The following is a 72089-nucleotide window of genomic DNA, read 5'->3' as shown; positions in this document are numbered from 1 at the left end:
ATTGGAAAGACGCTCTTTTCTTGGTTAGCCAGGGAGGAGTTTGGTGGTTTATTTTGTTGTCATTTCTGTTGTCCGAGTTATTCCAAGGGTTGTAATCCGGATATGGTCTTGTGACTCAAACCCTTCTATCCTTTTATTTTTGCCTGGTTTGTTTAGTCGTAGTAACTCCTTTAGTATTGTCTATGTTGTTCCAGGTTTGTAACCCCAGTTTAGTGCTTATTTTGTTGTTCAAACCCCTTCACCATCTGTCTAATGCAAGTTTCTGTTTTCTGTTATTTATAGTCATTTTGTTTAGTTCTCTTTTCTTTTTACAGTTCTTTCCCTGTTGACTCTAGTGACATAACATGCATGCGTAATTCTCAGCCTGGTCTTAAAAAAAAGTAAGTTTAGTCATGAAGCAATGAAACAATTTTATAGATGATAGAGACATTTGAGAGAAATAAGTAAAGGCATTTTGAGATCATTTCAAGCTCGAATTGCGTGAAACTGGGGCAGATAGAACATAGAGAAACCCTATTGAAATGCATCCTGCCATATCAAGTTGAAGCCAACGGCACGTTTGCCCCAAATTGACAGGGGTCGTTCATGGTAATGAGAGTAAGGGTGTTGTCCAATAGTACTTTGTAGTTAACAGATGTAGAAGGTGAATACGTGGATATGGTTATCAAGTTTAGTACGATTTAAAGATGTTAGAATTGTTTCCTTGGTTTGTTTAATTATGTAGTTTGCACTTGGCATGGTTTGGAGATTGGAATAACGAAGGCATTTTGTTCTGCTATCTAAACACTTTATCCTTCATTACCCTTTTGAGCCTTATTTATTTTTCTTTCATACCCCTCTTTCGGAATCAGTAGCAAAGATCAGAAACGCAAGCGTGAAAGATAAGTAAAGGAAAAAGAGAAAAGAAAAGAGAGAAAAGAAAATAAAAAAGACAACAAAACAACAAAAAGTGAAAAAAAAAGAAAAAAAAAGAAAGAGGAAGAAAAAGGAAAGAAAAAAATACAACAACAAAGGAATTTTTATGGCATGAACTACGTTCGACCTGATTCATTTTAAGGATACGTAGGCAGCCTCACGGTTCGGTCTCATCAAAATAAAAATCCAAAAGTCCCCAAGCAAAGAAATTGGGGCAGAAGTGGTGGCTGTGGTAGGAAATCTGATTCTGAAAGTTGTAATACCATTCAAATTGTTTTGAACCTTTGATATCCTTTCTTCCTAACCCCATCCAAAGCCCACATTACGGTCCAAAGAAAGACCTTCCGACCAGTTTTCGAGAGATGCCAAGTCAAGCGAGTAGAGGTGAATCATATCAGGGGCAACACTCTGGTCCAAGCAGAGAAATAAAATGAGAGTCTTAGAGGTGAAAACCTTCACGGGCAACGTAAGGCGATGGGAGCTGAGAGAAATAAAAATGAGAGAGTCTTATTGGTGAAAACCCTCGCGGGCACCGTAAGGCGACAGTAAGTTGAGAGAAAGAACAAAATGAGAGAGGCTTGATGGTGAAAACCCTTCGGGCATTACAAGTCGAATAAGGACTATGAATCGGATTGGATAATCAGAGCATTGAAGCCCAGTTTCACAGTTTAGGGGTATAACAGGAGTTGAACATTAGACTTGCTCAACAGAATAGGCCATAGGTGCATGTCATGGTCATTAGAGTTAGTATCCACATCTAATAGGTTTCTACTTTGTAATTTTCTTGTTAGGAATCATCTATTTCCTTTGTCATTTACTCTGTTCCTCTTGTCTTATTTACTTCCTTTTCCTGAGTCTGTTGGGTCAAAATAAGTGAGAAATGACTTCAAAATTTGCCACCGACTGTCCAATTGCACAAAACGGGGTCTGGCTAACACATCGAAATGTCATAATTCAGAAAAGAACAACAAGCGCATTGAGCTGGTAATAATCAACATGCTTTGGGATCCTTGTGAAATAAAAAGCTTTGGTACATATCAATCCATAGACAATGCAACAAATAGAGGGTGTTAGGTGAACGAATCAAATGTATCTTCTATGTTAAGATTGACAAAAGTGGTTAACTAGTGGCAAGCGAGGTCTTCCAAGCAGAAATCAAAGTTATCATGGCAAGCGAGGGAGCAGTAGACCTCAAGTCCAGGGCCAGTGGTTTAAGTCAAGGAAGAACAGCATATACACTAAGTTGGTAACAATCAACATGCGTTGGGATCCATGTGAAATACAAGGAAACAAAAAGGTGGTAAACCAGTGACAAGCAAGATCTTCCATGCAGAAATCAAAGCTATCATGGCAAGCAATGGAGCAATAAACCTCAAGACCAAGGCTAGTGATTTAAATCAGGAAAGAACAATGTGTGCATTGAAGTTGGTAATAATCAATATACCATGGGGATCATGTGAAACACAAAGGTTTGGTAGATGTCGGTTCATGAGCAATGCAACAGATAGAAGGTATTGGGTCTGAATGGATCAGAGGTATTTTCTGTGATAATGGTGGCAGAGAAAGTGGTCAGTCAATAAACTAATAGCCCTCAAAGTCAAGGCCACAAACCAACCACCATATTTATAAACTCACACGTTTTCTTTGTTTGAAACAGGGACGAAAATTGTGTCCAAATCAAAGCTTGGAAGTTTGAATTTTTTTTTCAAGTGTCATGCCCAAATTTTGTCAGCACAAAGGCGGTTGGAGAAGGGAAAAGGAAAATTTGTTCGATCTGTAGGAACCCTCAATGAGGAAAAGCATGGTTTAGAGGCAAGGAATTGTATCCGTTCTGCAGAGATCCTCCAAAAAGAAAGCATGGCTCAGGTAAGTTCATTCTCGGCTCTTCAGGACCCTCCTAGATAATGGAATTTAGTTTTAAGTGTTTAGGACCCTCCTGAAAAATGGGACTTAGTTTAAAATTCAAAACAATCATGAGTAGCAAGATATAGCATAAATGTACCCCAAAAGAATATAAGTTGGTTTCAAAATTTTCGTTCTGGAGATAGGATTTAGTTTTAAGTGCTCAGGACCCTCCTGAAAAATGGGACTTAGTTTAAAATTCAAAACAATCATCAGTAGCAAGATCTGGCATAAATGTATTACAAAAGAATATAAGTTGGTTTCAAAATTTTCATTCTGGAGATAGAATTCAGTTAGGAGTTGTCAGGACCCTCCTGGAAAATGGGACCTAGTTTAAAATTTAAAACAGTCATGAGTAGTAAAATCTAGCATAAATGTACCCAAGAAATATAAGATAATTTTAAAGTTCGCATGTGGGAGATAGGATTCAATTAGGAGTTTTCAGGACCCTCCTGAATAATGAGACCTAGCTTTGAGATTGATGTTAGATAACAAGATGTAGCGGAAGTAATACCTTTAGAAGATATAATTTAGATAAAAAATTATCGTTTAATTAAGAGTTGTCAGGACCCTCCTGAATAATGGGACCTAGTTTTAATATTGCCATTAGATAACGAGATTTAACATAAGTTCTGTTATAGGGTAATATAATTCAGCCGTAAAGAAATGTCACTCTTAGGATAAAACTTGACTTTTGATTTTCAGGACCCTCCTGTATAATGGGGAATAGTTTAAGACCCTCTTAGATAACAAGATTTAGCAGAAGTCATACCTTTAAAACATATAGCTTAGATTTAAAACTGTCGTTTATTTAAGAGTTGTTAGGACCCTCATGGATAATGAGATCTAGCTTTCAAATTCTTAGAATATTTGGTAACATTATTCCGTTTAACACTCACAGATTTGCCCAGCTACCAAACTGGGTAGAAATTTTCTTTGTTTTGTCTATTTTTGTTGATATCAGGTACCCACTTGGAGAACAGGGAAAAGCAGTTCAAGTTCAGCAATCAGGCGCCCACCTGGAGAGCAAGAGAATACAATTCAAGTTTCAGCAATCAGGCGCCCACCTGGAGAGCAAGGGAGTACAGTTCAAGTTTTAGCTTTCAAGTTCTTATTGATATTTGGTAACATGATTCAGTTTACATTCACATATGTGCCCAGCTACCAAACTGGGGCAGAAAGTTTTCTTTGTTTTTGTCTATATCAGGCACCCACCTGGAGAGCAAGGGAATACATTCAAGTTCATCAATCAGGCGCCCACCTGGAGAGCAAGGGAATACATTCAAATTCAGCAATCAGGCGCCCACCTGGAGAGCAAGGGAATACAATTCAAGTTCATGCAATCAAGCGCCCACCTGGAGAGCAAGGGAATACAATTCAAGTTCCTGGAGAACAAAGGAGTACAATTTACATTTTAGCTTTCAAACTCTTTGTTTTGTCTATGTTGAAGTCAGGAGCCCGCCTGGAGAGCAGGGAATACATTTCAAGTTGAAGTCAGGATCCCACCTGGAGAACAAGGGAATACAATTCAAATTTCAAGTAGTCAGGAGCCCGCCTATAGAACGAAGGGAAGAAGCAATTCAAATTTCAAATAATCAGGAGCCCGCCTGGAGAAGAAGGGAAAGCATTTCAAATAATACCATTCAAGTCAGCCACAAAGGAACTTATGAGGAAGATACAAGTCAACGAGGCAACGTCAGTCACAAGATCAAGTTTGGAAATAAATCTTTGTAAAGCATAGATTATAGCTTAGTCTAGCTTCTTCATTTTTGTCATGGTGCAATAAGGAGGTCAATAGGCAGTATCAGCAGCAGCAACAGCAGTAACAGTAAAATCACAGCTTCATGGTAGTCCCAGCTACCGAAACTTCTCGAACTACATTGACATGATTCCTTTATAGTCAAGGATATGTAGGAAGCCTTTGAAGTAGAGGTTCGGTCAAATCTTTCAAAATATGCTTCCCACTGAGTGTTCAAACAGGCAAAAATCGCTTGTGTCCGCTCACTTTATCTTTGCACGAAAAATCTTCGTGTTTCCGGACAAAGAGGGGCAACTGTGAGCACGTGATTTTTGCCTCACAGAAATTACTCCAAAAGAATTCCCAAAATTAGGTCTTTTCTTTAATTATTTGTTATTTTTAGGAATTATTGCGTGATTTTTCTAATTGTTTGCATATATTTGTGGGCATGTTTAATTTTATTAATGCATTAAAAATACAAAAATATAGCATTGGCATTTAAGATTTGATTTTACATTTTTGGAATTAATTAATAATTAAGTATTTTACAAAAATAAAAATTCAAAAAAAATAATAATAACATATTTTTGTAATTTTAGTCAAATTGTGTGATTTTCTTTTAATTTGGCATTTAATTATTTGTGATAATTATTAGTTAGAATTAATTAGTATTTTTAAGTTAATTTGGTGCTTTATAATTAATTAGGATTTTAGTTTTAATTGTTGAAAAGAAAAAGGAAAAGAAAATTGAAAAAGAAAAGAGAATAAGAAGAGGAAAATCTGGTTGGGCCAATTTAGCCAGGCCCAAAACCAAAACTCAGCCAAACCCATTGAGAATAAGAAGAGGAAAATCTAGTTGGGCCAATTTACTAATTGAGAAGCTCCTAATAGCGGTAGGGTAGTATTTGCATTATCAAATTAACTAAAAGCACTAATTGAGTGGACAATTAAGTGGATGATTAAAGAAATGAAAAGTTGAATTGGTAGTGAAAAATGCACTAATTGAATGCCCATTTTAAGGGAGCTGAAAATCAGATTCGAGAAAAAAAAAGGGGTGGAGAGAGAGGAATACACTCGATATACACTCTGGATACACTGGATATACAGGGGCAGAATTCATTTTGGAGAGAGTTAAAAAGATAGAACCAAATTTTCTGAAATATTGAGAGCGGAAGAACACCAGAGAGAGTTCAAAGCTAGAAAGAGAAAACAAATAGAGATTTCCGGACTATTTTTCTTCTCCATTTTTACTGGTTTTCTCCGTGTTGCTGGGATTTCTGGATTGAGGTGTTGAAGCTTCTGTGTTGGGCTTTCTGCTGCTGTATTTTGCTGTTTGTTGTTGCTGATTACTTACCCCATTTTTCTGTTCTATATACCATGTACATGTCCTGAAACTCGATGTATGCAAATATCCAGTTGAAAATGAATGAAGTGGAGGCCTATTGTTATTGAAGTGGAGGCCTATTGTTGATTTACTGCTTTCATTATACTGTAATAACCGTACTGATGGACTGTTAATTATAAGTTTGTGCATTTGAACCGTTAAGTGTGTGTTAGATATTTAGAAATGCATATGAGTTTAGTTGAGTATTCGTTGTAATAATTCCATGCTGACTAACAGAATAGTTTCTATTAGTTTAGTTAATTTCCGGTTTTCCTAGATCTGTATAAATGGTATTTTCAAGTTGTGATTAGTTAGGCTGTAGACTATTAAAGTAGTGTGATACTTCTTCTGATCATGGGAGCTTTATATTTAGTAGTGATGATGTGAGTTAATCTATAATTCTGAGTTTGAGTGGTTGTGTGTGGGTTCGAAATCAGAAAGTTAAAAGTAGATATGAGATATGTAATTCGTAAGGTTAATTTAGGCAATCCATTTTCGTCCAGCATCCTTAATTCTCGAGTTTCAATTCTCATATGTGGTCACGTTAGTGTTTAATCAAAGTTCATGAGTCAGCATTTTAATAAAAATGAGTCATAGTAGGGAATTTGAAATTTGAACTAGTATGCACCATGTTTGAAATTGTGATCATAGGCAGTTTACGTGGGTCATGAAATCTGAAATCAGTTGCTTTCCAACTCATGTTTAATGTTGCATTGAATTTATTTTACTGGCTAGTTAATTTTAGTAGTAGATTCATCAGATTTGTGTTCTTAATTAAATTGAAATTCCATTTAGTGTAAAAGACAGGGCTTAACAGGCTAGTCCCTAAACGTTTGGGCCTCAGGATAATTGATGCACGGCCCATGCCAGTTTTGGCCCCTTTCTCATGTAGGCCTGGGCCAAGGTCTGTTTTGGCCGATTTTATGGTGTATATCTGGTTTTAAATTCCCTCTGATGGGCTCACATCGGAGCCCAATGGTCGGATGTTGGTGCAAAAATAATACTTAGTTTGCATCAGTCCAGTAACAAATTAATTAGAACCTTTCTTTTATTTTAGAGACAAATTAAGTAGAAAACTATAGATTGTTCTAGGTTTGCACTTTAAAATAATAAAACGGGATGCGCCTCGCTAAACAAAATACATAAATTGCGGAGCCCTCGATAATTGTATATATTAAAATACTTAGATTTCGGGACGGACCGTTTAGCGAATTTCACGGTCTTCTCCAAAATAATAACGCGTTAGTCTCTTTAGGCGCATATTTTAATAATATTACCTCACTAAACTCGGGTGCACATTTATGTGACCCAAATCCAAATCCCAACGATGTTAAAGTGTGTCCAAAAATCACGGGTGCATTTATGTGACGTGGTTCAAGACTTGTTTTAATGACGTTGCAATTTTCTTTAAAAATGAATAAAAGCGGTTAAGGTTAAAATTTGCACATAGGTTCATAATTGTTAAAATCAGATAATTTAAGCCAAATATAACAGTTGAGCGACCGTGCTAGAACCACGGAACTCGGGAATGCCTAACACCTTCTCCCGGGTTAACAGAATTCCTTACTCAGATTTCTGGTTCGCGGACTGTAATACAGAGTCAATCTTTTCCTCGATTCGGGATTCAATCGGTGACTTGGGACACCATAAATCTCCTAAGTGGCGACTCTAAATCTTTAATAATAAATCCCGTTTCGATTGTCCTTTAATTGGAAAAACTCCTTTATGCCCTTGCGGGTGTAGGTAAAAAGGAGGTGTGACAGAAACTATCAAAATTTTATAACAAAATAATAAATCTTAAATGACCATATGAGCACAAAAAAAAAACCATGCTGAGAACTATTCGGATGAACCAGAAGGAACAAAACAAACATGGACATACAAAAATGCATTTTAAACTTGATTATAACAAAGAACACTTAAAGTAATTAATTTATTTAACACTATGCTAAAGAGAAAGTTGTAGTATCACCACTATAACTTCTACAGTACCATTTTGAAGCAGAGGAAGTTGAATCTTCACATGGTTAATTTAAGAAAATATGCAGCCAATAACATAAACTGAAGATAAGATCCTTCCACTAACGCAATCTATTTTTTTTTACATCTTAATGTTGACAAATTGTTCAACTTCACATACTTCTTTAAATTTCAAAATATGAACACGGTGCTACATGAGCTTGAAATCTAAATGTAAACAAAAAAAAAAGTAAAAAGAAAAAAGAAAAAAAACGAGACAGAGTCATGAACATACTAAAATAACGTTAACATTTGCAAATCTCAATTCACTCAATCAAAGAAACATCATTCATGCGAACAGATTAAATACGAAAGAAACTTTATCAAAAGAACCAAATCAATTTGCTTTTGCTTCAATAAAGATGCTCCGACATTTTTTAACTGAAGAGCTTGAATTACATACCTACAAGAGAGTGAATTCAAATGAATAAAATCTGAAAGTTGTAGAGTCAATACAGCAGCAACAACAAAATCTCTATCAACTCTTCTTCAAACCCAAGATTCAAGGCCCGAAATATTGAAAGAAAAATTTAATGAAAATTTTCAACCTAAATTTCTCTCCTCCCCCTCTCTTTTTTTTTTCTCTTCTCAAATTTTCTCTTCTATTTATAGCAAAATTTTCGAGATTTTTCAGATTATTTTAAAAAAAATATTTTATTATTTTATTATTTTTTAATTAAAAGAAATCCCACTTACAAAATTGCTTTTATTTTTTTATAAAAAGAAATCCCACTTTTCTTTACTTTTATTTTTAAATTCCAACTTTAATTATTTTTATCTTATTTAAAATCCCACTTTTTTTACTTTTTAAAAGAGAATTCAACTTATTTAACTTTTCTTAAAAAAACAATCCACTTTCTTTTGCTTTTCTTTTAAAAATGCTACTTTCTTTTACTTTAAATTTTTTTTAATTTTCAGATACCTTTATATTTGTTTTTAATTCCAACTTTCTTTTACTTTTTATTTTTTTAAAATTTCTACAAAACTTTACTTTTATTTTTTAATTTTCTACTTTCTTTTACTTTTTAAAAGAGAATTCCACCTACTTTTACTTTTATTTTTTTTTATTCAATACTTCCATTTTTCTTATTTTTTAAATCACTCCTGAAAATTAAAAAAATAAGTAATATTTTTTCGGATTTTTTTTATTATTTTAAAATAAAAATAAAAATAAAATAATATTAATAGTAATAATTCACTTTTTAAATTTTGTATTTTTACCCTATAATAAAAAGTGTAACAAAACTAAAAATTGTAGGGTAAAACCCCTAAAATATTTACATAAAAGAAATAATAAAAAATTAAATATTATCAAAAATTAGGCACCCACAGGCATAATGCGAGCACGTGGTTGATCCATTGCGTCAAGCCATCAACTGTGTTCCACTGCTATCTAATCGTCTTGGCGCTCTCTCGAGATATACGAAAATGTCTTTACCTCCTAGTATACAAATATTGCTGACCTCGAAGCTATCTCCTATCTTAAGCCATCATAAAGAAACGCCAAATATATAAACGGTCGTTTTAGATTGTCGCCAACGATTCATTAGACACTTCAATTAAGTCCATTATCACCTGGACACTTCATTCATTATAAAAAAGCACCTCAACTTGTCAATCCCCATTGCGTCAAATGCACTCTTCGAGACGTAAGTTGCCTATCTAAAATTAGGTTTACTTTTTTCTTTTCGTAAAAACAATGTGGATCCCACCTAAATTTTCACACCTCTTTCTCCTTCACCATCCTCTACCCTAAATTACCTCTGCCACTATCTTTTTTTTTTCCTTTACTTCACACTAGGTTATGCATAATTTGGTAAATACCGAATTACCGTACTGAAATCGAAAATTTTAGTATTTGATATTTGATATTTTGGTATTTGGTTTAATTTTTTTAAAAAATTGATATTAGGTATGGTATTTGATATTTTAAAATAAAATACCGATATCGCATCGAAATATATATTATATTGCATAATACATATATTATTAATTATAATATAAATATACAAAATTTAAAATTTTATTTTTCTTTATTCTCTAAGTTCATCAATTAACTCTAAGCAAGTAACAAGACATTTCTAATGATCAAATTTATTCCTTTATGTACAGTTTTCTCTTCACAAATTTATTCCTTTATGTACAATAGTTGTTATTATTAATGGTGGCTAAACTTACCATAATAGCTTGTGTCTTTTAGTGACAATTTAACAAGATATATCGGCTATAACAATGGACGATAAAAGGACAAATTAAGATGTTTATGTAGGGATATTATAGCTATTATATTAGTATTAAAGATGACTTTTAGTGGCAATTTAATTGATTTTATTAGCCATTAAAATGGATGCTAAAAGGGCATCCTAATACGTTTTTATAAGAGATATTGTTGCCATTCTAATTGTCATAAAACAATTACCACTAAAGGTATGGACTTTTAGCCACAAATATTTTAAATTTAGCGGCCATAAAAGTGGTCGTTAAAGGAGCATTATTAGCCATTTTTAGAGTGGGTTTAGTAGCCATAATAATTACCGCAAATATTTGTCGTTAAGGCAAATTAGTTTTAGCGGCAATCAGTCATACCCTTTACCAGCTTTTGTCAGAAACGCCGCTAAAGGCTTTACCGATCCCGGTTTCAGTGGCGAAACACCAATTGCCGGTAAATGCTATAGCGGCTATTGTAATTGCCGCCAATGCTGTTCTTTATTGCCGCTAAAGTCCCTTTTTGTTGTAGTGTTTGCTGGTTTTGGACAAAACTTTTGTCAATAAATATTTTTAATTTTGTAATTTTGAGTATTTTAATTCAGAATATTACAATCTATGACACTTCACACTAGTTAGTATTCAAATCGAATAAACCGAAGTTACCGAACCGAATAAACCAAAACCGAAAGGAGAAAAACCAAACCATACCGAATTTAATTAGGTACGATATTGGTATAACGTTTTAAAAACCTGATTACTGAAAATACCGAACCGAAATGTCTAAATACCGTACCGTAACGATCGATGAACACCCCTGCTTCACACTTCAAAACTCCATTTTTTACAGCCTAAATCACCCATTTCACCCTTCAAGACTCCTTCATATGGCTTAAATGACTAATACTTAAATTTTGTGAAATTTTATTCAACAAAAACCCTCTCACGCTTACCAACTACATTTCTAATGCTATAAAAATTTTAATTTTTCACATTTACTCATTTTCTTTCTCAAAACTACCATTTTCTTGTTACGCATACCAACCACTTGGCTTTCCATGGCTTTTTTTTTTATAGTTTTTTTAAATATACGAACTTTTATGTTTACTAAGATAATTTATGGTGAAGTTGTTATTCTTATCCAGATTATTCACTGTGACAAAGAAGAAATTGAAGTGTGCAATGAGCATTACAAGAACGAGTGGGGAGGGGGGGGGGTGACTAGTTTTAATTTAAAAAATTACTGTTTTTTTAAGAGAGACACTAGTATATTTTTTATACAAAATTCCACGTGTCATTTATTAATTGGTTCGTTTGACATGTCATCCATGTAACTCACCTATGAGGTTTATTGGACTCGGGTGTTGAAGAGACAAAATTTTTGTGAATGAATGAATCGTGTCTAGCTGAAAATATGCTCAATTGAAGTGTCTAATTGGTCGTTGGAATAACTTAAAAGGGATCATTTATGTATTTCGCCTAAATAAATTATGGAATTTTTTTAAGACACGCTTCTTCAAATCTACTTTTGTAAGTACAAATTAATACCTAACTTACTGCTTTTATGTTTGATATTCTTTAAGGACACTGGGTTACATGATACAAGTTGGGGTAAAATTGAATTTTGGTATTATTGGATGCTAATTTTGGTAACACAGCCCTCTAATTAAATTTCCTTTATGCTATACAAATCATGTGAAAGTCAGCTTTCTGGATGTACAACTATTGATGCTAGTGACAACTGTTGACTATTCAAATATAATTTTATTTGACCCTCAAGAAGTCAACAGTGACTGGCTGACAGCAATTAACTTTTTTTACTAAAACTATGGTAATTAAACTACGTAAATATAAGTACTCGACAACAAAATGAGTGAATTATATATTCACAAATTAAATAATCGGTTGATCATTAAGAAAGAATGATAGTGTTGCTATACAATTACTTGGGCAAGACGCATTCCAATACATTAGATAGTTTTTATTTCTGTTCAATAGTATAATATTTCTCCTAGTTCTTGTTTTCCAAGAAAGCTTGACAAGAGAATTAAAATACAATACCATTTGAATACCTGGAGGCGTTGGCTGAGCCAGGGAATTGGATCAAAATGGACTACCCAATCTTTGAATTGCCTGGTGAAGCATGCTTCATTGCACTTTATTTTAAAGCATATCTTCTACACTTTATTTTGGGGATTTAATTACAACTGAAACTGTCATGAAAATGAAATGAACCTCGTATTTGTTTCTTGACCCCTCGTCAACGTGGAGCGACATTTTGCAGTGTGGTATATGAGTCCAAATAAATAATGAACAGATTGATTACGATGAAATTTCTTGGCTGTTGTTATTAACGTTCATATCATCTACGCACGCAATGACATCTTCTAGGATGGGAAAAATTCTAGTTTATAACTTACGCCAGCATTATCTAGAAAAATCGTTTGCAACAAATATTTGTACATGAATCATGAGTTTAACTTATACCGACCACCAGTGTATGTAGCATAAGTTTTTCAGCTACAGTAATGACAAAAAAGTAATTATTCTTTACTAAATGACATAGTCACTTCAGTTTGAAAAGATTAATCTACTGAAGCTATCAATTGATTGTTGTATAGTTGTTGAGTAACTTTACTCTGTCGACTTTGATGTTCCTATTATTAGAGTTAATATATTTGTAATTTATTGTCTGGCAAAAACAAAATATCAAGTTCAGTCGAATAATATAAAAGGAATATGATCCTATTTGATTAAAAAAAAAAACTCTGGAACATACAGTTATCCATGTCTTGAAAAACTATGCATTAAGGGACAAGCAATTTGAAAAATCTTGATATGAAATATCATTAATGAATTATGAAAATTTGTAGTTCTAAAATTGATATGGCTATCGCTATATATTGGTATAAAAATTAACAATTAATTATGTGATGGTATTGATATATGGACTAGGATTAACGTGTGAATTGGAAGAGGTCTTGATTGGAGATGGTAGGTAACAGTTATGACGTTGGAAGTAGGATTTTCACTAACAAAAGTTAAAATATAAAGAACTAAACACACGATAAAGTCAAGGGAATTCAATATATATACATAAATAAATAAAATACCTAGTTACACAATTTAACTATCAGAGGAAAGGGGTGATAAAGGTGGCTCCGCCAGTGGACTGACATGGTTGGTGCCAGACCTCTGTCGATGTCATGTGTGCTCACAGTGAAGATGCGATTTATATGGATTCTATCTTAAAATACTTCTCACATGATTGTTATCAGTAATTGATATGGAAGGATAGGAACTCATAATGCAGATATGATTATTTATTATGCTACGGTTTGGAAAGTGTTGTTACATTGAGTATGATTTATGTACATGTTTACCTATGAGTTAATCAAGGTTTAAAAAAAATTAATAAAGTTAGATATGACTCACTTAGCTTGCATGATCCTCATTTCCACTGTAAAAATTGTTGCGCGAATGTGGATATGCTGAATAACCTTATCATGAAGTGTGGAAAGTTATGGTTGAGATATTTAGGTATTGCTTGAAATATGACAGGACTGCAGAACCATGGGATATTCACTTTTTAGAGAAAAAAGACACTCCCGCTATGCACAGGGTTTGGGGAAGGACTGGACTACAAGGGTCTATTGTATATAGTCTTGCCCTGCATTTTTGCAAGAGGCTATTTTCATGGCTCGAACCCGTAACCTCCTGGTCACATGGTAACAACTTACGCCAAGGCTCCCTTTCTCATTTTTTAGGGAAAACTTTGCCGAAATTTGATTAAGATTGGTAGGGCATGCTTGTACGGATTGTGTATTTTGCATTGCATCGAACCCCTTAGTGTCAAACTGTGTAATCAGTATATGGAAAATGAGAAGGGCTTTTCATAATCAATTCTAAGCTTCTCAATACGTCTGAAAACCAGCATGGCATATTAATGTTCATGAAACTGCCTCTAGAAAACGCACTCAAGGAGTGCGACAATACAAAGAAGAATCATGAGGTCTTAAATTTGAATTCCGACGCAAGTAAAAAAACCAAGTGTTTCATGCGGTCTGCCTAAGCATTAGTGGGAAGAGGTACCCGACAATTTGTGCTAGTGGGAGGTAACAAGGTACACTGGAATAATCGAGCAAGCTGGCCTGAAAACTCACTTAGAAAAAATTATAAAAGAAAAAACTGTCTCTAGAAAATGCAATTTGCGTTGTTCCTCTTTCATTTATATAGTACAACAGAACACCGTTTCTTTGCTAACTGGCAACTTCTTTTTACCCTCCAGGTAAAGGAGAATGAAAATCAGTAAACAAAATCAAAGATTCCAAATTTTAATATTCTGATTGGAAAGGAAAACTTCCTCTCATCCCTCATCCCCAAAGCTGTGTTTTTACTAGAAGACACCAATCCTTCAAGTTCAACCTTTGGTTCCTCATAAACATAATATGGCAAATTGAAATTTACCTCACCGAGACAAGCAAATGAAGAAAAATTTGCTGTATTTTCTTTGGGGGACGGGTGGGGGAGAGAGCAACTCCAGTCACTATTTTTTCAAACCTCTTACAGATGGAGAGACACGGATACATCTTCACTCGAGTAGGATTCGCATTTTTAGCAACGCTCTGGTATTTGTTTACTCAGTAGGCTAATGATGCAAAGAACACCTCGGACCAAAGAAAAACAACACAGTAAGAATTCTCACTGTCCAATATTGCGGGTTTGCAACCTCTTCCTCTCCAATACAAGCTGAATGGAAAAACCACAATGAATGAAATCAACTACCCACAAAAATAGGATTAGTCTTTAGTATATTTTCTTTGATCAGAGAGAAAACAAGTATCTTACCACTTTCCGCACTCGTTCATTAGCAGCCGGAGTGCCTCCAGTAACAGATTCAGGAAGATATGGACTGCTAACACGCACCTCATTCATCACAACGATCACAGTCTTGTCCCAGCGCACAGGCAACCTGGTTACATGAACAATGACATCAAAATTCACAGAAGATATCGTAATGTCACCAGAATTGGTATCCTACACATGCACAGCACGATTCACATAACTCGTATAAAAAAGCTAGACTGGTACTGCGATCAATATTTGTATAGGACACTAGATAAGCCAGCCCTGATGGAGATTTATCAGAAAGCACCTATTGTGGCTGCTCATTTGTACATGCATATTGTTTGACGTCAGTTATACATGCTTTTCTTGATAAGTGCCTCATTTATACATGCTTTTCTTGATAAGTGCCTCATTTATACATGCTTATCGTCATACATATCTACTCTATATTGTTTCAAAAGAATAGAAATTGTAAATGAGATTCCAAATATTAACCAGACAAGGACAGAAATCCAAAACTCTATACGATTAACTTGTAGGATGAATAATCCTATGCTCTCTGAGTTGCTACAATCTATGTACCATATGAAACCTATTCAACTGTTTTCCTTGCATCAGATTAAGCTTCCGTCTATATCTCATCTTTGGTTGGTGGACTTCCAATAATAAAATTTAAGGGGCCGATAGCCAATCAGCAAGCGTATAACATCCAGAAGCATTATATAACCACTAAAAGTCCAGTCAAAATTATCATTAGAATCTAAAATGAACACTTCTAAATGACAAGAAACAAAATGAATCAACAATCATATTAATCTTCTGCCAAAAAATATCAAACTTTCTTCTCTATCAAAAAAATCTCTTTCTTAATTTGTCATGGAATATTCAACAGGTCATTTAACCAAGTTAGACTACCAAGCCAGAAATTAATGTGTCCGGTAAAACTCACACCTAGAAACCACCTAGTGAACAAACTCAAAGTACATCAAGCCAACATTCATAGGACAATGTTTGGTGCAACAACTTCTTCGCCCCAGCTAGAACTACACTCTGGGGTTGCCCTAGTAAATATCCAATGTAAGCTCTCTTCACCCACCTAGTGAACTGCTGTAGACTCGAGGACGAGTCTTTTTCAACTAGGGGGAGAATGATGCAAGATGAAGAAGGCCAAGAATCCAAGAAATTCAAGAAGCCAAGAATCCATTCAATATTAGGATTTCTTTTCCTTAAAGATTAAGATTTCTTATTTCCTAGTAATTTAATTCTTGTTTTAGTAGGATTATATTTGTAGTTGTAGTCAAACTAGGATTGTTAGTTGGTATCCCATTCTTACTAGAATACTTTTTCCTATTTTAGTTAGGATAGGTTTTCTTAACTTTATTCTTATTCTAGTTTAATTAAGATTAATTTTCCTTAACCTTATCAATTTTCCTAATTGTAAGGCCTATTTAAAGAGCTCAATATGCTGAAAATAAACATTGGTGATTAGTTTCTTTGAGCATTAGCTTCAAAAACGTGATTGGCTCTTTTGTTTCCTCTTCTTCACTTACTCAACGTTTCTTGCAATCTTCTGGGATTGAGGAACGTGTGGGTGAGGTTTCTTTTCATCTTACATTTTCTAAAGTAAGTTTGAAGAACAGTTTCGCTAGTTTCGTGAAAAACTTTTGCGGCGTGCTTTTGTTTTTCTCTTTTCTTTGTGCTTGAGAGGTGCAAAACCTTGAAAGTACATCACTCATATGTAGCAGCAAAGTTAAAATGATCAAGAAAGCTTTCCTTCAATGGGACATCATCTACCCAAGCGTCATACCACAATATTATCTTTCTCCTATCACCAGCTTTTGATTTCACCAGATTTTTAAAGTCCTCCCATAAGCTCCTTTAATTTTTTTGATAAACGAGAAATCCTTGAGGATCAGTGGCGCATGATTCAAGATTCGGTGAATAATGGAACTGTCCCTCAATGAATATTAAATTCTAAACCCAAAATTTTAAAGTCCAATTAGTTTAATGCTAAGAACCTTAAACAGCAAGGGCTTGCTTAGCCTGGTTACCTTTTTTCATAATTGATCTTGTTCACTGTTGAATCTCGAAACTATACATAGAGTAGGCTCTTATTTTTCACTTTGAGATTCTTAACTGTTGAACTACATTTTTGTATGTTGTAAAGATGGAGCCACTTCACAAGATGAATTCTAACCAAAACAAAAAAAGAGTTGCTATCTGATAGAAAGTTGTTTTGCTCTTCTATCCAACTGCCTCTCACTTTTGTTGAGATAGGGAACACAGAAAATAATATAAGTGAGGATGCTATATAGTATACTATTATTCTCAATCATCTGGCTAGAATAAGTTTTGCTTTATCCAGGTGGGTAATTCTCTCAAATTTCTCAATAACCCTTTGCCAGATTTAGGATTCCTTAAACTTTCAACCCAAGGAAGTCCTACATATATTGTGGTAAGTTCACCCAGTCTACGCACTAGAATAGAGACCATTTGAGGAAGTTCCTACATTCACCGGAAATAAGGAGCTCTTGTTCAGATACCTGTGTATCCTCAAAGACAAATAAAACAGCTTTTACGAAACATCTATTGTATTTCTTCTTCCGCTATAGTATTAATCTCTTCTTCCTATATAGGATTAATGTCTCATTGCCACAGAATGGGAAAAAGAGTTATCAACCAACCCCAACCCCACTACCCATTCTTTTCCGTTGCTATGTTTAGCATATCAATTATAATATAGTGGGATTCTCCCTGTTGCAATCTATATGATGGAAAAAAACCAGGAGCTCCCTATTACTGATAGTGAACCAATGCAGATTTCCACATTTTAATCCAATTAATCGATTAATCTTCAAACACACACCTCTCATTGTATATAACAGGAAAGATCAATTTACATAGGGTGTGGACGTCATTTTCAATGAAAAAAGTATTCCATAGAATATAAATAATGTTTTTCGATGTTTGATTGTGAGTGGATATTCTTCAAAAAATATGCTAAATATTAATAATAATGTAGGCAAATTAGGGAGTATTTTGATGAACTAAAAGTTAATAATAATGTATAAATGTTAGTTGGAGCAAGTAATCCAAAGTTAAAAGTTAAGATCAAAGCATGGAGAATGACTTTTGCTCATAGGGACATATTCTCCTTTTGATGAGAAATATTTTCCTTGAACAATGACTTCCGTCATACCAAACACCAAAAAATGACATCCTCAGAGAAATTTTTTTATGGAAAATGACTTCCGTCCTACCAAACACATCCATAGTTATTGTATTTTTTAGATTTACACGTTTCCTCTCGCCTAAATCTCAGATCAAGATATTTACTGGCCATCAAAGTTGAATCCATGATTTGTTTGCAAAGCACAAGTACCATTTGGGTCTAGAAACAGAAGCAGATTTCGCATTAAGACCATCCTGATTTCCTGCTTAATCACCATAAATCAGATTTTGCTTCTGTTTCTTGGAACAAAGCTTCATACAATCTGCAGATCTTCTGTTTAATCAAGTTACTCAAAAGAGTCAGCATTCACGATTCGTCTAACAAGTAATTATTACGTCTCTTATAAGTATTTTTCATTTCTTAAGAAAAATTTATTTTGCCCCTTTTTTAAGCAATAATAAGCATCTAGATCTTCGTCTCAAGGAAATTTCTTCAGTTTGGTAAGTTCATTTAGTTCCTTGAAATGAGCATTCCCTAAGGCCATCTCCTCCGAAACAACTCCTTTTCCTCATTTTTCTCAACCCAGACAACAAAGGCTTTGTCGAATGGAAGCCTTTGGGTCTATTCATCCATAAACATAGACATTCCGCACCTTAAATCCTTTGTCCGCATTTTTAGTCATTTTGGCCAACACTAAGTTTATCTCTCCTATTAGAAGATCACCATTTCTCCACCAAGTATAAAGAGCCTTCTGGCTCTCAATCACATGTTCTCAAACTCAAAGTATGATTTTATTATGCGCCTCTCTCAACAGATTTGTTAAATAGATGTGTGGTCTGAGCAGTGTTGTGAAAAGCGCTCACTTCAACGCTTAAAGCGCGAAGCGAAGCGGGAACTCGATCGCTTCTGTGATGTGAAGCATAGCAGGTGGAGTAAAGCGTTTGCTTCTGCAAAAAAGCGAGAAGCGACAGAAGCGAGCGCTTCTATGTATTAAGGCTGCCTACGTTAAAAATTAAAAAAGCTCTCTTTTTTTAAAACATCGTCGAGCGGCAGAGCAAAACAGGCGACTAGGTTCGCATTTCTGCTCTTTTCAACTTCAAGTTCATCATGTTCAAGCCCAGGTATGTGATTTCTTCTTCCTCTTCCTCCTCCTTCTTTTTCTTCTTCTTTCACTATTTCAGTCTCAGGATAACAGCGAAATGCTGGTAAATTTTTTCTTTTTCTCATTCTCCTCTCCTTTTTCTTTCATTGTTTCAGTCTTAAATTTCAGCGAAATGCTGCCCAACTTTTTTTGTTTCAATTACTGCCATTTATTTCGTATACATACGCCATTTTCTTTCATTTCATTTATTCTTAGTTCTTACATCCATTTTTGTGTGTTATTCAGTTGTTTTTTTAATGGCACCAAAAGAAGATAGAAAGACTCGGCTTGGGCTTATTCTGTAAGAGTTAACGAGACCAACAAGATGGCAATTAGATGTCTTTTTTGTGACAAGATTTTGAATGGGGGAATCTATTGTCAAAAATTTCATCTAATCGGTGGTGATCCAAACGTTGTATCTTGTCCTAAAGTTCCGCCGCATGTGAAGGAAGAAATGATAGCATAGCTTAAAAAAAAAGAGTTAAAAGACTCAAATGCATCATGAACAAGAACAAGTGCATAATCCTGATGATGACGATGACGAAATAGAAAAAGGTGACGATTGTTCGTCGCCATTAAAATCACAAGAGGGGGGAAGGATACAAACAAAGTCTTCAAGTTGTGGATCTACTCGTAAGACTAAAGGTCTTATGGATTGTTATTTCCCGCAAAAATCAGGAGATATGGGAGAGAAAAGTAGTAATCGTAAAATTGATGCCAAATCGATTTTGAGGGATAGTGCAATTGCAATGTTTGCGCGGTGGATGTATGATGTAGGTCTTCCTTTTAATTGTGTTAATTATACTGACATTTTTTCTGCTTTTATTGAGGCCGTAGGACAATATGGTCTAGAAATGAAGTCTCCAACTTATCATGAAGTTAGAGGTCCATATCTAAAAAAAAGAGGTAGAAAAAACTAACAAAATCGTGAAGGAGCACAAAGTAGAATGAAACAAGTTTGGTTGTTCCATTATGATGGATAGGTAGACGGCAAGAAATGGAAAAATGATCATCAATATCTTGGTGAATTCTTCCAAGGGAAGCTTGTTTCTTGAGTCCGTTGGTGCAAGCAACTCTTTTACTGATTCAACCAAAATGTACTCCTTGTTCAAGAGTACAATAGACTCTATTGGAGCAGAAAATGTTGTTCAAGTTTTCACGGACAACGCAGTGAAAATGTTAAAGTTGGCGATTTGATGTCTATAGTGTACCCGTATATTTATAAGACTCCTTGTGCAGCATATTGCATTAATTTGATCTTTGGTGAGATTTTCAAGGAAAGACCTTTCCGTACAGTCTTTAATCAGGCAATTAGAGTGCATTCCTATATTGTTCAAAGGCCTTTGTTATTGAATATGATGAAGAGATTCACAAAACAAAGAAGCTTGGTGAAACCTGCAAAGGCAAAATTTACTACCTCTTTCTTGACTTTGAATAGGATATATGAGCAAAAAAGCAATTTGAAGTTGTTTGTTTCATATGAGTACGCTAACAGTGCCTATGGAAGGGAAGCTCGAGGGAGAGAATCTGTAGATATTATGCTTTCTAATGCATTCTGGACTAATGTGGTTCATGCATTGAAGATTGGTGGTCCTTTAGTTAAAGTGCTTCATTTGGTGGGTGGAGAGCAAAGACCGACAATGGGCTACCTTTACGAAGCAATGGATAGGGTAAAGGAGGCTATTCGAGGCTCGTTTAGTGATAAAAGAAAATATAAAAGAGTCATTGAGATCATAGATAAAAGGTGGACAGATCAGATTCATCACCCTTTGCATGCAACTGGGCTTGTTTTGAACCCGGAACTATTTTATGACAATAAAAAGAGGATTATAGGAGATGCAAAATTGTGGAATGGATACGTTGAATGTATTGAGAAGTTGATACCTAAAGAATCCGATCAAGATAAAATAACAGAGCAATTTAGTACTTGTAGGAATGCTGAGCAACTTTTTGGAAAAAAAACATGGCTATTAGACAAAGAAGGACGAAGTCACCAGGTGAGCGAGTTCTTATATGTTGCTTTATAGTTAATAAGTTATTTCTTTACAAATATTATGTTTTGAATATTTGTTCTACTTCTACAGTTAAATGGTGGAAGCAATATGGCCATTCCACTCCAGAATTACAAAAGTTTGTCATCAAAGTTCTACGTCTAACGTGTAGCTCATCCGGCTGTGAAAGCAATTGGAGCGTGTTTGAACATGTAAGAACTAAGAAGAAAGATTTAGTACATTGAGATAATTAAATTATATCTCAATTGTCCTAATCTTACTAATTACTTATTATTTGCAGATTCATACCAAAAAGAGGAACAAACTAACCTTGAAGCATCTCAATGATCTAGTCTTCATTAAGTACAATAGAACATTGAGGCGTCCTTACAATGCTCGCAATATAATTGATCCAATTAGTTTGGACAACATCGATGATGCTAATGAATGGCTAACTGGAGTCCCGGAAGATCATGCAGATGAAGAAGTATTTGAGGAAACTTCTAATTTCACTTGGGGTGATGTTGCGGAGGCACATAAAATTGGGGAGAGGATTGATGGTTTGAAGGGTAGTATTTGAGGAAACTTCTAATTTCACTTGGGGTGATGTTGCGGAGGCACATAAAATTGGGGAGAGGATTGATGGTTTGAAGGGGAGTACTTCAACTTCAAGCTCACAAAGGAAAGGAAAAGAAGCAGCTACTGTGTCTCTAGTTGAAGAAGAAGAAGAAGAAGACGAGCAATATAATAATGATAGTGGAATACAAGAATTTGACAATCTTATAGAAGAATAGGATGCTCATTTTGTGCTTCAATTGATGTTATTCTTTAATTTTTACATTGAAGTATTGAACATTTGCTTACGGTTACATGTGTTGTCTTTGCAGTATTTATTTTAGTATTTTTTTTAAAAATTCCGCTTCACTTCAAAAAAGTGAGTGCTTCGCTTCTCGCTTTAAGCGAAAAGGGGCTTGTCGTTTTTCCTTCACAACAATGGGTCTGAGTGTATTCTCGGGAGTGTACTTTGCCTTATAATTCGAACAATTGTCATCCCGTTGATATCAAAGCCTGTCAATTCTAGATTTAAAGCCATTGCTATCCCTAAGTACGTGGATCTACCACCATGTAATTAAATGTCACTCAATTTCACTTCCCGAATGAAATCTATAATCCGACTTCAGTGAAACTAGTCAGAGTGAAGTCCCTTCCTACCGCCCCTGGAAAATTCCAAAGTGCATAGTCCCCTTATGGCACCGGTGAAGAACCAAATAAAGTTTGAAGCACACTTTCTAAGAAACTGTAAATGTTCTTTCATTCTCCTGGCAGTTCCACATTTTTGGCCTTGCATGATTTATGCCTCCATTATTTTCACTTACTTCAAGTTCTGCACAACAGCCATCTCAACTTCTCTTTACTTATTTCAATCCTCTGACCTTCCAATATCTTCTAACATTCTTATAGAGGTTTTAATCTTCATTTCATTGATCGAGAGAGTTTCTTGTCTCTTCCTTTGGAGCTATTGTTTTAGTTATTAACAGTTTAACAATAAATTCCAGTTACCTTAGCTCCCTGACTCACCTTTGCTTTGTGTACACAAGCTTTTAGAAGTTACATTTTTTCCTGTATATATCTCTTTATTTTTTCAAATAAGGCATGTGTTTCCTCTTCAAAGTCTTGGAACTGTACTCCCAATTGTTTGTTCAACTTTACAACATTTTTCTTCACCCATCCAAACTCTTCTGTTGCTGTTGCTATGGGGGTCAAGAGTTGAGGGGGTACCTCTGCTTCCTAGTTCCTCCTAGTACACGAAGCGGCGAAAAAGGTTTCCATTTCAATTTTGGTCTTCATTCATGTACTGTTTCCGTACTTTCTTCACCTTATTATAGTTACATGCAGCTGGACCACCTGAAACTGTCGGTTGATTTGCTTAGATAACTCGGACCTCCATGTCCACTTAAAACTCATCATGAACCAGAAGTCAGCAAAAACATGACCAAAAGGTTTTCTTGCAGATTTTCCAGCTAGGCAATTCCACACGTTGAATATCGGAAAGCAAACCTTGTTTTGCTAACCTTTGCATTCTTTATTTGCCAAGATGACCAAGTCAAGCATGCCATATGTTTACATCACTATCATATTTATGTGAAAAACAAACATAGAAAAACTAGCATTATTATTAAATGAATCATAAGCCAAATCCATAATAATTAAACCTCCGGTCACATGACCAAAACCAAATAAAGTTAACCAAAAGTCAACTTGGCAGAATTGCCATGAGAAAACAAGTCAAATCCTATCTTAAGCAAAACTAAAATAACATTCCGGTGAATTGTTGGTGCAAAGAGAACATTATGTAGTATTAGGTTTCGAGCACCACGCAGGACTGACTTGCATGTGCCGATCCCTTCAACAACAACTTTATTGTTGTTACCCACATATATCCACTTTACTCCACGTGGAACTCGACGAAATGCAACAAAGGCACTGCGTTTCCAGGCTATGTGGTCCATTGCTCCTGAGTCTACAATCCACAAAGGATTAGATTCAGTTAGAAAAACAGAACTAAAAACACAAAGTTCACTAATTTGAGCATCCTGAAATACCTTTTATAGGAGGCTCAGAGCAATCTCTGGCATAGTGACCTTTTTGTCACAATTATAGCATTTCACTTTAGCAACTTTGATACGTCTGTTCTTGCTATTTTTAGTCTTTTCTCTTTTAGTAGGCTGAGCTTGAGGTGACCCTATCTTCTTTCCCCAGTTCTTTTTCTTTGAATCACTCTTTGTTTTGGAGGTTGTTGCCATGTGCAACTCAACTATTGGCTTTGCAGCCTCAAGTCGTTCGTCCTCTAACTCAAGATGCCTTCGGACATCTTCTAGAGTTGTGATTTGCTCGTTATGGGTCAAATGCATTTTCATTTGATTCATGAACTAGGTAAAGAGCGTATGACAGCTTGGATTTGTTGTTCATTAGTTAACACATGACCAGCATCTTTAAGCTCCCCGATCATATTTGTCATTTGCCTCAAATGTGTTCATTGAATGTTCTGGGCGTTTCTTATATGAATCAAATTTGATCGTTAAGAATCGCAACCTTGTAGTGGAACAAGTACTAAGCCTTTTCCTCAAAGCATTCCAAAGATCCATAGCTCCTCTTTGGTGATCCTTAAACTCCCTTGGGATGTCATCATCCAAGGTGCTCAGCAGCGTAATGCGAGCAGTGGAGTTCTTTTTCTTCCAACTGTCATAGGCTTCACGCCTATGATGAGCAGTGTTGCCTTCCTCAGGCTCATTCATGACATTGTTAATGGCCTCTAGAGCCTCTTGCTCCTCTAGCACATACTGGACTTTCAAGCTCCGGGTTTCATAGTTGTCACCATTGAGTTTCAACCCTTTGTTGAGCTTAGCAACGATGTTTTTCGAAGCAGTAGTCATTCTTTAACAAAATAAAAAATATCATGAGGATCATATAAAAATTAAAAAAATAACGCAAGGCACTATGTCATTCTGTACGTATGTTGAACATAGTGCCTTGCGTTATTTTTTTATTTTTATATGATCCTCATGATATTTTTTATTTTGTTAAAGAATGACTACTGCTTCGAAAAACATCGTTGCTAAGCTCAACAAAGGGTTGAAACTCAATGGCAATAACTATGAAATTTGGAGCTTGAAAGTCCAGTATGTGCTAGAGGAGCAAGAGGCTCTGGAGGCCATTAACAATGTCATGAATGAGCCTGAGGAAGCCAACACTGCTCAGCATAGGCATGAGCGTGAAGCTTATGACAGTTGGAAGAGAAAGAACTCCATCGCTCGCATTACGTTGCTGAGCACCTTGCATGATGACATCCTAAGGGAGTTTAAGGATCACCAAAGAGCTATGGATCTGTGGAATGCTTTGAGGAAAAGGTTTGGTACATGTTCCACTACAAGGTTGCGATCCTTAACGATCAAATTTGATTCATATAAGAAACGCCCAGAACATTCAACGAAAACACATATGAGGCAAATGACAAATATGATCGGGGAGTTGAAAGATGTTGGTCATGTGTTGACTGATGAACAACAAATCCTAAGTTGTCATACGCTCTTTACCTAGTTCTTGGGATCATATGAAATGCATTTGATCCATAATGAGCGAATCACATTCTGGAAGATGTCCGGAGGCATCTTGAGTTAGAGGAAGAACGACTTGAGGCTGCAAAGCCAATAGCTGAGTTGCACATGGCAACAACCTCCAAAACCAAGAGCGATTCAAAGAAAAGGAACTGGGGAAATAAGAGAGGGCCACCTCAAGCCCAGCCTACTAAAAGAGCAAAGATTGAAAAAGGCAAGAATAGACGTCCCAAACGTGTCAAAGTTGCTAAAGTAAAATGCTATAATTGTGACAAAAGGGGTCACTATGTCAGAGATTGCTCTGAGCCACCTAGAAAGGTATTTCATGATGCTCGAATTAATGAACTGTGTTTCTAGTTCTGTTTTTCTAACTGAATCTAATCCTTTGTGGATTGTAGACTTAGGAGCAACGGACTACATAGCCTGGGAACACAGTGCATTTGTTGAATTTCGGCGAGTTCCACGTGGAGCAAAGTGGATATATGTGGGCAACAACAATAAAGTTGTTGTTGAAGGGAACGTCACATGCAAGTCAATCCTGTGTGATGGTCGAAACATAATACTACATGATGTTCTCTTTGCACCAACAATTCGCCGGAATGTTATTTCAATTTCAGTCTTGCTTAAGCTAGGGTCTGACTTGTTTTGTCATGGCAATTCTGCCAAGTTGACTTTTGGTTCAACTTTATTTGGTTTTGGTGATGTGACCGGAGGTTTAATTTTATGGATTTCGATTAGGATTTATTTAATAATAATGCTAGTTTTTCTGTTTGTTTCTTCACATAAATATGATAGTGATGTAAACATATGGCATGCTAGACTTGGTCATATTGGCCAAAAAAGAATGCAAAGGTTAGCAAAACAAGGTTTGCTTTCCAACATTGAACATGTGGAATTGTCCACTTGTAAAAATTGTCTAGTTGAAAAATCTGCAAGAAAACCTTTTAGTCAGGCAACGATTTGATGTTGAAGGCGGTGAAGTATTTATGATGCTCCTACAAGAAGAAAACGAGTCTAAAAATGTAAAAGAGCTCTCTCATGCCCTTCTAAGGATAAATGGACAAAAACAATGGAAGATGAATTAGAGTCTATGAGAGTCAACAAAGTTTGGATTAGTTGACCTCCCTAAAGGACGCAAAGCAATTGGGAGCAAATGGGTTCTCAAAATTAAGCTTAAGGCTGATGGCACAGTTGAGAGATATAAGGCTCGACTGGTGGCAAAAGGGTATACAGTATACACAATAGAAAGGAATAGATCAAGGAACAAGCTTGTGATTTTAACATTGTATGTAGATGACATACTTATAGCTGGAAATGATAAGGAGTTTATAGACATAAAGTCATGTTTGTCATCTCAATTTGAGATGAAAGATATGGGTGAAGCTATATATATTCTTGGAGTTAAGATTTCAGGGGATTGTCCAAAAAAATTATTGTATTTCTCACAAGAGAATTACATTAGAAAAGTTCTTCAGCGATTTAATATGCAAAATAGTCGCCCAGTTGATACTCCTATTAGTAAAGGCTACGCCTTGGAAGTCAGATGTGTCCTAACACTCCTGAAGAAATAGAAAGAATGAGCTGAGTTTCTTATAGAAGCGAAGTCGGAAGTCTAATGCATGCTATGGTGTGCACCAGACCTGATATCTGTCAAGCAGTTGGCTTGGTAAGTAAATATCAAACCGACTTAGGTTTCGCACATTGACAAGCAATAAAGAAGATCATGAGATATCTAAAGAGAACTGCTGATTGTGCCCTTTGTTACCAAGGCAGCAAAGATCTGCGATTAGTTGGATACAGTGATGCTGATCATGGAGGAGATCTAGACGAAAAGAAGTCTACCTAAGGATATGTTTTCTTATTCAGTGATGGCGCCATATTATGGAGTAGTACGAAACAATCATGTGTATCACTATCTACGATGTAAGCCGAATATGTGGCTCTAGCATCAACAATACAAGAACCTGTTTGGTTGAAAAAGTTCTTGGAACACTTGTTGGATATTGCAAAAAATGTTGAACCAGTGTTAGTCTACTGTGACAGTGAAGCTGCAATATTCTCTACCAAGGACCCTAAGTTTCATTGTAAAACCAAACACATAGATATCAAGTATAACTATGCGAGAGACATGTTAGACACAATTTAGTGAATATGAAGTATGTGTCTACAAAAGATATGTTAGCAGATCCTTTGACCAAGCCCTTGTCTAGAGATACATTTGTGAGACACACTAGGTCTCAAGGCTTGTGTAGACTTTGATATACTTCATTTTGTTACTATTTTCCCGTGTTCACAAAATTGATGTTCCTTGATTATCAATAAAGTTGATTTACATACCTCTGCATATTTTTATTGATGAATGTTATATGCATTCTTTGTTCATTTATTTGATAAGTATGCCGAGTAGACAAGAGGTTGGCCTTCTCACACAGGCAACTGCTTTCTTATCTTAGTGATGTTAGGCGATGAGACATGATTCTAAGCAAATTATCATAAGGATAATTTGAGAGCTATTCTCTTAAAATCAGAATGTCGCTTAAACAATGACATAAGGTCATTAGGGTGAAAATATTTACCTAGTCTACTTTGTGAGCCAGATGTGAGTTAAAAATGATATTGTAGATCAAGAAACTCACATTAGATACTTATGGTGTCTAAATATCATCTATACAACATTTTTTATGAGACAAAGACATATGCTCCTTTAAAAAAAGGAGAAAATATTGTAGCACGTGTTTCACACCATGTGTGCTAATGACGATCAATTGGGTTAACATAAGTCCATTTTCAACTTATTGTTGTGTGAGACCTAGAGCTTTTATGGTGGCTCAAGATTTTGTACCCTCAAAGACTCCGATCAGATACTTGAGACTTAGTAGATGTTAGCTATCTTAGTGTGTTTCCAAAGGACTATGAACATAGATTTGGTCTAGCGGAGCATATTTGAAAAAGCAATTAAACTAATGTTAAGGGGATCGTGGGAAGAGGAAGATCATTGATCGAATCTCATTTATTTGTATTCACTGGTGCACCAATTATAACTTATAAGTTATGATTGTGAATATAAGAAATAATGATATATGAGATTTTGAGACTATATCAAATGTGATTTATATGATCTAGGGTACTGCATACTTTATGATCTACTTGCACGTTTGCACTCGATGAGAGTCTATATACTCCTAACAGATGTATAGCACTTAGCTCTCACAGTATGTTGGTCGCACGGTCTACTTCCATGTATGAACGATTGAGGAGATGAGATGAGAATATGTTTCTCAAACAAGATGAGCACTCCCATTATGTGTGAGTAGGAGATGTAGGAAAAAGAGTCCATCCATAAGGGGTGCTCTTAGGGCCCACTAGGGCAAAATCCAGTAATTTTAGTAATTACTATAACCCTAGTTACCCCTATATAAGTACACATATTGTGTACTTCTATAAATACTGAATACCCAGTATTTTCCTACACTTAGTCTTCTCCACAAATCAGAGTAGGCTTTAGATTGTGGTTGTGATGACCCGATAGCTCATCTAGAGTTTTAAACTTTAAATTTGTGTTTCGAAACCTCTAATAGCTTCTTTAAGCCTTCCTCGATTTGCGTGTGCAATCCGGGTGTTCTTCCAGAAGGTTTTTATGTTAAAATTGATAAAATATAAAATTTTGCCTTAAAAATCTATTTGAGTTGACTTCGGTCAAGGTTTTGAGCAAACGGGCCCGGATCCATGTTTTGACAGTCCCGATGGGTCCGTATCTTGATTTGAGACCTGGGCGTATGCTCGGAATCGAATTCGGAGGTTCCTAGCTTGAGTTATCGCTTTTTGTTGAAATTTAAAAGTTTAAAGGTTTAATGACTTTTAAGGTTTGAACAATGTTTGACTTTGCTGATACCTAGTCCGTATTTTGGTTCCGCAACCCGGAATAGGTTCATTACTATGTTTATGACCTGTCTGTCAAATTTGGTGAAAAAACGGAGTTAGTTTGATGTGATTCGTACGTCCAATTGTTAAAATAGAAGTTCATAAGTTTTCTTGAAAATTTGATTTGATTTGGTGTCCGATTCATAGTTCTAGGTGTTATTTTGGTGATTTGATCGCGCGAGCAAGTTCGTATGATTTTTTAGGCTTGTGTGCATGTCTGTTTTGGAGCCTCAAGGGCTCGGGTGAGTCTCGGATAGGCCACGGAGTGATTTTTGAACTTAAATGGAATTCTGGTGCATCAAATCTGCAGACTTCGAAGAAGACTTCGCATTTGCGAGCAGGGGACTGCGGTGGACTTTCGCATTTGCGAGATTCGGGGACGCAATTGCGATCCCCTCAGGTTCGCATTTGCGAACATTTTGTTTGCATTTGCGAAGGCATTCACGAATGTTGAGACTTCGCATTTGCGAAGATTTATCCGCATTTGCGAACCCCAGGTCACAATTGCGACACCTGCACCCGATCAAAATCTGAATTTGACGGGATTTTCTCTCATTCTTCAAATTTTCAAATCTAGAAACCCTAGAGGCGATGTTTCCAAAAACTTTTCTTCCCCAATTCATTGGTAAGTGATTTTAACCTATTTTCTTTCAATCTTCCATTATATTTTATAAGATTTCAACCTAAAATCTAGGATTTTCATAGTAGAAATTGGGGGTTTGGGTAGATTTAGGGATTTTTTGTAAAATTGGAATTTAGGCCTCAAATTAAGGTCGGATTTTGAAACAAATTACATAATCGGGCTCGGGGGTGAATGGGTAATCGGATTTTGGTCCGAATTTCAGGCTTGGACCAAGCGGACCCGGGGTCAATTTTTAACTTTTTGGGAAAAAGTGTGGAAATTCTAAATTTATGCATTGTAATTGATTTTAGCAATATTTGATATTATTGAATCAATTCTGGTTAGAAACGAGTGGTTTGGAGGTGGATTCTAGGGGAAAGACCCTGGTAGAGCTCTGAGTTGACTGCGGGGTGAGGTAAGTGCTGAGTTTAACCTTGATTTGAGGGAAATAGGAACCCTCGGACTATGTGCTATGTGAATTTCATATGTTGCGGCGTATATGCGAGGTGACGAGTGGATCAAGTGGGTCCGGGGTCGATTTTTTACTTTTTGGGGAAAATTGTGAGAATTCTAAATTTATGCATTGTAATTGATTCCTTTAGCAATTTTGATATTTGTTGAGTCAATTGTGGTTAGATATGAGTGGTTTGGATGTGGACTCTAGGGGAAAGGCCCCGGTAGAGCTCTGAGTTGACTGGGGAGTGAGGTAACCGTTGAGTTTAACCTTGATTTGAGGGAATTAGGAACCTTCGGACTATGTGCAATGTGAATTTCATGTGTTGTGGTGTATATGCGAGGTGACGAGTGCTTATGCGCCTCTGAATTACTTGTTTTCCCTGATTTTCCGTTTTTCCTTAATTATCTCCTTCCCTATCTTAACTGTTACAACAACAACAAAAAACCCAGTTTGATCCCAATATGTGGAGTCTGGGGAGGGTAGTCTGTACGTAGACCTTACCCTACCTAATACAGGTAGAATTGCTATTTCCAATAGACCCTCGGCTCAGGAAGGGCAAGAAGGAGAAGAGGGAAGCAAGGAAGGAAGAAAGATGGAAGAGAAAAAAGGGAGAGATAAAGGAAAAGTAGTATTAAATAATAGCAACAGGGAATACAATGCCTGAGGCGAACAAAATCATATATCTTAATAAAAATCTAAGAATATGAAGGGACATGCACGCTACTAAGCTTATCGGTGAACACTATAAACTACCTACTAACCTTCTACCTTAATCCTCGACCTCCACACCCTCCTATCGAGGGTCATGTCCTCAGTGAGCTGAAGCAGCACCATGTCCTGCCTAATCACTTCTCCCCACTACTTATTAGGCCTACCTCGACCCCTTCTCAAACTCTCCATGGCCAACCTTTCACACATCCTGACAGGGGCATCAATGCTTCTTCTCCTAACATGTCCGAACCATCTCAGCCGCAACTCCCGCATCTTGTCCTCCACGGAGGCTACTCCCACTCTGTCCCGGATAGCTTCATTCTTAATCCTATCTCGCCTAGTACACCCACACATCCATCTCAACATCCTCATCTCTGCTACTATCATCTTCGGTATATGGGAGTTCTTGACTGGCCAACACTCAGCACCATACAACATAGCGAGCCGAACCACCACTCGATAAAACTTACCCTTAAGTCTTAACGGCGCATTCCTATCACATAGAACACCGGAAGAAGCCTCCACTTCATCCATCCCGCTCCGATGCGATGTGTGACATCTTCATCAATTTCCCCGTTACCCTGGATAATAGACCCGAGATACTTAAAACTCGTTCTCTTGGGGATAACTTGACCATCAAGCTTAACCTCTACGTCTGCATCATGGGTCTCACTGAATTTGCACTCCAAGTATTCTGTCTTGGTTCTACTTAGTTTGAAACCTTTAGACTCCAAGGTCTGTCTCCAAACCTCCAACCTCGCATTAACTCCGCTACGCGTCTCGTCAATCAATACTATATCATCGGCAAATAGCATGCATCAAGGCACCTCCGCTTGGATGTGACGCGACAGTACATCCATCGCCAAGGCAAACAAAAATGGGCTAAGAGTCGATCCCTGGTGCAACCCCATCACCACAGGGAAATGCTCCGAGTTACCACCCACAGTCCTCACCCGAGTCTTAGCATCATCGTATATATCCTTAATCACCCTAATGTACACTACCGGGACAACGCTAACCTCCAAACACCTCCACAGGACCTCCCTCGGAACTTTATCGTATGCCTTCTCAAGGTCAATAAACACCATATGCAAATCCTTCTTCCTCTCCCTGTACTGCTCCACTAATCTCCTTACCGGATGAATAAGGGTGGATTGATATGGTGGAATAAGGGTGAATTTGTACTGATATGGTGGAATAAGGGTGAATTTGTACTGATATGGTGGGATCAGTTGCACGCCGCAACCGGTGAAATAAGATGGATTGATACGGTAAAATAAGGGTGAATTATGATACTGATTTTGTTATATAATGGGATCGGGTTGCGCACCGCAACATATATTTATTTGTTTATGATTGTGATATTATTACGTGGAATAAGGGAGGATTGTGCTGTACGGTGGAATCGAGTTGCGCGCCGCAACAACCTATGTGCTTCTATTTCTCCGTACTGTGTTGGTTCTCAATATTTTCATGTGGAACTCTAACGATTGGTATTCTGATCGGTACTGTTTTCCTTTAAGGATTTAGCTATTTTCTTCAGTTAACCGTCTTATTTCGTTCTGTATTTCTTTCTCCTGTTTTATTATATACTGCGTACAGATTGTAGTTTAAGTGACCTGCCTTAGTCTCATCACTCTTCGTCGAGATTAGGCTCGGCACTTACAAAGTACATGGGGTCGGTTGTACTCATACTACACACTGCACTTCTTGTGCAATTTTTGGAGTCGGTCCAGTGGTGGTTATTAGCGTGCTCGGATTGGCCAGCTTGGGTAGACTTGAGGTACAGCTGCTCAGCGTCCGCAGCTCCTAGAGTCCCCTTTCCTTTTATTTAGCTGTGTATTTTCCTTCTGACAGCTTTATGTTTATTTCAGACTCTTGTTTGTACTATTCTAGTAGCTCGTGCACTTGTGACACTAGGTCCAGGGTTGTATCAGATATTTTAGTTATTATAGCTCCCGCACTTTACTTTGGATTATTGCAGTTATTTCAGTTCTTTCTCATTATTTAATATAAACTGTTGAAAAATGGATAAATTGTTCTAACGTTGTCTTGCCTAGCAAGTGAAATGTTAGGCACCATCACGGTCCCGACAGTGGGAATTACGGGTAGTGACAGTGGCTTAGGGGGTTGATCCAATATACTGTGACAACCACTACCGACCAGTAATTCAAGCCACGGTTCATCCGTCTTCTGCTAAGAAGAACAAGTAAGTTTTCTGTTTATGATTTACGCGCTATCTAATGTGTTTAGATTTATCGCCTTCCTTCACTTATGATGTGAAACCCATCGCCTACATAACTACTGTAGGATGTTGAAGTTGACTTTAATCCGACTAACAAAGTTTTCCTTCCTCTCAATAGCTCATACAACATTTGTAAGCTACTTCCTAGCTCTCTAAGCTCAAAGGACTTTTCTTAACCTATAATGACTGTCCTTCTCATCTATTTTCTCCTTGTTAATTGGTTTCAATTACATTTTGCCTCCATTAAGAACTAGACTCAAGTTACTCTATAAATCAAACTCCAAAAATATGTGGAGTTTTGGGGATAGCGTGAGAGAATTCAAGGAAGAAAGAGACTAGAGGAGAATTGATGCTCGTGAGTACCGAGAATTAACCACTAACAATCATCTAATCGAAAATTTCAAAGTACAACAATGGATGGAATGCTGGATCCTGTGTTCCGTACGCAATAACAGTTGGGATCCTGAAGGGAACAAATTAAAGATTTGGATGAACTTTTTGAAGTGAAATGAGCGTAAGGTTTGTCCACAACATCTTCAAAAAGATCTTTTACCTTTGCAACATATTGCTAAATTGTATGTTCTGGAGAAATCAAATCCAGGACGACACTATTATTAGCTAAGTGGAAAGGTCAAAAAATACAAGAGCAATCAATACAAAGAGTCGTATCTCTTACTTTGGTTAAATCAATGCCAGATTATGATGACTTTTAAGCCTTCATCCTCTAGTTTAAAAACATAGCTTGACAAGCGCTTAAACTTACAGGAGAGTGATTTTTCTTAAACTTATTAATGTATTTTTCTTTTTCTTTTCATACGTAACTTATGGGGTAATGTATGATGAGCCTATGGTTTTTTGTTAGCATTAGAGACTATTTTTGTGTTTTAACAAAGCAAAGACTTCCTGCACTTCTTGTGCACACTTTCTTGCTGCTTGATCTCTTGTAGCGCGTCTGTTTCTATTAGCGTCCTCTCCTACGGCGCATTTCCCAAAAAGAAAATTATACTTTTCTCTTTGAAACTAAAAACAAGATATGAGCATACACCTATACAGAAGTTCTCTTCTTGAGTGAACACAAAGAGCAAAAAAAAGCTTTCTCGTCACCTATATACCACTAAACCATCTTACTTTTGAAGATACACCAGAAAGCAAGAATATGTAAGTGGAAGTCAGAAATACTCTCCTTTCGGAATTTAGACTACCTCTATGTTGGTGGAGGCAACGGCGCAACGCCTTTACAGAGAAGATGATTTGTCAGCATAAGAAAGCATTTTCAAACTAATGCCACATCTTCTACACTGAGAAGGCCAGTGTAAAAAGAAAAGGAGTAAGGTCTTAGGAAGGAGCACAGTGGAAGCAGCAATTCCAATTTTGCATTGCTATTTATAGGACAAAGTGAATCAGAATACACCGGTTGGCATTTAATGCGTAACCATATTGTACAATAGGGAACTGAGTACATCAATGCAATCATCAAATAAGAATCCGACTTGATTAATGAGGTTGCTCTAGTGGCAAGAGGACTCCACTTCCAACCAAGATATTGGCAGTTCGAGTGGTTAAGGAAGCAACGCAGTAAAGGGCCACTGCTGACTCATACGCTGGGGGTTTTGAGTGCAAGATTTACCAAAAAGAAAAATCAAACTTAATATAAGCAATAAGGAATAACTCTTTACTATCTACAATCTATTAGTACTTCTTTACTTCTAACAGCAGTAAGTAATTAGTGAATTTGGCATTAAGATATACAAGAAACTACTAAAAAAAATTAAGGAGGAGAAGGCACATACGTTTTAGACAAAGCATCAAATATAGTCTGAGCTTCAGCAGTGACACCAACGCCAAATCTCTCAGCATCTATCTGCGCTTGTCTGCAAATATTCAATTAAATAAATTCCCAATTCACAAAATAGAATAGCATCTTTCCCGAAGAAGGAAATTCACCTAATAGCAGAATCTTCTCTAGATTGAAGGCTATTGAGATCAAGAAAACATTTATTGGTATCAAGTGGGTCTTGGCCTTGACCAAGAAAACTGAACTCTTTAATGTAGTTGGCTTTCAATAACCTTATGTCTCTCTTTGGCCCTGATGCAGGTACCCCTTCTTGTAATTTCAAACAAACAGTCAAGGAAATTTCAAGAACCAATAAAAAAGAAAGTTAAAAACAATAAAATCAAATGGGAAATGTGAATTAAAGGATATGAAGGACGAGGATGTTGGAGGGTTTGTCAAAGGCGATAACTTGGGCTTCAAACTCATCGCCTAAAGAAGTCTTGATGGATAAAATGCATCCAACTGCGAATTCTTCGTTGTTGTAAGCTTCCATGGCAGCAGGACGCTCTGCAACTGAGATGAATGAGAGAAACACGCTCTTCAATTCTTGCTTTGTGAAGTTAACTTTATTTTTTGAAAAAAAAAAAGGACAATTTGTTAGGATTTAGAGTGAATGTGTATGAGTTTTACTAAATAGAGGGGTGTATTGTAAATCATCCCAAAATTCAATAAAAATTTCCTCTCTTTCTTTCTGTGCAATATTATTCTTCTACTTTTATTGTTTTATAACACGTTATCAGCGCACGAGACTCTACCGTCTCAAGAAGATTAAGCAAATATGGATATTCCACAAAGCAAACTTGGATCAAAGTTCAATTGTAAAAATATTTGTTTAATTGATTCATGTACGACACATACAATATTCAAAGAGAAAAAATATTTCTCTCATTTAAATATGTGTAAGACAGATGTTACTACAATTTCTGGTAGTAGTAAATTAATTGAAGGCTCTGGAAGAGCTACTATAACTCTGCCTAAAGGAACAATACTTATCATAGATAATGCAATGTTCTCCTCCAAGTCCAAGAGGAACTTGTTGAGTTTTAAAGATATCCGTCGAAATGGATATCATATTGAGACAATAGATGAGAATAATCTTGAATATCTCATCATTACCAAGAATGTCTCTGGCCAAAAGAGGGTTATTGAGAAGTTCCAATCTTTATCTTGTGGCCTGTATTGGACAAGAATTAGTGCAATTGAGGCACATTCTACCATAAACCAAAAGGCGTATTATTAAACATGTGTACTCTTTTTCCTTTTCTAGAATTTTTTTCCCATTGGGTTTTATTTTAGTTAAGGTTTTAATGAGACACATTACTTATCAAGTAGACATTCAAGGGGGAGTGTTATGAATAGAATTCTATTTAGAGTGAATGTCTATCTTGTAGAGAGTTTTACTTTGTGGCTAAGTCATTTTCCCCCTATAAATAGAGGGGTCTTACCCCATTGTAAATCATCCCAAAATTCAATAAGAATTTCCTCTCTCTCTTTCTCTGCAATATTGTTCTTCTACTTTTATTGTTTTATAACACAATTCAATTTTTAGCTGATTCTCCGTAGTTTTGTACCAAACACAAACTACACATCATTTCTCAGTGCTAAAGATACGAAATTTGAAAGCACAATTTTCGTACCATTCATCAAGTTTATACCTTCTTCTTGTTATTAATTATGAGTATTATATTATTATTGTAATCCACAAAACTTCAAATTCTTTTCAAATAAAATGCATGACCAAATACAATTTCAACTTTCAAAAATTATTTTTCATCTCATCTTCAAAAACTCATTTTTTCAACTTTCAACCAAATCTATGTCGAAACGCTAGCTTAATTACCCGGATTCTTTAAAGTTTGTTATTTACCAAAGGTAACTATATATTATTTACAATTTATATACATCTCATTAAGGGACTTAGTTAAGTGCCTTTAATTAAGGGAGTAGCGCCTGAAATTAAGGAACTTAACTATACCCTTTTTTGTTTTCCCTTTCGCTGTATTTTGCGTTCAAAATTCGCCTCCGGTCGGCTCAAATCTAGCCAAAAATAATTTAATAATATCAAACAACGAAAGCAAATTCAATTTCAATTAGTAAAGCTAAGATCTTTACACCATTTCTATAAAGTCAACAAAAGTAAACCCGGACCCACCCGGTCAAAATTCGAGTCGAGGGTAGATCCCGACTATCCATAACCATATGAGTCCAAATATGTATTTGGTTTTCAAATTCGAGTCCAAATCAACTCTCAAATATCAAATTTTTATTTTTCAAAACATAGTAAAAAAAAATCAAAATTTATCTTCAAATCTCATGGTTTAGATGTTAAAATTCATAAATAATCATGTCATAATATCAAAATTGAGTAAAAATCACTTACCCAATAGCTTTATATGGGAATCCCCTCTTAAAATTGCCTTCCAACGAGTCTAGGGCTCATAGTGTAATAAAATGAGACTAAGTCCCGAAATTTCATCTTTTTGTTCAGCTCCAGAAATCGCAAATGTGACCAGGGGTTCGCAAATACGACCCCTCACAAGTGCGACCAATTGATCGCAAATGAGATGCCTGTTGAGCCTAGGGAATGTCGCGAAAGCGACACACACTTCATATTTGCAAAGTCAGCCTACGTCGAAAAGCGACATGTCCCAGCCCAGACCCATTTCGCAAATGTGACACTGGATTCGTAATTGCGAAGCTAGTCCCCATAGTCAATTATTGCAAATGCGATAACCACCTCACAAATGCGAACAGGATCCCGCATTTGCGAGGCTTGCAGCACCAGCAAAGAACCAGCAATTCTAAAACAAGTTAAAAACACACCGAAAAGCGTTCAAAACTCACTCGAACCCCCCGGGCTCTATACCAAATATTCACACAAGTCTATAAATATCATACGAACTCATTCCCGAGCTCAAAACACCAAAATAACATTTGGAACCACAAATCGAACACTGAAACACATAGAATTCACAATGAAACTCAAAAATCGCTAAAATCACAATCAAGCGTCTGATTCCTACCAAACCAACTCGGAATGACACTAAACTTTACACAAAAGTTTCAAATGACAAAACAGAACTATTCCAAGTTCATCAAAAATTCGAACTCGATAGCCATAAAGTTAACCAATGGTCGAACTTAGGAAATTTCTAAACCTTCAAATTGTCAACTTTCGGCGAAAAGAACAAAATCATCCTAGGAACCTCCAAATTGAATTCTGAGCATATGCCTAAGTCCAATATAACCATATGAACCAATTGAAACCATCATTTCGGAGTCGTTTTTTACAAAAATCAAACCTAGTTAACACCTCCAACCTAAGCTTCCAAACTAAGTACCAAATATTCCAAATCAATCCAAAATCTCACCGAAACCCAACCAACCATCCCCGCAAGTTATATAACCACAATTACACCTACGGGAGGCTTCAAAAGAGGAAATGGGGTTCAAGTACACAAAACAATCGATCGGGTTGTTACACTTCCAAAACCAATCAACCATCTTCCGCTCCTTCACGATCATAGCAGGTCTAACCTCAAGCCTGACATTAGCAACAAGCTGAACGGCCCCAACTGGTGGAACAATTGGAACTCCTAGAGTCTGAAACACAGTAGTGTCCTGCTCCGGAGTCAGCATAACTTTTCTGCTTGGACTGCACTGTACGAAGTCGCTCCTGAATCAACTTCACCTTCATCACAAACTAAACCTGTACCGAACAACCTAGCCTCACCCGACTCAAACCACCTAACCGGAGAACGATATTTCCTTCTATATAATACCTCATACGGAGCCATCTGAATATTAGACTGGTAGTTTTTGTTGTAGGCGAACTTTGCTAATGGCAGAAATTGATCCTACTAGCCTCCAAAATCTATAATACATGCTCTCAACATATCCTCCAAGATCTGAATGGTATGCTCGGACTGTCCGTCCATCTAAGGGTGAAATGCAGTACTCAACTCCACTTGCGTGCCTAACTCACATTGAACATCGGTTCAAAAGTGCAATGTAAACTGAGTGCCCCGATCCGAGATGATAGACACAGGCACACCATGCAGGCAGACAATCTCTCTAATGTAGATTTGAGCCAACTGCTCAGAAGTGTAGGAAGTCATGACAGGAATGAAATATGCAGACTTGGTCAGTCTATCTACAATCACCCAAATAACTTCAAATCTCCTTAAAGTTTGTGGAAAACCTACCACAAAATCCATAGTGATACACTCCCACTTTCACTCTGGTATATCTAATCTCTGAAGCAAATTGTCTAGTCTCTGATGCTTATACTTGACCTGTTGACAATTCAAACACCGCAAAACATACCCAACAATGTCCTTCTACATCCTTCACCACTACTAATGCTATTCCAGGTCACGATACATCTTCATAGCACTTGGTGAATAGAATATCTCAAAGTGTGAGCCTTCTTAAGAATCAACTCCCTCAAACCATTCATATTAGGAACACAGATCCGACCCTGAAGCCTCAAAACCCCATAATCACCAATAGCCACCTCCTCAGAACCACCTAACAACATTGTGTCCTTAATGACAAACAAATGGGGATCATCATACTGGCGAGCCTTGATGTGCTCAAACAAGGACGCTCGTGCGACAACACAAGCAAGAACTCTGCTAGGCTTAGAAATATCCAATCTCATGGATCTATTAGCCAAATCCTCAACATCTATAGCCAAAGGCCTCTCTACAACTAAATAAATGCCAAACTCCCCATACTCTCCGCCTTTCTAGCCAAGGCATCTACTACTATATTGGTCGGATAATACAAGATAGTGATATCATAATCCTTCAACAACTCTAACCATATCCACTGCCTAAAATTTGAATCTTTTTGCTCGAACAAATGCTGAAGACTCTGATGATCTGTGTAAAGCTCACAAGACACGCCATACAAGTAATGCCTCTAAATCTTGAGCGTGTGCACAATAGCCACTAACTCCAAGTCATGTACTAGATAGTTCTTCTCATGAGGATTTAACTAGCGTGATGAATATGCAATCACCCTACCATCTTGTATCAAGACACAACCAAGATGAACACGCGAAGCATCATAATAAATAGTATACACCCCCAATTCTAAAGGCAATACTAGAACTGCAGTCGTAGTCAAAGCAGTCTTAAGCTTCTGAAAGCTCTTCTTACACTCGTTAGACCATCTGAATAGAGCGCCCTTCTAAGTTAGCTTAGTCAATGGGGCTGCAATAGATGAAAACCCTTCACGAAGTGATGATAATAACCAACCAAACTCAAAAAACTCCTAATGTCTGTAGCGCTATAAGGTCTTGGCCAACTCTGAACTACCTCAATATTCTTTGGATCCACCTTGATCCCATTACTAGACACCATGCGGCTCAAGAATGCCACTGACTCCAACCAAAACTCAAACTTGGAGAACTTAGCATATAACTTCTTCGCCCTCAAAATATGGAGCACAATCCTCAAATGATGCTCGTGTGCCTCAGCACTACGGGAATATACCAAGATATCATCAATGAACACAATGAAAACAGAATCTAAATTAGGTTGGAACACACTATTCATCAAATGCATGAAAGCTACAGGGGCACTAGTTAAAGCAAAAGACAACACCAAAAGCTCATAATGCCCATAACGAGTCCTGAAATCCATCTTAGGTATGTCTGAAGCCCTAATTTTCAAATGATGATAACCCAATCTCAGGTCAATCTTCGAGAACACCTTTGGAACCCTAAAGCTAATCAAATAAATCATAAATTCAAGGCAATGGATACTTATTCTTGATAGTTACCTTGTTCAACTACCTACAATCAATACACATCATTATAGAAGCATCCCTCTTCTTTACAAACAATACTAGTTCACCCTAAGGTGTCACATTAGGCATGATTAACCTTTATCTAATTAACTCATGCAGTTGCTCCTTCAACTCCGGTGGAGCCATGCGATATGGTGGAATAGATATGGGTTGAGTGCCTGGCACCAGGTCAATACAAAAGCCAACCATCCCTATCGGGTGGCATGCCCGATAGGTCTACAAGAAATACATCTGGAAACTCCCTCACTACTGGAACTAACTCGACAGTAGGATTATCAACACTAATATCTCTAACAAATGCCAGATACGCTAAACACCCCTTCTCAACCATCTGATGAGCCTTCAGAATTGAAATCACTTTACTAGAAGTATAGCCAAGAGAACCTCTACATTCCAACCTGGAAAACCCTAGCATAGCTAACGTCATGGTCCTAGCGTGACAATCAAGAATATCGTGGTACAGATATAACCATCCATACCCAAAATTACATCAAAGTCCACCACACTATGCAACAGAAGATCAACACTTGTCTTATAACCCCAATGGCAATCACACAAGACCAATACACATGATCCACCATAATAAAATCACCAACAAGTGAAGATACATGAATAGGGATATCAAGGGAACAATGGGGCAAATGCAAATGCAATGCAAAGTACGATGGTAGATAGGAATATGTAGAACCAGGATCAAATAGAACTGATGTATCTAATGACAAACTAAAACAATTCCTATAATAATTGCATCTAAAGCATCCACCTTGGGTCTATGAGAAAATGCATAACAACGGGCTTGGCCTCCGCCTAACCTACCTTCACCTCTAGGATGTCCCCTGACTACCTGAGCTCCCCTATAGCTAGTAGGGTCGGTGGTGTAAAAACTGGTACTAGAGTCACGATATGAGAACTATGTTGTGCTATGCCTCTACTATGCATGGGGAAATCCCTCTTGATATGCCCTGCCCATCAACACTCAAAACAACCTCGAGTTGAGAATAGCTGTTGAATCTGGGACTGTCTCTCATAACATGAGTACCCATTGGTAGAACCCTGAACTGAAGGAGCACGGTGGGAACTCTACGCTAGTAATGCATTGAATAAAGACTGAACCAAGGTGCCACGAGCGGGCTAATAAGCTGAAGGAACTAGCCTGCTAGAATTCTCTATCCCAAAATGATCTCTATCTCCGACGAGGTAAAAGCTGCCAGAATTATCGGGGCCTCTTACCCTAATCACTATGGTCTCCCTACTCTGACCCGAATGCACTTAATCATGCATGCTATATCCACAATATGAAGAAATGTAGTCCCAATCTCTGCCTCCCTATCCAAAGCAATCTTGATACAAAAAGTCAATCCCTCTATGAACCTCGTCACCTTCTCAGCCTTGGTGGGGACTAGAAAATCTGCATGATTGGATAACTTAGTTAATCTCATCTCACACTTGGTCACAGACATGTTACCTTGCTGAAGGTGGTCAAACTGGCACGCATATCCTCCCTCTTTATGAGGGGAATGCAATTTCCTAAAAAGAGATGTGAAACTGACCCCAAGTGAGTGGAAGTGACCCTGCTGGCCTGCTATGCTCATATGACTACCACCACCTCTTGGCTGGCCCGTGAAGTTGAAAAGTAATGAATTCAACTACATTAGACTCCACCAAACCAAAATTCCGCAGAATCTCCTCACAACCATCTAAGAAATCCTTTGCATCTACCAAAGAATTACCATCAAACTATGGGGGACCCATCTTCCTAGACCAATCAAACCTCTCTTTCTCCTCTTCAAACATTGTGGCCTCCACTCTGGCCTAACAACAACCACATGAGGATGTCCCCCAATTATACAGGGCTATAACCTGCTCAGGAGTATGAGTAACGGGAGTCTGTTCCCCTCACCCATCCTATGGAGTAGCCGGTACCACATGAAGCACTCCAATTTATGCCAAACCCTCCACAAGCCCAACCAGACAAACAATGGCATCCTAAAGTACTGGGTAGAAACAAACCCCTCTAAGACCTGGGCTAGTCCAACTGGCTCACCCTGATCGGGAACTTTCTCCTCAATGGGATCTACTTGTGGCTCCATAGTGGCTACTCTAACAAGGCCTCTAGCTACGGTGCATGCTCTACCCCTACCTTTGCCTCGGCTTCTCGCTACTAGCACCTACTAAGGTGCTCCCGATGAACGTGTCTTCACCATCGATGAGAGAATAGAAGAGAAATGATTCAAACTTCAGAATAAAAAAATTCAAACGATAGAGAACAAAAGATAGAGAAGTTTCCTAACATCCTATAGCCTCTCGGAGATAAGTATAGATATCTCCATACCAATCCACAAGATTCTACTAGACCTGCTCATGACTAATGAGACCTACACAACCTAGGGCTCTGATTCCAACTTGTCACAATACAAAATCCCACCTTAGGCCGTGATAACGCCTAGCCATACTTGCTAAGCAAGCCAAATCACAATCAACAAAATATAGTCAAGATTTCTTTAATTAACAAAGTCATATCATAACAAAGACAAGAATAATATCAAAATAGTAAAATACCTGATACAGTTATAACATGGCCCAAACAGGATCAAAAGGGTACAACACCCAAGATCCAGGTGGCACAAGTACACGAGCAACTAATGAATAAGTACACGTTTGAATACATGATCAAAGCTATATGAAATAACAAAATAGACAAGAAATGGTAAAAAGACAAGGACTTGGGAACTACCAAATGAATCCATAGAGTGCAGATCACCTTAAGTCTCTAAGCGAGCATTTAGTCTCAATAAGAGGCTTCGCTAGTACCCACATAAGGATCCACACAGAAAGATATACAGAAGTGCAGTATGAGTACACCACAATCGGTACCCAGTAAGTATCAATTCTAAACTCAAAGAAGTATCGACAAGGATGTAGGCATCAAGATACTTACAACATAGATATAAATAACAGAGCTTAGAACTGAAAGAGTATATAATCTCATGAATAACAAATATCAAATATATCAACAATCGAAGGTATAAAGCACGCTTTCCAATTCAAGATATAATCATAACTCTGCTCAGATATAGTATTTAAAGATGGCACGCTTCAATCAATGGAGCCGAGGTTCCTAACTAGTATATATAGATGACATGCAACAATTAGTATCTAAATGAATGCTTCTAAATGAGTCAAGGGTATCTACACATGCTCAAACTCTATCTCTTAGCATGACCGGTATGCAATACTCAATCCATGTATCACTAAACACGATACACAATCCATGTATCACTATAACCCGATACAAAATACATGTATCGACCCGATACACAATCCATGTATCGACCACGCTCACAGAGCCCAAAGTAATTTGAGTTATTACCTAACTCTAGAGGGACAAATCCCTATCCAAGTGCAAAAAGAAGTTTGATAGCTCAATTATAATCAATTGTATGTTCATCATGTTCTGTGTGCCATAACTGTATTTCAACCGCACAATTTTACCTTTCGTGCCACAATCTCATTCTTCATGAAGTCTTTTTTTTCTTTCCGAGAAAAGGTAAGTTTGTCACAAAGTTTTTACAACAACAACAACAACAAACCCAGCTTAATCCCATACGTGGGGTCTGGGGAGGGTAGTGTGTACGCAGCCTTACCCCTACCCTATAAAAGCAGAGAGGCTATTTTCAATAGACCCTCGGCTTAAGGAATGGTAAAAATAAAGTAACAAGCAATAACATCAGTAATATAATAAGTAATGGAAGCAAGTGACATAACAAGTAATAAAGAACTAAGAATACAAGAATAGTACTAGTACTACTGGTAAACCTAGGAGAAACTTACAACATGTCAACCCACCACCTTAATTTTTGACCTCCACACCTTCCTATCGCTAGTCATATCCTCAGGTTAGGTGAAGCAATGACATGTCCTGCCTAATCACCTATCCCCAATACTTCTTTAGCCTACCTCTACCCTTCCTCAAGCCCGCCATGTTCAACCTCTCACACCTCCTGACCGGGGCATCTATGTCTCTTCTCTTCACATGCCCAAACCATTGTAGCCTCGATTCCCACAACTTGTCTTCCACAGATGCCACTCCCAACTTGTCCCTAATAACTTTATTCCTAATCATGTCTTTCCTGATATGCCCACACATCCATCTCAACATCCTCATTTTAGCTACTTTCATCTTCTGGACATGGGACTTCTTGACAGGCTAACCCTCAGCTCCATACAACATAGCCGGTCTAACCACCACCCTATAGAATTTGCTACCAGGATCATCCTAACCACCACCCTATCTAAGTGTATTTTTCTCAAAAGTGCTTCTCAAAAAGTGCTTTTGGAGAGAAGCTACTTTTTTCTGCTTCTCCAAAACTGCTTATGCTTCTCCTCAAAAGCACTTTTTTTCCTTCCAAAAGCTTGGCCAAACACCTCAATTTTTGGCCAAAAGTGCTTTTGGCCAAAAAGAAGCTTGGCCAAACAGGCTATAAAACTTGGCAACCCTACTCCGGAAAGTGACCAAGTGGTCCTCCCTCTAATGAAAACCCGTGTTAGCTAGCACCAAGTCAAAAGCTTTAAAAAAATCCAACAACGAAGTACCGTCCTTGTTCTTAACCCCGAAACTGAACCCGCCATGCACCTCGTCATAACCCCTAGCCGTCTCCCCAACATGACCATTAAAATCACCCCCCATGAAATTTTTTTGGACTGAGGAATACCAAGCACAACCTCGTCCAAATCTTCCCTGAAGTGCTTTTTGACCTCCTCGCTCAGTCCCGCTTGAGGCACATAAGCGCTAATCACATTAAAAGTGAACCTATCAACCAGTAGCTTAATAGTCAACAACCTATCATTCACCCTCCTAACATCCACCACTATTCTCTAAGATCCCTATCAACAAAAATACTTACACCGTTCTTGCCCCAACACCCCTCGAATACCATAGCTTATACCCATTAACATCCCTTCGTACCCCCCCTTCTAGTTTCCTGGACACATGCTATATTAATCTTCCTCTTATGAAGAATCTTCCTCAACTCTATCGACTTACCCGTCAATGCCCCTATGTTCCAGGATCCAACTCTCAACCTTGTTCCTGCCTTACCCCCTCCCCCCTTTCCACCATTGCTCCCCCCTAACCCACCCACTGACCCACCCAAGGACACGACCTTACACGTCCGTTGCTCAGAATAGACACTACACCAATAAATACCAAGGGATATAAACTAAAACTTAACTACTACAAATGCAAATAAGCAGGCAAAGCATAAAGCAGACAAAGCTTAAATATAGGCTGAAATGTAATGTAACTTAAGCATGTTAGAGACACCAGTGATACAACTAATGACATAAATGGATAAAAGATGCACGAGGACTTAATATTAATTATGCAGATAAGTGCTCATGGAATTTCTATATGACTATGGATGATTCAAACAACATATCAAGAATAAGCTCCCATGCCTTCATAAATAATCATAACTTCTGCATGATCTCTAACATGAATAAGAGAGTGAACATAGTCATATAATCCAAACAAATCATGAATCAAGATGAGAACATAATCAAAACAAGGCATAAAGATTCTTAATTCCATCTCAGATATGATATAAACTTGAGAAATGTATATACGCTCGCCACCCTATATATACACTAGCCCAATACCTTAAACACATATCAATCAAGTCAATCCTAGGTGTTTCCCTCTTAACAAGGTTATCTAAGAGACTTCCCTCCACCTGGTAGCTAGAAATCAACCAAAATGACAAATTGTCAAATATCAAACTCCAAACGACTCGAATATATTCAAATACAACCAATAACATCAAACAAAGTCAAGGAAATCAATTTCAAATAATAAATTTCAAATCTTTAATCAAATCTCCAAAAGGAAAAATAAGTCAATTCGGGCTCATATGATCAAAACCCGAGTTAAGAGGTAGATCCCAACTATCCATAGCTCTATGAGTCCAAACATGTGATTAGATTTCAAAATGAAGTCCAAATCGACCTTTAAATCCCCAAAATTCATCCTCTTAAGTTGTTGGCAAAAACCTTATATTTCCTCTAAAATCTCATAATTGAAGTGCAAAAATCCATGGGAATTCAAGATAAATAGTCAAATCGAAGTAAGAATTACATACTCACAAAGCAGTGATGAAAATCTCCCCGACAATGCCTCTAGTTGAGATCCAAAACTCAAAATGGTAAAAAATAAGCCAAACCCTCAAAATATACCAAATGTCAAGCATCCTCGCACCTGCGCTCATTAAGCCTCAGGTGTACTGCGATCAACACCGCACATCTGTGCTACTCCATCCTAGGTCCAATACCACTTTTGCGATCAAAAGGTTAAGCGGGGACACATGTGCTGCTTACTCCTTCGTATCTATGATCCCAGCCTAACAAAATACGCATTTATGATCGACCCCTCGCAGAAACGCTCTTGAAGGAGAGATATCTACTCTCGCAGGTGCGCCGACCTAGTCTGCATCCCTTTTGCTCCTACGACTAGAATCACCCAGGTGTGTCTATCGCACCTGCGTACCACCCCTTGCAGGTACGGTGTACTAGAACCAACAATACTAAACAACTCCAAAATGGTCAGCGACCTATCCGAAACACACTCGAGCTTCTTGGGACTCCCCCATCCAATCATACCAACAAGTCCAAACACATTATCCAAACTTATCCAACGGATCAAAACACCATAATTAACATCAAAACAAAGAATCGATGATCAAAATCTATCTCTTAATCTTCCAAACTTTCCAACTTCGCCGAACATGTCCGAATTATGCCTAAATATTCCGAATTCCAACCAAACTTCACACATAAGTCCTAATCCAATAAATGAACCTATCTAATTTCCAAAACAATAATTCGAGTCTGATATCATCAAAGTCAACTCCTGGTCAAACCTATAAACTCTCCAAACTTTCAAGTTGCTAACCTTCGGTAAATAGAGCCAAAACTTCATAGGAACCTCGAAATCCAAATATGGACATACTCTTAAGTCCAAAATCACCATATGACCTATTGGAATCACCAAATCACTAATCCAAGGTTGCCTACTCAAAAGTCAAATCTTGATCAATTCTTGCAACCAAAGCTTCTAAAAATGAACTAAGTGTTTCAATCATTCTTAAACATTTACGAAGCCAAACTAACCAATCCCACAAGTCAAAAAATAAAAAACACACATATGGGGAGCATCAAATAGAGGAACGGGGCTCAAATGAAATGATCGGCCAGGTCGTTACAGATGAACTAAGTGTTCAAGCCCTATTTGGATTCCTTTATGACTGTATTTATTGATGATATTCTAGTCTATTATCATAGTATGGAGGAGAATGAGTAGCACTTGATAGTATTACTTTAGACTTTGAATGATTGTCATATTTATGCCAAGTTTTCGAAGTATGAGTTCTAGTTGGACCCGATAGCATTCTTGGATCATGTGTTGATTAGTGAGGGTATCAAGGTTGATCCTAAGTATATTGAGGCAGTTTAGAATTGTCCTAGCCATGTTTTATCTACATAGATATGGAGTTTCTTCGGTTTGGTAGGTTATTATCACCGCTTTGTTAAAGGATTTTCATCTATTGCAACTCCATTGACCAAGTTGACTTAGAAGGGTGTGCCTTTCAGATGGTTTGATGAGTGTGAGGAGAGATATTGGAAGCTTAAGGTTTCTTTGACTATAGCTCTAGTGTTAGTGTTGCCTATAAGTTCGGGCTCTTATACTGTGTATTGTGATGCTTTGCACATTGGGCTTGATGTGGTATTGATGCAGGATAGTAGGGTGATTGGCTACGCATCTTGTTAGTTGAAGACCCATGAGAAGAACTATCTTGTTCATGATTTGGAGTTGGCAGTCGTTGTGCACACACTCAAGTTTTTGAGGCACTACTTGTATGTTGTGTCATGTGAGGTCTACACTGATCATCGAAGCCTCTAGTATTTGTTCAACTAGAAGGATTTGAATTAGAGGCGGTGGTTGGAGTTTTTGAAAAACTACGAGGTTACTATCTTGTATTATCTAGTGAAGGCAAACATAGTAGTTGATGCCTTGAGTAGGAAGGCATAGAGTCTGGGAAGTTTGGCATTTCTTCCGGCTGAGCAGAGGCGACTTGCTATGGATGTTTAAGCCTTGGCCAGTAGATTTGTGAGGTTGGACATTTTTGAGCCAAGTAGAGTTCTTGATTGTATGGTAGCACAGTTGTCATTGTTAGAGCCCAACAAGGCTTGCTAGTTTGATGATACCCATTTGTTGGTGTCGAAGGATACAATGCATCGAGGTGGCGCCAAGAAGGTTGTGATTAGAGATGATGGTGTTATGCGACTTCAGGATTTGATTTGTGTTATGAATGTTGATGTTTTGAAGGATTTAATTCTTCATGAGGCTTATAGTACACAGTATTACATTCATCTAAGTGTCACAAAGATGTACTGTGAGTTGAAGCAACATTATTAGTGGCGAAAGATGAAGAAGGACATTGTTGGGCATGTCTCACGGTGTTTGAATTGCCAGCATGTGAAGTATGAACATCATATACCATGTGGTTTGACTCAAAGGTTGGTTATACCGGAGTAAAAGTCGGAGTGCATTACTATGGACTTTGTGGAAGGATTGCCATAGACTTTGAGGAAGTATGATGTTATTTTAGGTCATTGTAGATGGTTGACCAAGTCTGTGCATTTCATTCTAATGATGACTTCTTACATTTCAGAGAGGTTGGCTCAGATCTACATAAGAGAGATTGTTTGCTTGCACGGTGTGCCCATTTATATCATTTTAGACCATGGCACTCAGTTCACATCACACTTTGGAGAGTTGTGTAGTAGGAGTTGGGCACACTAGTGGAGCTCAGCACTATGTTTCACCCACAGACAGATGGCCAGTTTGAGAGGACTATTCAGATCCTTTAGGATATGTTGAGGGCCTGTGTTATTGATTTTGGATGCCATTGTAATCATTTTCTACCATTAGTGGAGTTTTCCTACAACAACAACTATCAGTCCAGCATTCAAATGGCACTATATGAGGCTTTATATGGTAGATAGTTCCATTCTCCTATTGATTGGTTTGAGCCTAATGAGCCTAAAATATTCCGTACGGGCTTGGTTTGTGATGCCTTAGATCAGGTGAAGTTGATTCTGGATTGTCCTCGGATAGCGTAAAGTATGCAGAAAAGTTATGCGGACAAGAAGGTCCCTGATGTGGCTTTTATTGAGGGCAAAAAGGTAATTTTGAAAGTTTTGCCTATAAAGGGCATGGTAGATTTAGGAAGAAGGGTGAGAGGTTTATTGGACCATTTGAGATCTTAGAGAGAGTTGGAGAGGTTACTTATAGGCTTGCATTGCCTCCCAGCCAAGTAGGTGTACATCCGGTATTTCATGTTTCTATTTTTCGAAAGTATCATGAAGATAAGTCACATGTTCTAAATTTCAGCATGGGGTAGTTTGATAAGAATTTGACTTATGAAAAAGAGCCGGTAGTTATTGTAGATCAGCAGGTTTGAAAGTTGAGATCTAAGGATATTCTTTCCGTGAAAGTGCTTTGGAAAAGGCATCCAACCGAAGAGGCTACTTGGGAGTCCGAGTCCATGTAACGACCTGTCCGGTTGTTTCATGAGTTACCACTCCATTTCCCCCATTTATGCTTCTTATCGTCTTGTTCAGCTGTATTATGTGTTATCGGGTTGGTTGGCTCGGGTTCGGAGAGGTTTTGGAAAGGAATGAGACACTTAGTCTTGTTTAAGTAAGCTTAGGTTGGAAAAATCAACCGGATATTGACTTATGTGAAAAAGGGCTTGGATGTGAATTCCTATGGTTCAGATAGCTTCTGGAGGTGATTTGGGACTTAGGAGCGTGGTCAAAATGTATTTTGGAGGTCCGGAGTAGATTTAGGCTTGAATTGGCGAAATCGGAATTTTGGCGTTTTCCGGTTGATACGTGAGATTTTGATATAGGGATCGAAATGGAATACCGGAAGTTGGAGTAGGTACACTGTGTCATTTGTGATGTGTGTGCAAAATTTCAGGTCATTCGGACGAGGTTTGATAGACGTTTTGATCGAAAGCGGAATTTGGAAGTTTTTGGAGTTCTTAGGCTTGAATTTGATGATGATTTGGTGTTTTGATGTTGTTTTGAGCATTCCAAGGGTTGGAATAAGTTTGAATGATGTTATGAGATATGCTGGAATGTTTGGTTGAGGTCCCGAGGGCCTCAGGTGTGTTTTAGATGGTTGAACAGATCAAATTCATGTTGGAGAAGTTGCAGAAATTTTGCTGTTGGTGTTGCAGACATTTGGTCTTCTCGCGCGTTCGCGAAGGGGTGTGGTGTGAGGTAGGAAGTTTATACTTCGCATTTGTGATGATGGTCCCGTATTCACGAAGGGTTAGGTCCAGTGTTCATCGCGAATGCGATGAGTGTCCCGCGTTCGCGTAGCGTAAATGGGAGCAGATGGGTCCAGGTTCATTGTGCTTCGCGTTCGCGAGCTAGGGGTCGCGTTCAGGAAGGGTTAAGGAGCTAAAGCTTTGCATTCGCGTTCAGGATGCCGCGTTTGCGATGAAGTATTTAAGTGGTCAACGGATTTTGTGTTTCGCGAATGCGAGGCGTTGACCACGTTCGCGAAGAAGGAAAGGGTCACCTAGGCAGAATGTTTAAATAGCCATTGTCCACGATTTTGGGTCCAACTTTCACCTTTTTGAGTGATTTTGGAGCTTTTTGAGAATAATTGAAGAGGGAATCAAAGGGAAACACTTGGAGGTAGTATTTATGGACTTAATACTCGATCCTATTGTGATTTCTACCTAATTAAACATGAAATTTATGGAATCTAAAGCCTAAAATTGGAGAGTTAGGGCTTGGAATATGAGACTTTGATTTGAGGATTTGAAGGGTCATTTGTGGTAGGATTTTGATGTATTTGATATGTATGAAATCGTGAGAGGGTAAGGATTCTAGTTTTATGATTTTTGTCAGAATTCGAGACGTGGTCCCGGGGGCTGGGTTTGACCAATTTCGGGATTTTTGATGTAAATTGGTTATTTTCGAGTGGGATTTGTTCCCTTAACATATTTTGATGGTATAAATCTATTTTTGGTTAGATTTGGAGCATTAGGAGGCCGATTCGAGAGGCAAAGGCATCACGGGCTAGAGTTTGGACTGGATAGAGGTAAGTAATGATGGCAAATGTTGTCATGAGGGTATAAAAACCCGGATTTCATATCGTTGAGCTACTTTGAGGTGACACACACACTAGATAACGAGTGTGGGGTCGTGCACCGTTGTGGATTGTGACTTAGTCTGTCCTGTATGACTGTTAAACCGCGTATTTGATTGAAAACTATTTGCTATCATTGTGTTTTGGAAAGTATTATCATGTTTTGGGCTGAATGCCATATTTGGGCCTCGTGCCAACTGTTTTGGACCCTTAGGGGATTTTTACTACTATTCCTCACTGCTTTAACTTCATACTTGTGCTCAGTCATGTTGTATTCTACTGTTTTCATAACTCGGCCATATTTACTCCATTTTGATATTCTAACTAATATTTTGGGCTGAGCATCATGTTTTACTGTTGCCCAAGTGGCTTGAGAGATTTCTGACTGAGTGAGGCCGAGGGCCTGTGTTGTGAGGATATTATGAGATCGGGCTGCGCGCCGCAGCAGTGTTGTACTGATTCATGATTATGAGGCTGAGGGCCTAATTTGTTATGCCACGAGGTGGCTTGTTATGAGGTCGAGGGCCAGTTTGATTATGCCACGAGATGACTTGTTATAACGCTTGGTCTGTAGGAGCCCCTCCGGACTCTGCACACCCCCAGTGAGCACGGGTACCCAGTGTGAGATTTGATATTGCCCGAGGGGCTGATGTTGTTTCATGTTATTGCCCAAGGGGCTGATACGAGTGATTGTGCGGTAGCTTGAGGGGCTGGTTTTGTTGATATTTTGCTCGATGGGCTATTTTACGTTTCTATCCTTTTTCTCACTGTTTTCATCACTCATTTGAACTACTGAAAGATGTTTTAAAAAGTTTTATTGAACTGAGGGTTTGACCAATTTCGGATTTTTTGATGTAAATTGGTTATTTTCGAGTGAGATTTGTTCCCATAGCATATTTTGATGGAATTTTTGGTTAGATTTGGAGCATTCAGAGGCCGATTCGAGAGACAAAGGCATCGCGGGTTAGAGTTTGGACTAGATAGAGGTAAGTAATGATGATAAATGCTATCCTGAGGGTATGAAACCCCGGATTTCACATCGTTGTGCTACTTTGAGGTGACACACACACTAGATAACGAGCGTGGGGTCGTGCACCGTTGGGGATTGTGACTTAGTCCGTCCTGTATGACTATTAAACCGCATATTTGATTGAAAACTGTTTTCTATCATTGTGTTTTGGAAAGTATTATCATGTTTTGGGCTGAATACCATATTTGGGACTCGTGCCAACTATTTTGGACCCTTAGGGGATTTTTACTGCTATTTCTCACTGTTTTGACTTCATATTTGTGCTCAGTCATGTTGTATTCTACTGTTTTCATAACTCAGCCATATTTACTCCGTTTTGATATTCTAACTGATATTTTATGCTGAGCATCATGTTTTACTGTTGCCCGAGTGGCTTGAGAGATTTCTGACTGAGTGAGGCCGAGGGCCTGTATTGTGAGGATATTATGGGATCGGGCTGCGCGCCGCAGCAGTGTTGTACTGATTCATGATTATGAGGCTAAGGGCCTAATTTGTTATGCCACGAGGTGGCTTGTTATGAGGCCAAGGGCCAGTTTGATTATGCCATGACATGGCTTGTTATAGCGCTTGGTCAGTAGGAGCCCCTCCGGAGTCTACACAACCCCAGTGAGCGCGGGTACCCAGTGTGGGATTTGATATTGCCCGAGGGGCTGATGTTGGTTCATGTTATTGCCCAAAGGGCTGATACGAGTGATTGTGCAGTAGCCTGAGGGGCTGGTTTTGTTGATATTTTTCCCGAGAGGCTGTTTTATGTTTCTATCCCTTTTCTCACTATTTTCATCACTCGTTTGAACTACTGAAAGATGTTTTAAAAAGGTTTTTATTGAACTGAGATGTTTTATGAGTTTTTACTGCTTTACTGAATTGTTCTGGATTTATACTGTTTGTGGTAGCATTATGCTGTGGTTTATGTATTTTCTTACTGCTCAGCTGCCTTTACTTTTATTACTTACTGAGTTGGCGTACTCACATACTCCCTGCACTATGTGTGCAGATTTAGGAGTCTCGGGTGACGCTAGCGAGTGCTGATTGTCTCCCAGCAGGCTTTTAGAGTTGACTAGGTTGTTGCTTGGCGTCCGCAACCCAGTGCATCTTCTTCCTATCTTTATTCCATTTTGTATTAGCTTGATTCAGACTATGTTGCCTTTTCATATTTCTAGACGAGTCGTAGTTGCTCATGACTAGTGACACTCCGATGTCGAGCTGTGTTTTTTTTGCACTGTTATATTCTACCTTATATTTTGGGATTTTCGGCTTATTAATGACTTAAAATAACTTATTATAATTGTTTTGGTTGGTTTGGGGTTTGTGTCGACTGGCCTAGTTTCATGATAGGCGCTATCATGGCCGGGTCCGTTTTAGGGTCGTGACAAGTTGGTGTCAGAGCTTAGGTTACATAGGTCTTACGACTCATGAGCATGTTTTGTAGAGTCTCGCGGATCGGTACGGAGACATCTGTATTTATCCTCGGGAGGCTACATAACCTTTAGGAAAACTTCATATTCTTGAATTCTTGTCGTGCGAATCTGTTGATCCGTGTACTAAACTTTTGTTATTCTATTATCTCATAAATAGTGAGGACACGTGCTATCGGTCAGGATGGATGACCACCAGTACCACCAGCTAGGGCCACTAGAGGCCGAGGATGCGGTCGAGGTCATGGTAGGGGCAGGGGTGTAGCCCGCACATCAGCTAGGGTAGCACCTACAGATCCACCAACCGCCCCAGTTCATGATCAAGTCCCAATTGAGGACGCTCCAGTAGCACAAGCTCAGGCATCAGCTATACCTATTGTGATTCGAGGCCTTTAGGAGGCCCTGGCCCAGATTCTATCGGTATGCACTGGCCTAGCTCAGGCGGACTCAGTTACTACCGCCGCAGCTACTTCTCAGGTGGGGAGAGGCACTCAAACTCCCGCTGCTCGCAAGCCTAATTAGGTCGTGCAGGGACTTCAGACATTGGGGGCACCTCTAGCCCATCTGGTTGCAGCTGCTCGGGACTATATAGCTCCTGTTATGCCAGAGGACGAGCAGTGCAGGTTGGAGAGGTTTGGTAGACTTCGGCCTCCGACTTTTAGTGGTACAAAGGGCGAGGATGCCCCGGGTTTCTTGAACAAGTGTTAGAGGATTCTTTGTACGATGGGTTATTCTAGAGACTAGCAGGGTAACATTTACTATTTTTCAGTTTTCTGGAGCTGCCTTCACTTGGTGGGAGGCTTATGAGAGGCGTAGGCCTATTGGTGCAGCGCCCCTTACCTGGCAGCAGTTCTCCGTTCTCTTTTTGGAGAAGTATGTGCCAAAGTCTCATAGAGAGGAGCTGCACAGGCAGTTCAAGCAGTTGCATCAGGGGGATATGACTGTGATGCAGTATGAGATGAGGTTCTCAGAGTTAGCTTGTCATGCTGTTTGGCTGGTTCCTATAGATAGAGAGAGGATCAGGAGGTTCGTTGATGGCCTCACATATCAGCTTCGAATTCTTATGACTAGGGAGAGGGTGTCTGGTGCTACTTTTGAGGAGGTTGTTGACATTGCTCATGAGATTGAGTCAGTTCGTTTCTAGGAGCGAGATGAGAGGGAGGCCAAGAGGCCTCGGGCTTTGGTAGTTTTGGTGGTGCTCCTTCGAGGGTCTGTTTCAGCACGACAGAGGCTGTCCATTTAGGCATGCTCAGTCAGCTCGCCCAGGTTATCGTGGGGCATCATCGGGTCATGGTTCTCACAATTCTCATCAGGGCCATTCATCTCTCAGTGCCCTTTCAGCCTACAGTCCGTCCGGTGCTCCATTAGTTTAGGGCTCTTCTATGCCAGGTGCATCTGCTAGTTATTTCGGTATTAGAAGTTCCCTTGAGTCCCTGTCTCTAGCACCAGGGAGTTGTTATGAATGTGGAGAGTTAGGTCACATGTGGAGGCAGTGTCTTCGTCGTCTTGGGGGTTCATCTCAGTAGAGGAGTCAGCCATCAGTTTTGGCACCAGTTGCTTCATCACCACCCACCCAGCCATCTAGGGTTGGAGGACAGTCATGATAGTTCATGTTAGTCCACCAAACTATAGAGTACTTGGTCTTATATGAGATGATGCTGAGAATGCTATAAAAATTGAAAGTAAATAAGATAAGGGTATCAAAAAACCACGACCTACTCTTGTAGGCTTTTAACTTCACTAACTTGCAATCTCCCTATTACAAGCCACTTTGCAAAAACCCTATTGCAAAGACTTCAACTAACTTGTGATGCACCCACCACAAGCCACTCTATAACTATCCTAGTTACAAAGGTTTTAAACTTATGACATTCCTAGTCACAACATAAACTCGGAAGTTTACGAATTTTGGTTTGTTCCTAAGACAAAGCTTCTAAGATAGCAAACTAGGAAATACAATGAAGAGCAAATAACAAGATTGCAAGTCAACTATGGATGTACTTAAACTCATTAAGAAATTGATCCTTAGTGGAGTTGTCTTCTTGTTCTTGACACACCACTGACTTCAATGCCGGATGAATACTATTGTTGCTTGAGAGAATATCACTGAATGCACGAAAATGGTGTGTCTTACACCAGGTTGTTTTATCACAAAAGATATCATAAAAGATAATGATGTCAACTCTTTGGTGCACGCTTCTTCCCAATGATAAGTGACTGTTGTCTGTCTGCACAACCACTTCTATGTAGTTGCGTTCCAGCTGGATAGTCGGCTTGTACTTCTGTCAGAACACACCGACGAACCAGGTCCTAGTTGTGTTAATCTTTTGTGACAGTTGCTAGATGGTCACTTTCTACTACTATATTCCAGCTGTACATTTGACTTGTACTTCTGTCAGAGAACCCTAAGGGACCATATCACTGTTGTGTTTCTCTTTATAATGTTTGCGTACAGTCACTGTCTTGTGTTTGTGTCAGAGATCTCTGAGGGACCAAGTTACCAGGTCCCTGTTGAATGTCCTCCCTGTTGTCGTTCATTCATTTGCTGATTTTCAGACTTCGACCAAGTCACATGAAATGTATACCCTATGGGCCAAGGTTCTCTATCTGGTTCTTCACAATAGGTTTGTTAGATCATCAAAACATATGAAGCATAAGGCCAAGATATTGAAAATCCATCAATTTCCCCCTTTTTGATGATGACAAACTTAGGCATGGATATTATTTGCTTAGAGCCGAAATAACCAGATAAGATACCAAAACTACACATAGTTCCCCCTTAATCTCAGATCTCCTTTTCCTTTTGATTTCCCCACTACACATAGTTCCCCCTTAATCTTTCCCCACTATACATAGTTCCCCCTTAATCTCAGAGCTAAGAGCTCCCCCACTCACACCCCTAATATTCTTCCCCCTTTTGGCATCATTAAAAAGAGCACAAACAGGTAATCAACATAAAGAAGTCTAACACAGCTAGCTTATGCCATATATGTGCACACACATGATAGAAAATAGAAGCCAGGGGAACACATCATTGTACACGTAAAAAGGGGAGATGTTTTATTAATGTTTACATTGAACTGAGCAAGTCAGGAGCAGTAATAGATAATATCAACATGCCATCACAAAAAAACAAAAGCAAACAAAAATAAAACAGCAGCCACAGAAGATTAAAGAAAAAATAGTTGGTCACTAAGAGGATCCTAGGGGACACTAGAGGAAGAAGAGACAGCAATGGTTTTGAGAACCAGGTCCAGTCGAGCATTTGCAGACAATTGTTCTTCAAGTAATTGTGCCCGAAGTCTATCATTTTCCTTTGTCAGTCGTGCAACTTCTTCATTAACAGAATCAAGTCCTTTAGCTGCTTGACTGAGCTGAGTCTCCAATATGGCATTTCGAGCCCTCAACCTTTTAATCTCTTCAGAAGCTACATTTTGAGCATTGATCAGCTGAGAAATGGTCGAGATACTTCCACCAACTCTTTCTATACATTCACATTCTTCTAAAGTGGTCTTAGAGAATGTTTGCTTGCATGTGCCTACTCTAGGATTCCCCAAGGGGACCTTGTAGAATCTGAACACCTAAGTGAGGAGAAAGCCATATGGTAACCCATGATTCCCACCTTTAAAGTTTTCCACCTTTTGCATATGATATATCATGATTGCTGGCAAATTGATTGGGACAAACTCATCAAGCTCTTCTTTTAAGACCATATCCTATTTTGTAGCAATAGATCGCCTCTTAGAATGAGGTAAAAGCAACTTATTGACCAGTTCAAAGAGAAGCTGATACTCAGGGAGCAATACCTTCTTATGCACCTGTTCCCCTTGTTGAATAGCTTGCTCCTTCATGATGGCTCTCCTAAAGTTTACACTACAGACACCCTTAACTGAGGACATACCTTCACACTGAATTCTGAGAACCTTTCCCAATGTTGAAGCGTCGAGTACAATGTCTACTCCATTTACGAGCGCACAAATGTGATCCCCATCAATAGTGAAAAGAGATGCATAAAATGTTTGTACTATATCTTCATACACCAGAGGCATGCTCCCTTCAAACAAGTGTTCCCATTGTTGAAATTCCACAATCTCCAGAATTTGTCTTATGCATGCCATCTCCGAAATTGCTGGATCAAATGTACGACCCCATAACACTTTTTGAGTTTTTAATCTCTTCTACCAAAGACCACCATCACAGGGCGTGGACCTCAGTGCACTAGGTTCTTTAACAGTTTCCCATTTTCGTTTGCAAGACCCTTCAGCAACCTTTCCTTTCCAGCTTGCTATCCTAACAGTATTATCCTCAGACAAGGCTAGCTTAGTTTGACTCCATTTAGAATTGCTACTGTCCTTCACGGATGACCCTTTTCTATTCCTCAATAGTTTCATCGGAGGCCTTTTCCATAAACTTTTGAGCTTTCATAGATTGTTGTACTAAGGAACCAGGTTCCCTTGGAGCATTTTTGTCAATCCGGTTTACTGACACACTCTTATTAATGACAAAATCCTTTGGATTCATTTTCCTCTTTTCCTTGTCTTGATACTCCTTTTACTTTTTTGCAATGTGGATTTAAAACTCTCTTGCTACTGTGACCTAATAGTGGGTGATTTGGAGGAAGACTTTACGATTTTGGAGTGATCAGGAGGTGCATGAGTGGGTTTGCATGGAAGAGAATCAAGTTCATCAGAAGGTTTTTCTGAGAATATTTCATGAGCCAAGGACTCGAGGAGTGTTGTGGTTCTTATATCTCCTAGGAATGGAATTTCTTCCCCCTGGTATTTAGACAAGAGATATGCTCCTTCATTCATCAAACTTTTAGCAGCTATAGCCATGATGTTATGCGCTGCTTCCTTTTCTGGTGACTCTTTGAGAGTCATTAAGTACAACATGGAGAGTTCAAATACTGCTCAGGATCATCCTTAGGGGCTTCTGACACTTGAGGAGTAAAACCTCCTGAGTGTTCTTTGATGAGATCATAGGAGTGACAAGACGTAGGGTTTTCAAGATGATGGTAAACATGGTTTATCAGAAAAGGGAAAACTGTAGGAATGGAGGAGGTGCCAGGAGTGAGTAAGATAGTAGAAGACGTGAAATAGTGACGCTCTGGGGATGATTTCAAGGATAATAAGGAAGTGGGAGTGGTGTTAATGGTGGGAGAAGGAGACGATTGTTCGATCGCCATTAGAGGAGTACTTGGTAGACGAGTAGAGTGAGAGAAATAGATGAAGAGAAGATCTCAGCTATACAAAGGAAATGAAGGATCATGACTTGCCGTGAGAGAGAAAGAAATTTTTTATTGGAAGAAGGCTAATGATGAGAAGAGAGAGAAACAGGTTTTGAATAGTTTTGAAAACGACGATAGGTTTGTGGGAAAGTGTTACCATCCAGAGGGGATGAAGGGATTTGAAAGACAAGACATGACATGCAGACTTTGAAAAGTCAGATGATGTGGCAGTTGAGTTAATTTTGTTAAACACAATTTTTTTTTGTTTTGAGAAGGCATGCAGAATAAGCACATTACTACTAACCTGAGGTATAGGAACCTAATGCTAGAACAATTCTTTTTGAAAAAGATTTTTAGCAGCTCCTCCCTCGCAGTTTAGAATTGTACCTTTAGCTTCTATGATCGTCATGCGTGTTTAACTACAACGGTATTGATGTGAGTTAGGCTTGGTCAGAAAACACTTTAGCTAACTTTACCTGACGGTGTCTTACATAGTGATCGCTGCCGACTTGACACTATGCTATGGTAGGAAGAGCGGATCACAATAGCTTTTACCCGAATAGAGGTTCGGGATCGAATTTCCATAGGGAGCTAGTAGTGGAGTTGTATTTTCTATCTAGCCTAGAGTTGCGGTTGTGCTTCTAATGTCACTTCAAACATTTTTTGAGTTTTTGTATTTATAACTACTATTATAAAACTAAGGATTAAAACTAAATTATTCTAAGAGAATATTGCTAAGTTGTAATTAATGGGTAGAAGAGCACTAGGGTCGTAGCATCACCTAGGTGGCTAATTGACGGGTAGATGTTACTAAGGATAGATTGACATATTTGGAGATTATGCTGTAACCGTTGCACAATTGCACCCATTCTCACACCTCTCGGTAGAGAGAGTGATTTTGCCCAATTGACTCTCTCAAGATCAATTGGGTAGGCCAATGAGACCAAGCAACTAGGGTTCAAGTAGGGTGATTACTCTCTCGAGATTTAACCTGTTAATTGGGACTACTTCTCATGGGTCCATCCAAATTCCTTGTTGGGTCAATTTTGGGGTCATAAACCCTCTCTTTCGAGAAGAGTTAAACCCACTAAGCTTGAATCAGTGTTTGCAACCATCAATTCTTGAATAAAAACATAAAATCAACCCAAATAGAAAAAACCCAATATCAATCCAACCCTAGATGGCAACACCCATCAATTACCCACACTAGGGTTGAGCCACAACCCTAGCTAATAGGTTTAGCTACACATAATTAAAGAAGACACTGAAGAAATAGATGAAGAACTAAACATATTAATTAATTACTAAGAAGAAACTACAATAATCTATTGTTAATGGGAAGCAAAAATGCCAAAAAATGGCTACAATATCGGTCTCACGAGCTCAGCTGCGTTTCTGAATACAAAACTCAACCTAAAAATGGTAAAATGTCCTATTTATAGTGGGCTGGAAAAATTGGAAAAAAATACCCTTGCGGGGTCAGTGTGGGCCGTGAAAAAGCAACCATGGTTGCACTGGTTCTTTTGACTTCAATTTAAGTTCTCTAAACTGGAAGACGCGGACCGCATGAAAGTGCAGCGCGGCCGCGTAGAGGGTCTGGCGTGGTCCGCACAAACAGGATGCGGACCGCGTGGCATGGTTTTGGTCCCTTTCCCAACTCTCTGAACCTTACGAACGCGGACCGCACAAAGCAGGAGTGCGGCCGCGAAGCTTCACCGCGGACCGCAAAAATCCTACCGCGGCCGCGTGACTTTAAGCCTGAATATGTCATATCTCTGAACCTCCTAGTGCGGCCGCGGTCACTGTTGTGCAGACCGCATTAGGCCCTTTTTTCTTCAATTCTCTTGGTCTTTGATACTTGAGCAGGTTTCACTCCTTTTTGAGCCGATCTTTGACATTTCGTCACTTTGTCGATCAAACCTGCAATCAAGCACAACTTGTGAGCATTTTGGGACTATTTTGTAGCAATTTATATTCAAAGCATAGGCAAGTAGAGGGATAAACATGTTAAAATTATAACTTATCAACTCCCCCAAACTTAAACCTTTGCTTGTCCTCAAGCAAACAAAATAAGACAAGAGGCTACGAGCCTAACTACAAAGCTAAAAATGAATTTTTTTTTGCGAAAATAGAAAATAGAATGAATATGTACAATAGGGGAGTAGAATATACAACGGGGATGAATACATATAGAAATGTAAAGTTATATACAACCCAAAATAAAAACATCAACAAAAACATAAACTAAGAATCTATATATACAGTCATCCAGATAAAAGTAGGGCGCACCCCCGCGAATAAAAGCTGGCATTGTCCTCAATGCCAACTATCAAATAAGCATAAAAAACAAAGTAAAGGATATAGGAGCTCCCTAGGCCTGGTCCGTCTGCATGGGATCATCAGCGGTCCCCAAGTCCTCTGTATGTACGGGAACCTCAGACTGGTTCCCGATCTCCTGCTGCTGAGCTGCTGGGAGTGGGGCTTGCTCCTGGACCTGCTGGATGATAAGTGCATCACTGGAGGGGGTCTCCTGTAGGTATGCTAGCTCAATAACTGCACCAACTGAACTGGGGAGCTTCCTCTTCTTCCTTGGAGGCTTGGGTGCCTGCTCTTGCTCATGCTGTAGTTGTGGCACTGGTGCTGCTGCTGGGGCTGGATCCCCGAATGGAAAGTCTAAAGGCATCTGGTCTGCCAATAGCTTGTCCACATCAGTCCTTAGCACTTTCATCGACTCCTTGGAAGCCCTTGACTTCCTTATCTTCTTGTGCTCTTTGGCAAGCTCCGTCAAAGCCTTGCCATGTGAATCCACCGCCTTAGTGAAGGCGTTCTGAGTCCTCATATTCTTTTCCTGATTGTCCAGGAGCTTTTTCAGTGTATCCTCAATGGACTAAGGAATTTGAGCAGTGGAAGGTGCTGAGTGGGCCTCAACTGTAGCAGACAATGTAGACAACTTGGATGTCGCAGCTGACATCCAGTTGTTCAAACTGGCTAGTGTCCAGCTCAACTGATGGGCCGTGAAAGGATGAGTCCGGGAAGAAGGAACCCCTGGGCCAGCTGAAGTACTGGGGCCAGTAGAAGAGGAGGGTCCTGGAGGCAAATCATCAACAGTGGTGGCAGCAGGCATGGTGGAAGGCTCTGTGGAGGGCTCAACAGAAGACTCTACCGCAACTGGCTCTTTAGACTGGCCAGCTGGGGTAGAAGCAGGCGGCTTGTAATTTTTGTCCTTGGGGTTGTCTGACCCTTTCAAACTATACCAGGAGAATGGAGCCACAGGTTTGACCTTGACGTCAAACGGTCTCTTCTCTACCTCCAAGTCCCGGAAATACATAGTGAGGGTGCTGGGAAAAGGATAGTTCCGGTCATGCTCAACCCCCACTGCAGAAATGGTGTGGGACATCACATTGCCCACATTGATAGGATAGCCTGCCATAATAGAAGCAATAAGAACCGCCCGAGCAAGTGGAATAGTCTGATCATGGGTGGTCGGGTCGAGCCAACTGCATACAAAGGTCAACCACCCTCTAGCCTCGAAGTTGAAAGTTCTCCGAAGTGTTTTGTCCCCTGCTTGTAACCACTCTAGAACCGTACCCGGGATTGCCAGGTATGAAGCTAACCATGGACGAACCTCCTCGCCTATTGCTAACTTTTCATTGTAAAGGGACTCATCTTCATCAATGGACCCCAAGTATTCATTCAGTGCCCTCCCGGTGAGTACCAGATTTTTGTTTCTCACCTTGGTCACCTTAGTGCCCTTCAAGATATGGGCCACATTGCTGTAAAATTCCTTGACCATATGCTCATTCGCCTTCAAACAATTGTCTTTAAAGAACTCCCCACCCACTCGAGCCTGAAACTGTCTATGCACATTGGGGTGTAGGGGTAGAAGGTCTTTGTCAATGAAGCTTCTCTTAAGAATCAACTTCCGTGAAGGCCACTATTCCCTAAACTTGTGGAACGCCACCTGGCTGACAAATCGATCTTCCCAAACTTCAGGTTTTCTAGTTCGTTCAACACCCCCAACCTGGGGCACACCACTGTCCGGTACCTTATTATCACTATTAGTCCCACCTTCTGCACTCTCCCCAGATACTGAAGCTGTGGGGGAGGTGGAGTATTCACCATTGCCTACTGCTGAGCCATCAGATGACTCAGAAGGTACACGTTGTGGGGCTTGGGCAGTATGTGAAGTTGGGACTGCAGGAGCTGGCCCTGAGTCAGAAGAGAGGTCTTGAGAGGGTACGTACTCACTCCCCGATTGGTCATCTATAACAACTTGTTTCCTTGTTTTTAGTTAAGGTCGAGGAGTGAGTTTAACTTGTTTTCCTTTTCCTCCCCGGGAGGGGTCATCCTGGCCGGGTTGTTTGGCACCTCTTCCTCGTTGTTTTACCATTGTCTGCAAGAAAACGTATCTAACATTGTTAGTTTAAGCACAGGTAGTGAAGCAGGTGAATGAATTAAAGTTGCAAACAGCAAAAAATTGTTACAGACACTGCTGCAGATCCAGGCACCGCGGCCGCGTTGGGGTTACCGCAGACCGCACAAAGGTGACCGCAGTCTGCGTTGATCAAGTATCAATTGAAGTCCCTCTCTGAATTTAAGCACTGCGGTCCGCGTAAAATGGGTACGCGACCGTGTTGGCCCAGCACGGACCGCACAAAAGTTATCGCAGCCGCGCTGGGCACAAGTATTTCATCAGTCAATTAAGCATCGCGGACCGCATGGAAGTGTAACGCGGACCGTGTTAGGGCACCGCAGACCGCGCTAAGGCGACCGCGGGCCGCACTGGGTCAATTTCAGGGACTAAGCTTGGGTTTAATGTTTTCTTCTATTTTTGTTCAAATTTTTACCCCTACTTGTCCCTACTTAGTTACCCAATCCTTAGTTACTTTAAACTAACCTGAAATCTAACCTAGACTAACAATTCGAAAAAAATTGTGAAGAAAATAAAGTTACAGACTACTGGCAATCAAATAAAATAAAAATAAGAAAGTAATTAACCATGAATGCATGAAATATTACCAGGATTAGGAAGAATGAATGCAATCTATCCAAACAAGCAATAATTTCAGTCTTGGAAGAGGATGAACAGTAGAATTAGGGTTTTGGGTTTTCAAATTGCGAAAAGGGTAAAATAAGACTCTTGGTCTCTATTTATAGACACCCAGTGGGCCCCGTACTCACCTACCAGCGCGGCCGCACAAAAGCGACCGCGGACCGCGCTGGGTTTATTTGTGTGACCCTTCAGTAAGCACCCTACGCAGACCTCACAAAAGTGGAACGCGGCCGCGTAAGTCCTCCACGGACCGCACTGACTTGACCGCGGCCGCGGTGAAGAACTTCAGAGAGTCCCCTTCTAAACTCATGCTGGTGCGGACCGCACAACGTGCACCGCGGCCGCACTGGCAACTTCAGAGACTATGCGATTTTCATACTTTGTTTTACATTGCTTCAACATAATCCCTGCAACATCTCACAAACAATTAGCTCAAAAAATCCTAAGCTACAAAGAGAAAGAAAAAAAAGACATGGGTTGCCTCTCAAGAAGCGCCTGATTTAACGTCGCGACACGACGCATGTTACCACCACATCACTTTAGATGAAGAAGCGCCACTACGTGGCTGCCATCGAACTTTCCAAGATAATGCTTGACCCGGTGGCCATTAAATCTGAAGACTTCACCATTTTTGTTTTTTAGATCAAGAGCAGCAAACGGGGTCACGAACGCAACTTCAAATGGCCCACTCCACTTTGACTTGAGCTTACCCGGAAACAGACGTAACCGGGAATTAAACAAGAGAACCAAATCTCCAACTTTGAACTCCTTGCCCCGAGCATATTTGTCGTGAAGGTACTTCATTTTGTCCTTGTACAAGGACAAATTGGAGTATGCATGGAATCTAAACTCATAGAGCGCATTAAGTTGTTCAACCCTCAGATTTGCAGCAACATCCCATTCTAAGTTCAACTTCCTCAAGGCCCACATAGCCTTGTGCTCCAATTCCACCGGAAGATGGCAAGCTTTCCCAAACACCAACCGGTACAGAGACATACCAATTAGGGTCTTGTAAGCTGTCCGATAGGCCCAAAGAGCATCATCCAATTTTTTCGACCAATCGGTCATATTAGCATTGACAGTTTTAGACAAGATACTCTTAATTTCTCGGTTGGAGACTTCCACTTGACCGCTAGCTTGAGGATGATAGGGGTGGTCGCTTTGTGATTAACTCCATATTTGGCAAGCAATAAATCAAAAGCCTTGTTGCAAAAGTGAGACCCCCCATCACTAATGATAGCACGAGGAGTGCCAAACCTTGTGAAAATACTCTTTTTCAAAAATGCTATCACACTCCGGGCTTCATTGTTGGGCAAAGCCACGGCTTCAACCTACTTGGAGACATAATCTACGGCCACAAGAATGTAAGTGTTTCCACAAGAGCTCACAAAAGGACCCATGAAGTCGAGGCCCCAAACATCAAAATATCTACCTCGAGAATCGTATTGAGGGGCATCTCATCCCTTTTTGAAATTCTGCCGACTCGTTGGCATTCATCACATCTTTTGACCACATCACCAGCATCTTTAAACAAGGTAGGCCAATAAAATCCGCAACTGAGTACCTTTGAGGCCGTCCTCGCCCCGCCATGATGGCCACCATAGGGGTGAAGAATGGCAAGCCTCTAGGATACTCAATTGTTCCTCCTCCGGGACACATCTACGAATCACGCCATCCGTGCAAACCTTGAACAAGTATGGCTCATCCCAATAGAAATCCAAACTATCTCGCTTGAGCTTTTTCCTTTGGTTAGAAGAGAGCTCACACTGGATGATTCCGGTAACAAGATAATTTGCGACATCGGCGAACCACGACATTCCACTCATTGACAGCGCAAGGAGTTGCTCGTTGAGAAATGTATCATTGATCTCAAGGCCGTCACAAGACCTCCCCTCCTCCTCCAAACGGGACAAGTGGTCCGCCACTTGATTCTCACTACCCTTCTGGTCAACAATTTCTAAATCAAACTCTTGAAGAAGAAGAACCCATATCATCAATTTTGCCTTTGAATCTTTCTTGGTCATCAAATACCTAAGGGCGGCATGGTCGGTGTGCACAATAACTTTGGCCACCATAAGGTAAGGACGGAACTTTTCCATAGCAAAAACAATAGCTAATAACTCATTTTCGGTGATTGTGTATTTCCTTTGAGCCTCATTCATGGTCTTGTTTGAGTAGTACACTGGGTGGAACATCTTGTTGATCCTTTGGACTAAAACCGCCCCCACCGCAACTTCACTAGCATCACACATGAGCTCAAATGGTAAGCTCCAATTTGGCGCGGTGATGATGGGGGTAGTTGTCAACTTTTGTTTAAGGAGCTCAAAAGCCTTCATGCACTTCTCATCGAAAACAAACTTGGCATCTTTCTCTAGAAACTTTCACAACGGGTTAACTACCTTAGAAAAATCTTTGATGAACCTCCGGTAGAAACCCGCATGCCCAAGAAAACTCCTCACCCCTTCGAGATCTTGTGACCCAACACTATACCTTCTCCTACCATAAAATGGCACTTTTCCCAGTTTAGAACAAGGTTGGTATCTTCACACCAAGCCAACATTCTATCCAAGTTTACCAAGCATTCCTCAAAAGAATCCCTAACCACGCTGAAATCATCCATGAAGACCTCCAAGATATCCTCCACCATGTCGGTGAAAATAGACATCATGCAATGTTGGAAGGTCGCCGGAGCATTACACAATCCAAATGGCATCCTCGAGAAAGCGAATGTGCCATAAGGACATGTAAAGGTTGTCTTCTCTTGGTCCTCCGGGGCAATGAGAATTTGATTGTACCCCTGAGTAACCATCCAAAAAGCAGTAGAAAGCCCGACCCACTAGACGATCAAGCATTTGGTCAAGGAACGACAACGGGAAATGATCTTTTCTAGTCACCTTGTTAAGCTTCCAGTAATCCATACAAACTCTCCAACCCGTCACTGTCTGAGTCGGAATAAGCTCATTGTTATCATTGGTCACCACAGTCATTCCACCTTTCTTCGGTACACATTGCACTAGAGAAGTCCATGAACTGTCAGAAATGGGATAAACCACACCAGCGTCAAGCCACTTGATAACCTCTTTCTTTACTACTTCTTGCATAGCCTCATTTAGTCTTCTTTGATGCTCAAGTGAAGGCCTTGCATCCTCCTCCAATATGATTTTATGCATGCAAAAGGTGGGGCTTATACCCCGAATATCAGCTAGAGTCCATCTGATTGCCCTTTTTCCCTTTTGAAGAACCGCCAAGGTGGCCTTGACCTGCATGTTAGTAAGGCAAGAAGAAAGAATAACATGTAAAGTAGAATTTGAACCCAAGAATCCATACCTGAGGTATGGAGGAAGTGGCTTCAACTCCAACACCGGTGGATCCTCAATCGATGGCTTTGTTGGTGGAGTTTTGCGGTTTTCAAGATCTAAAGATAGCCTTCTAGGTTTATAAGAATATGAACCCATACCATGCAATGCATTCACGCACTCCACTCTACTAGCATCATCATTGACATCCATATTAAGAAGCACGACCTCAAGAGGATCTTCAACATTGATCATGGAACTTGTGTCATTCACTATCACAGCTGTGACAATGTCCACAAATGAACACACCTCCATGCTATTGGGTTGTCTCATTAATTTGCAAACATGGAATACCACCTTCTCATCCCCCACTCGAAAAGTCAACTCACCCGCTTCGACATCAACCAACGCCTTCCCCGTGGCTAGGAAAGGTCTCCCAAGAATAATCGGCACTTCAAAGTCCATCTCACAATCTAATATGACAAAGTCGGCCGGCAATATGAATTTATCAACACGGATAAGAACATCATCAATTATGCCCAAGGGTTGCTTCATCGATCGATCCGCCATTTGAAGTCTCATTGAGGTAGGTCGAGGTTTCCCAATTCCCAAAGTCTTGAAGACCGAGTACGACATCAAATTAATACTAGCCCCTAAGTCACAAATGGCCTTAGCAAAATCCGCACTTCCAATAGTACAAGGGATAGTAAAAGATCCGGGATTCTCAAGCTTGGGTGCCATTGAATGCACTATGGCACTCACTTAATGAGTCATCTTAATTGTTTCACACTCCATCGACCTCTTCTTTGTAACCAAATCTTTCATGAACTTCGCATACCCCGACATTTTCTCAAGTGCCTCATCCAAAGGGACATTGATTGTGAGGCTCTTCATCATGTCAATGAATTTTTTGAATTGATTGTCACTCTTTTGCTTTGCTAACCGTTGAGGATAAGGTGGAGGTGGCCTAGGCAAAGGTGCCTTGGCCTTTTGTACAACCGGCTCGGGCATGTCAATCATGTGTTCCCTAGACGGGTTCACGGCATCTTTAGTCTCTACCTCGGCTTCATCATCAATATCAATCCGCACATCATTGTTCTCATTTTGATTAACCACACCATCAACAATCAAATATACATCATCATCCCGCAACTCAACATATTCATCCATAACTTGCTTATGCATTGAGGCATTCACATCACCACCTCTCCCACTTCTTGTTGTAACCGCCATCACATGATTATTATTCCCACCCTTTGGGTTCACCACCATATCACTTGGTAGAGCACCCTTGGGACGAGTATTCAATGCTTGAGAGATTTGGCCTAATTGCACCTCCAAGTTCTGGATGGATGTGTTATGCGAAGCTAATTGGGCCTCAGAATCTTGGTTCTTTTTCATCATTTGCTCGAACATGCTTTCAATTCTCCCCATGTCACTTCTGGATGAACTCGGACCTTGAGAAGGAAAGGGGGGGGGGTGGATTGTTCGGTTGTTGGTAGATGGGGGGCCTTTGAAAGCCTTGCCCCCTGTTGCCTTGGTTCCCGCTATTGTTCCACCCTCCTTGATTGTTGTTGTTGCCCCAATTATTGTTATTACCATTCCAATTCCCTTGGTTGCTTTGATTACCCCAATTGTTGTTTTGGTTGTTGTTATTCCAATTACCTCTGCCTTGTTGTTGATTGCCCCAATTTCCTTGAGAACACCATTGTTGATTCGAAGAGTTGCCTCTATTCCCTTGGTAGTTATTGACATATTGGACCTCTTCGCTTTGATCATCATAACACTCATTTGAATAACCACCACCATTATTGTTGTTGTCATATTGTTCACAATTACCTTGAGGTTGTTATCCTCTTTGCCTCCTTTTCAACATAGAAACGCCTTCCATTGCATTGGCTTGGCGCGGGTTTTGGACTTGTTGCAATTGCGCCTTTGCCAATTAATTCATAATTGTTGTAAGCTCGGTGATGGCTTGGCTATGATCGTGCAATTCCTTGTGCAAATGGATGGCCGTGGGGTCACCTTGGGGCACATTTTCTCGGCTTTTCCATGCCGAAGAGGTTTCGGCCATTTCATCAAGTATATCACATGCCTCTTGGTAAGAAAGTTTCATAAATTTCCCTCCGGCCAATTGGTTCACAATGCATTGATTCGTGGTGTTGATGCCCCAATAAAAGATTTGTTGAATCATAGCTTCGGTCATGTCGTTATTAGGGCACTCTTTCACCATTGTTCTCTATCTTTCCCATATCTCGTGCAAAGGTTCCGTTGGCTCTTGCTTGAAAGCTAGAATTTCATCTCGAAGAGCTGCCATATGACTTAGAGAAAAGAACTTGGCAATAAATTTGTCCGCCAATTCATCCCATGTTGTAATAGAATGATTGGGGAGCCTTTCTAACCAATCCAATGATTTACCCCAAAGAGAGAACGGAAAAAGCCTTAATCTCAATGCATCCTCGAACACATTTGTCTGCTTGCTACCCCAACATGTATCCACGAACCCCTTCAAGTGCTTGTAGGTGTTTTGATCGGAGGCACCCGTGAAATACCCTCTTTGCTCGAGCAAGGTCAACATAACATTTGTGATTTGAAAGTTCCCCGCCCGGATTCGGGGAGGAGCAATAGCACTGGTGTAACCTTGATTTGGTAAAACTCTGGGAGCCACTCTCGGCGGTGCCGGAGGAGGGTCTGGAATATTGTTGTTCTCATTTGCATTTACATTGGCATTTCGGCGTCTCCGTGGAATTTGAGGTAAGACCTCATCTTGTTCTAGATCCTCTACCTCCTCCCCCATTATCACATTGCCGAGAGGGTTATTTGCATTAAGAGCCATTGTACCTGATTGATCGACACAAAAAAAAATTAGTAAACAAGAAGGAAAGAGAAGCAAAACACAAAACTAACTAAACAGATAGTAAACACCGTAAGCTCCCCGGCAACGGCGCCAAAAAGTGATCGCTGCCGACTCAACACTACGCTATGGTAGGAAGAGCGGATCGCAATAGCTTTTACCCGAATAGAGGTCCGAGATCGAATTTCCACAGGGAGCTAGTAGTGGAGTTGTATTTTCTGTCTAGCCTAGAGTTGCGGTTGTGCTTCTAATGTCACTTCAAACATTTTTTGAGTTTTTGTATTTATAACTACTATTATAAAATTAAGGATTAAAGCTAAATTATGCTAAGAGAATATTGCTAAGTTGTAATTAATGGGTAGAAGAGCACTAGGGTCGTAGCATCACCTAGGTGGCTAATTGACGGGTAGATGTTACTAAGGATAGATTGACATATTTGGGGATTATGCTGTAGCCGTTACACAATTGCACCCATTCTCACACCTCTCGGTAGAGAGAGTGATTTTGCCCAATTGACTCTCTCAAGATCAATTGGGTAGGCCAATGAGACCAAGAACTAGGGTTCAAGTAGGGTGATTACTCTCTCGAGATTTAACCTGTTAATTGGGACTACTTCTCATGGGTCCATCCAAATTCCTTGTTGGGTCAATTTTGGGGTCATAAACCCTCTCTTTCGAGAAGAGTTAAACCCACTAAGCTTGAATCAGTGTTTGCAACCATCAATTCTTGAATAAAAACATAAAATCAACCCAAATAGCAAAAACCCAATATCAATCCAACCCTAGATGGCAACACCCATCAATTACCCACACTAGGATTGAGTCACAACCCTAGCTAATGGGTTTAGCTACACATAATTAAAGAAGACACTGAAGAAATAGATGAAGAACTAAACATATCAATTAATTACTAAGAAGAAACTACAATAATCTATTGTTAATGGGAAGCAAAAA

At 39.2% G+C, this 72089-nt stretch overlaps 1 protein-coding gene across 1 annotated transcript; it reads right to left on the bottom strand.

The window, feature by feature from the left end:
- Positions 1-14439: 14439 nt before the first annotated feature.
- Positions 14440-35818, bottom strand: LOC107764607 (uncharacterized). Its single transcript, XM_075233204.1, has 5 exons — positions 35591-35818; positions 35331-35494; positions 35177-35257; positions 15012-15135; positions 14440-14912 (listed from the first exon to the last, which is right to left on the bottom strand). Exons 1-5 carry the CDS (start codon positions 35711-35713, stop codon positions 14865-14867), a joined length of 540 nt encoding a protein of 179 aa, XP_075089305.1. The 5' UTR covers positions 35714-35818; the 3' UTR covers positions 14440-14864.
- Between the last annotated feature and the right edge of the window lie 36271 nt (positions 35819-72089).

The sequence above is a fragment of the Nicotiana tabacum genome, chromosome 16 (genome assembly GCF_000715075.1).
Source record: "Nicotiana tabacum cultivar K326 chromosome 16, ASM71507v2, whole genome shotgun sequence".
Taxonomy (NCBI): domain Eukaryota; kingdom Viridiplantae; phylum Streptophyta; class Magnoliopsida; order Solanales; family Solanaceae; genus Nicotiana; species Nicotiana tabacum.
The sequence above is the reverse complement of the archived record's forward strand: the minus strand, read 5'-3'. Positions and strand labels throughout refer to the sequence as shown.

Excerpts from the sequence above, each read along its gene's own strand:
- LOC107764607 (XM_075233204.1), bottom strand. The coding sequence starts at position 35,713 with ATGGAAGCTTACAACAACGAAGAATTCGCAGTTGGATGCATTTTATCC. Across the intron at positions 35,495-35,590 it reads CCTCCAACATCCTCGTCCTT|CAAGAAGGGGTACCTGCATC; the intron begins CATATCCTTTAA and ends TGTTTGAAATTA. Across the intron at positions 35,258-35,330 it reads AGAGAAGATTCTGCTATTAG|ACAAGCGCAGATAGATGCTG; the intron begins GTGAATTTCCTT and ends GAATATTTGCAG.